The 58604-nt window shown below is 37.3% G+C and overlaps 4 protein-coding genes and 1 pseudogene across 4 annotated transcripts; 2 read left to right on the top strand and 3 right to left on the bottom strand.

The window, feature by feature from the left end:
- Positions 1-13964: 13964 nt before the first annotated feature.
- Positions 13965-16198, bottom strand: LOC116214472. Its single transcript, XM_031549872.1, has 3 exons — positions 15214-16198; positions 15037-15102; positions 13965-14866 (listed from the first exon to the last, which is right to left on the bottom strand). Exons 1-3 carry the CDS (start codon positions 16196-16198, stop codon positions 13965-13967), a joined length of 1953 nt encoding a protein of 650 aa, XP_031405732.1.
- Positions 16199-20745: 4547 nt separating this feature from the next.
- On the top strand, positions 20746-29249 carry LOC116214471 (annotated as a pseudogene).
- Positions 29250-31413: 2164 nt separating this feature from the next.
- Positions 31414-33227, bottom strand: LOC116215712 (pentatricopeptide repeat-containing protein At2g36730). Its single transcript, XM_031551537.1, has one exon. The coding sequence runs from the start codon at positions 33131-33133 to the stop codon at positions 31592-31594; it is 1542 nt and encodes a 513-aa protein (XP_031407397.1). The 5' UTR covers positions 33134-33227; the 3' UTR covers positions 31414-31591.
- Positions 33228-41998: 8771 nt separating this feature from the next.
- Positions 41999-45343, top strand: LOC116213926 (ATP-dependent zinc metalloprotease FTSH 6, chloroplastic). The gene is made up of 5 exons (XM_031549075.1): positions 41999-42683; positions 42782-43322; positions 43534-43847; positions 44025-44265; positions 44873-45343. The coding sequence occupies exons 1-5, from the start codon at positions 42076-42078 to the stop codon at positions 45212-45214; spliced, it is 2046 nt and encodes a 681-aa protein (XP_031404935.1). The 5' UTR covers positions 41999-42075; the 3' UTR covers positions 45215-45343.
- Positions 45344-45417: 74 nt separating this feature from the next.
- On the bottom strand, positions 45418-48637 carry LOC116213927. The gene is made up of 10 exons (XM_031549076.1): positions 48239-48637; positions 47807-47939; positions 47197-47248; positions 46982-47057; positions 46810-46892; positions 46523-46619; positions 46364-46409; positions 46107-46183; positions 45742-46014; positions 45418-45647 (listed from the first exon to the last, which is right to left on the bottom strand). The coding sequence occupies exons 1-10, from the start codon at positions 48294-48296 to the stop codon at positions 45466-45468; spliced, it is 1077 nt and encodes a 358-aa protein (XP_031404936.1). The 5' UTR covers positions 48297-48637; the 3' UTR covers positions 45418-45465.
- Positions 48638-58604: the final 9967 nt, after the last annotated feature.

Genomic DNA, 58604 nt, shown 5'->3' with positions numbered 1-58604 from the left:
GAAAATAATTTCCTTTGGACTGCTCTATTAGGAGTGGAGACTACATTTGCTGATATGGGCCATTCTCTCTTCTCTAAATTAAGGTGATTCGCTTGTGGTTTGGCATTATTTAAGAAACAATTATATGTCTCCTCCGTCTGGTGATTCATCATGATCTTAATCTTAATATTCGGAGGTAAATTCGTGACGTGCAATTTTTGTTATGCTTCTAGGTAGATGGTATATTGAGCTAAATATGTTGAAGATGTAAGATCAATCATATTTTGCATTGGATTATTCTCGGTAGCTGGATTCACTTGATCGATTGCATAATAATTTCAACTTGAGAGTGGGAGCAATTTTTCGAGATTATATGGGAAGAATTTCGTCCTCCGTTATTTGTGGCCATATTAATTCTTTCGATTATAGAGGTACAATCAATGTTCGTTCATTGAAACAGTCACTCTGTAAGATCATGCAATTAAAAAGAAGGCTTCTATTATTTCTACGAAGAGCTAGTTGAAGTAATTCGTCAACAATCCGTGATCATGTTAGTCGGGAGTTGCTTCACTTGGAAAGCATAATTCAATTGGTGAAATTTAAGATTGAACATCCTATGAGAAAAGAACTCTTAAATTTGAAGAGGGAAAATAATTCTACTCAAATCGCCGGTATCACTTATTCACTAAGGATTTTTCTAAATTAAATTGATACAACATATTTATTTATGATGCAAAAAAATGAAAAAAAAAACAAGTGATTATATATTCTATAGAAGAACGTAGGTAATCCTCTTAAAAGTTAAACTTAAATTTTTATTTTTAAAAAGAAAAGTGAAATCATGCATTCTTGAACTTTAACCATTGTCTTTCCTTTTAATATATTAATAGTTTCTATTTTATATTTGTTTTGTCATAGATTTTATATTTGTGTATTCAGCAAATATTAAAACAAGAAAATCTTTTGATCCAATAATTCTAGCCCGTGCACATCCGCGGGCCTGTCATCTAGCCTAATAAAAGTTAAGACAACGCATCAAGAAACGTCACGTAGAATGGAAAACAACTTTCGTTGCTTGACCTTTTGATGTTATCACCAATAAAAATGATACAAATGGTGCAGTATTTATGTTGCCACATTTACACTGTGTATTCATATTTAATAAATTAATAATTATTATTATTATTTGTAATGTACGAAACGATCTTACAAACTGTACCTCACAGAAATGGCAAAAAAAAAAAAAAGGAGGAGTTTAAGGGAGTAGAGTTGGGGAATTGGGTCAAGCATAGTGTTGTGGGTGCATGCCTTTACCCACGGTGAAATTGAAGTGGACGAGGTTATCAAGCGTTGGAGTTTGGCGGGTTTTGCGAAGGTAAAAATGTTGAGGAAATGATTTTAATGTTTAAATACGCAGCGGAAATGCTCTAGAATTTTAACTTGGGTGCAAAAGGCATTCATCTTGATTATGGAAAGAGTTGCAAACTTCGATACGTTGGGACCACAATAATGTGAAGGTACTGGAAATGTTCAGTGAAATTAGAGTTCGTAGGGGTTGGAAATATTTTTTCGTTCATTAGAGTAAAGCTCCACCGACAAGGATGTGATGACACAATGTCAATCTTCCATCTTGCTTAGTTTGATTTTTAGAAAGATTGAAGAGGTTAGTTAAGAAAGTCCAAAAAAAAAATCCAGTCAAAAGAAGTTCAATTAAAGCAGATGTTAGGAAGGTGAATGTGAATATTTGCAAGACCTCAAGGTTCCAACATATTCTGCGATTTCCTACATGGTCCGATTGTTCTTAAAATGTTCACGACATCCGACAATACAAAGAATTGGAACAATTCTTGTATATGATTTACTTAATTCGAGCATATTCGGCTTACTTATTGACATAGATATACACTCTTTTTTTCTTTTTCTTTTTTTTATCCTTTGGGATTCTAAGAGATATCATTTGTTGACTACTATTTGTTCAATTTATTGCCAATTTAAATTATTTTGTATAAGAATTTTAATACCATATATCTTATGATTTGATACTTTTTTTAAAATTTATCTCATAATTTAAAAATTACCTAAAATGACCTGTAATTTAATTATATGTTATTCCAGATCTATTGGGGTCACTTTTTCCATCAATGTTTGACGGAATTGCTGACGTAACTCATTTTATCATGTGGAAGTAATGTGGGCCCATCCTTGCCACTATGACCATTTACTCTGAATAAATTTGAGAAAAAAGTTCAAAATCATGGGATAGGTTTGGGTTTAGTTGAAACATGTCTTTTTTCGGGACATATTTGAAAAAAAATCTAAATATCATGAGATAGATCTAGGGCATTATGGACTGGCTTTTAGGAATAGATTTGAAAAATATACATAAATAGGTAAAGCAAACTGCACATGTTAAGGAACGACCAAATACATAAAGCAAAGCTCAATACCAAATACATAAGCAAAGTGCAAAACCAAAGTGTACAGCTTCCCAAAACCCAACAAGCTACACAAACACCAACTACCTCGACAGAATACCAAAATGAACAAACTAGCATATCCTTTGGCGAAGGTTAAGAACTTGACTGCGTAAATATTACTTTGGTCAAATCTATCCCATTATTTTATTTTTTTCTCAAATCTATCCCGGGAAAAAAAGGATACATTGGCGAGAATGGGCTCACATTACTTCCATGCATGTGCCTTTAAATACAAAAGAAGTCACGTGATGTGGCAGAAGACCTGGCAAGTCGGTACCTAGAGAAAATTAGGTTTTGACGACCCTATTTCGAAGGAAACAGCATCCGGAGCAAAACTCACCGCTTTGCCGTGATTTTTCGATATTTAAGGCAAATTTCATCGTTTAGGGCCTCAAACAGGCAATTTATGTTAATTAGGGTGTTTTTGCAATTTTAGAAAAATTTAGTTCTTTTTATGCAATTTAGGTTTTCTTAAACCCTATTTAAGTTTTGTGTAAGCCCTAGGGCTGAAAAAGTCGTCTTTTGGATTATCAATAAATTCAGAGCTTTCGTGCTTTGTCCAATCTCGGATCGATTTGAGTTTGATGCATATTTCCTGGTATTCGTAGAATCAACAGGTATAAAAGGTCGTAGTTCCGGTATTCGTGCTCGAATCAACGAGTCTGTGACGGTTACTCGCGTTGTACGATGCGTCTCACGTTAGCAACTTTGTCAAATATTGACGGAAAAAGTGATGCCGCAATAGATTTGAAATAACATACAAACTATGGACTCTTTTTAGATAATTTTTAAACCATGTGATAGATTTGACAAAAGTATCAAACCATAAGATACTGGTCAATGATGACTTCTTAACTAGCTGTTCTAGCCTAGGCATATGCGGGTCTTTCATCTAGAACGGTTTAATGATAAAACTCAGCTCTCAATGATCAGACTTACATGTAGGGGCGGCCTAAGAAAGTTGGTGGCTTAAAGTTAAAGCTAAATTTCAATAAGAAACATTAATTTATAATGGGTAAATTACATAAAAACCCAAAATTTACGAAAAATCTCAATTTTGTCATAAATTTTGTTTTGTTATAAAAATCCACATGTTTCGAATTCTCTCATAAATGGCTTGTCGTCCAACCTAATGTTTTCCATCCATTTGCTGGTGTGGACTAATGGATGTTAATGTTGTCCCACTTTTGCACACATGACACCACGCCTTGTGCGACACCTCATAAAAAACAAAATTACAAAAATCAAAAAAATTTCAGAAAAAATTTTCAACAATTATAAAAAAATTCAGAAAAACATAAAAATTACAAAAAATTCAAGAAAATTTTTGAAAATAAAATAAAAAAATGAAAAAATATAGAAATCCTAAAAAAATCAATAAATTCTAAAATATAGAAAATTTAAGAAAATTAATGTAAGTATCAGGTAAATTATAAAAATGATTAAAATAATCTCAAAAAATTTGAAAATCTAGAATTTGAAAACATAAAATATAAAAATCGAAAAAATAGAAAAATCTAGATAAAAATTTACAAAGCTTCAAAAATAATATTCATAAAAAATTATAAAATCATAGATTATATAAAATTATTCTCAAAATAAGGAAAAATCTAAATAGGACATTTATACAAGCAAATCATCCAAAAAAATTCAAACAAATTTTGTTTTTTTGTCGATTTCGTCAGATTTCTTAGTTCAACCTAAAGCTTTCTTCTTAGAAACTTATTACAAAGCTCAAGCTGCTATGAATAGAATATTGTTCAATTCCCGAATGCACTACCTCACGGGTGATTTTTCTTTGTTGAGATACTTATCTAGCCTTGTTCGTTTATGGCTTTTCATGAATGGTTTTAGTTTTTGCATAAAATATTATCGATTTCCTATTAATTAGGAAATTTGTATAAATTCTCTAGTTAATTTTTCCTTATATCCTACTTATTTTATGTCTGAAATTATTTAATTGTTTTTCAATTTTTTGAATTTTCGTTTTATTTTTTCTACGTGTTTTGAAATTTCTCTGAATTTTATTTATTTATATATTTTTAATTTTTTGTTTTCTATTTTTTTTAAAATTTTGATCAAGTTCTAAATTTACTTTTTCTATTTATTTTGAATTTTCATAATTTTAAAATCTTGTCCTACTTGTTTTGAAACCTTTTGAAACTTTTCGTTAATTTTGAATATTTTAAAAACTTTATGAATTTTTATTTCTTTCCCTAAATACTCTTATGGATTTTCTATATATATTTTTTTTGAATTTTTTTAAATTTTGTTTAATTTTTTTAAAAATTTTGAATTTTTTATTAGGTGGCATGCAACAAGTGCTGGCAGACGTTCAGAAGTGGATCCACATTAATGTCCGTTAACTTCATGTTAGCAATTGGACGGAAAAAATTAACGAAATTTGATAGCATTACATTTCAGAGACAATTTTAAAAACGTGTGATTTGTTATTACCAAACAAAATATAGGATAAAATTGAGTTTTCTTTTTGTAAAATTTAGGTTTTTATGTTATTTATATTTGATAAAATTAATATAAATTTTGATTTTGAAACTCATTCCTTCCAATTTTTAGATGCAAACTTACTAATTAAAATTTTAAAATCAAAATTTTCTGTTATTTTTAATGCATTGTTACTTAAATGATTCTTTACAAAAAAACAAAATGTCTTTTTCTCCCTTGTTCCGGTAAAATAAAAGGAGATTTTTTTCACCCAAAAAAAAAATTAAGGTGATTTTAGTTTATAAGTTGAGATTAATATTTTACTCGGCATCAGAATGGGCTTGGTCACGAGATATTTCAAGTTTCAAACTTCATCTGAAGCAAAAAAAAATTGTTGGAGAGAGAACTTTCAACGAAGAAAATTGAGAGTCAGAGAGAATGAAATAAAGCTGGAAGTTGACAGATATTCAGTCAAAGAAAGATGATATGTTAACAAAGGCGACAACAAAATTTGATACTATATTGAATCTTATGGATAGTTGTAAGAGAGATAACTGGGGATTTTACAAAAGTGAGTAGTGAAATGTGTTATTTTTTTGCTGAATAAGGACAATGTGGTGTTTTTTTTTGGGTGAGTAAAATGTGGTTGTTGATAGATAGAAAAATTTGGAATTGTACACAATTGATTAGATTATGATTGATTAGTCCATTAAATACAATTATACAAACGACTGAGAAGGGTGTCTATTTGGATGGTAACAAAATGGTGTTTATTAAGAATTAAAATACTCAAATTACGATGCCTTAATTGATAAGAATATTAATTAAATAAATTTCAATCCAATGTTCCTCAGTCACGGGTCCTTAAATTTTGGGGGTAAATCCATTGCTTGAATGGCTTGATACTTGAGGCGACCTGCTTATATGCAATGCGCACTAGAAGAGCACAACTAATCTACGCCTGAATATAAGATTTAGGGAGCGATTGGCTGTCAACAAGGGGGCTTGGGGCAGCTGATGAGGCCTCTAGCCTCCCAGTGAAAGGGTGAAGGGAAAAACTAAATATAAAAATTGGTCTTTTTTGCAAGCTTGTTGCACGGGCCTGGTAAATAAAACAAAATGGAATAAAAAACATAAAATTTAAGTTCATTAAAACACGTGAGAAAAAAAGATGGGATAAAAATGAAAAAGTATAATTTGACATGAGATTCGTGTATATATTTTAAATACAAGATTATGAATGGATGCTCTCCTATGAGCTGGAGGTTTACAAAAAATGCATATATAGAAAGATCTCGTGTGAGTAGTTTAAATTACATTATATAATATATAGCGAATGAATCAAAGCGCTGCTTCTCACTGGACTAAAGTTGCATAAAATCACATGTATATCAAAAGAGTAACAGTCAGGCTCTCGCAGGGATAGGTACGTAGAGTGAAGTCACTCTATAAAGATAATTTGACAACAATCACGAAAATATGATTTAATTTAATGACAAACTGAGCTCTTAATGGTTAGCTCTATAAATATAAATATGATTTGTAAGAATAGGTACGTAGGGAGCGAAGGTTGTCAATGAGAGGGGGGGCAGTAGTAGCTGAGCCTCCCAGTCAGTGGAGAACTTAAATTAGTTCTTTCATCTCTTTCTTTTTTCTTTTTTTTCCCTTAATGCATTTTCTTTTGTTATAAATTATAGATTCAGATATGCTAGCTGATTTGTGAAAGAATTATGATAATTGAATTATAAGTTAACAAATATATATTTCCGGATAATTGAATCCTGTCTTAATACTACTTCAATGGCAATTCCGCATCAAGTTTTCTATATCATAAGTAGTTTGCAAGTTATCGATTCTTATTATCCCGATTTGTGTTCGGAGAGCTTTGGGATTTCTCAATATATCGCTAGTATGTGATTGCTTTTACATTAATTATCAAAAATAATAAAATCATGTTTCTTAATTACTATAAAAATTAACTAAATATATTTTTAAAATATTTACAATGAAAAATAATCTTTTGAGAGTAAAAGTAATTTTCAAAAAATAAAAAAAGGAAAATGGTAAGAGAGCAAGAAGGACCTCGGAGTGGAAGAGAGGGGTAGTGACTAGATTTAGTATCCCCCTCTTCTATTGAAGAGGGAGAGTGCAGAGACGGATGCGGCGGGGGTGACTGCTCGAAACCATCTATCAATTCCTGTTGAGATTGCTAATGATCTCTTACGCCATTGCATTCTTGCCGTGGCGATAGCCGCGCGGCATCATGTCACCACAATTTCTATTGTTTTAGATACTTCTTCGGCTCTATAATATCTGGTTGCTTCAAAGAAAAGTTGCAAGAACGAAATACAAATTTTTTTAAGTGATTGCAAACACCAAGAGCGCTTTAATAGGTGTCTATTGCCGTTACTCGATTCTATTTACTCCTTTCTTTTCGAGAATACCGAAATGCATTCCGTCCGGTGAACAATAAAAGCGTGAATTATTAGAGAATTTATTTGTTGTAGATATGAATTATGATTAGAAATACCATCGACGAATCCCAAATAATTATTCCATATAGCATTCAGCAAAAATAAATAAATAAATAAAATTATTCCATATATGTATGGGCCAGAACAATCAGAATACTGAATGATATAATTCTGCAATTAGACAGCAACACTCCCACTGGCGAGATTTGAAGGGTTCACAGAGAACTTCATTTGGACTGACATTTTGGCACGGCGCGATACAATCAGCTCTAGTTTTGCATGGAACATTCGGAAACGTGCAGTCATCGCCATTAATTACTGCATCAAGAAACATAAGAACGTTAATAACTTAATCCTCAAGCGCCTTTGACACTTTTAACCTTTAGCCAAATCAACAAAATAAGGATAACTTTTGAATATTCACGAATGATTGATTTAACTAAAAATTCATAAACATCTTCCAATAGAGGATGTTTTTGTTGTTAGAGGGCTCGACTCGACCCATTAATAATTAAAAGAATTTTACGCGTAATGCGCAATGCATGGAATGCCATGCATACGGAGCGAGATATACCTGCAGACTGAGCCAAGAGGATCTGAGACAGGACAAACAAAACAACAATTTGAACTTTCAGTGATGCCATTGATTTTCGCTCGTCACAGGAACAATAATGAGGCTCTTTTCTTTTCAGGGCTTAGTATGTGTATTCTTTAAGGCCTGTAAGTAAACGGAGCTCTGTCGATGCTCTTTAAATAGAGAATCCCGGAACTTATTATTTGTGCATACGCATCAATAATAGTATGTGCACAAATTAAAGCTTACCTAAAAAATTAATTAATCAAAGCTCCTTAAAAGTTTCTTAGTTTGAATATATTAGTCATGATTAGTGGATTCTATTTTTTTTTAGGAAGGATACTCGATTCCATTTTAAAATATCTAAAACTTATTGTAGAGTATAATCAGGTTGTTAATGGTATCTTCATAATTATTTAATTATAATCAGCATAAATTTGTCATCATCAAATTGATGATATATTGTCAGCATCCTCTTTTGGTCCACTGACGCTCGGGAACTATTAAGGAGGACCCGATTACATTTCCCATTTATCGAGAAAGTCTCCTCTTACTATCGCTCAATACATTCATTGCTTTTGAATTCAGGACATTTCTTTAATTTAACTCTAATTTTATATTTTCAGAAAAAAAAACTTTACGGGATGTTTTCGGGTTTTATGTACATCAATTTCTATCCTTCAAAATTTAGAAAAATATTCGGGACTAAAAAATATCATGCGTATCAATAATAGTAGCTGCACAAATTAAGACTTACCTAAAATATTAATTAATCAAATATATTTAAGGCTTTCTCAGTTAGCAAATACTAGTCATAATTTACACCCCTCGGCTACAACAGGATTAGATTTAGATAAAATTAACTGTACTGATACTGATTTACAAATATTTTTCCCTGACAGATTTTATATATATTCATGTAAACAAACTGATTACACATACTTTTAAAACAAAATTATATGACATCCTTAAATCAAATATTTAAATTTATATTTATATATTATGATAAGTTCACATATTATATTTTGATTTAAAATGGGAAAATTACGCCATATAGTCCATGGTTTACGCATTTTGTTAAATATATCATATGCTTAAAAAATTGTCAAATATATCCCATGGTTCACATTTTTCTCTAAATCTATCCCGCCGTTATAACTTCCGTTAATGAAACTTTAGTAGGCTCCAAATCTATCTCATGGTTTTAATTTTTTTTCTCAAATTTATCCTATGGTTTAAATTTTTTTATCAAATCTATCCCATAGTTTAATTTTTTTTCTCAAATCTATTCCGAATAAAAGGGGTCACAGAGGCAAAACCGTTAAACATTGACAGAAATATAACTGCGGGATAGATTTGACAAAACATGTAAACCATGGGTTATATGGAGTAAAAACTTTATTTAAAATAAAAATTAGAAAAACATCCAGTTAAATTCTTATCTGTTAGCATACTTTTTGTCACTTTTTTATTTTTATCAAATTTGTCATTTTCTGATAGGCCCTCAAGACATTGGATTTTTCATAATGTTTGATCATTAAAACTGTAGGAGTCCAACCAAAGTGAGAATCAGGTGGACCCTGACAAAATAAATCATATTTTTAGGAATATGAATAGATTTCCATGTATCAAATGCACTCTTTTTATTTCATCATTTAAACCTATAGGAGTTAATTTTACTTATATAATATAATATATAGATTTTCAATTCGCAAATAAATCTTGATTTTTTGAATTAATTTTCTCCTTAAATTAGATAATTTAATTAAATTTAATGAAATGACGACTTAGAGTTTAATCGTTCATATTTTATAAATTATATTCACGATTTTATTGCTTTTCAAAAATCAACAACTATGTTTTAACAGTTTTGGTTCTCATTTTAAATCTGGAATTTAAATTTACGAAGTATTTCTCTATATCATTCCATCATTGTTGTTTCTTCTAGTCCAAGTGGGTGCATTTACATTCATAATTTTAATTAATATCTTAAATTAAATTCATAAACATTAATAGAATAATTTTTAAATATCACATCATCGTAGAGAACATCCAAGCTTCTAACAGGTAAAGAAGTGCACACTGCATCTCCATCGTTCTGTCCAGCATTATTATGTTCACGTCTCCAATCAACTATGGACCCACCCACTGATTAAATCAGCAATAGTCCGAGTATAAAAATTCATCTGAAACCCACAAGGGTAAGCATATATATCTACAAAACTGCAAGCATACCTTACATTCCTACATACTCTTTTACCGGAACAACATTTACACCATCAATTATTGGGTGGTGTTGTACCCACCTGATTCATTGCTGACATAAAATATAATTGAGTTGCTTCACCAAGCTCCCAACTTGTATCTCAACATATAAGAATTTTTCATTAACAATTGTCATTCGGGATGTTTTAATGCCTAATAAAATATTTTAGAAAGAAAAAAGTAATATGCATGTCAACTAAGAAAAGGAAAGCCACAACACCATACCTCAATTTTCGGATATTCTATTCCATATTAAGCTCGATAGATAGAACTTCATCATATTAATTAACTAGAGACCCAAGAATAGCCAGCATACGGCTTGATAGTCCACGGATGACATCCCCTCTCACAAATTGACGCACTCAAGCAGATCAATTGGTGTCAAAGACTCAATCAGGTCCATCAGCCAGCCGATTTGGAAGTAGAGATCCGACAAACGCTGAAACTGGAACATTCAAACAAACATTGTAGTCCGGGTTGATTAAGGCAAATGACAATTACAACTTCAATTCGTTCCTCAAATTATTCAATGACTGCAGGCTGCTGAGAATGCTTGATATGGACGGGCTTTGATCCCAAGATGCCTCGAATTCAAGAGATGATCCTGAAGAAGGAGAGTGACTTTTATTCAGAGCAATCTCGGGTCAGGTCACTAATTGGCCGGAAATGTCAGTTGAGATATTCTACCATCAGAATAAGTACTCTTCTATAAATTAACAATAGATGACATATATATCTTGATGTTGAGACTCATAAAATTTGAAAACGAATTGCACTTAAGGAATATTTGCATGTTGTGGGAAGATGCCACAGTTGGAGTGGTGGAGCGTGAAATCCTGAAGGCTCTGCTAAGTGGGCTGAACGTCGGAGAGGGAGGCCCATGAGAGGTGGGTCCTGGCTTGGCGAGTGAAGCATGCGCTCATAGAAGTCCTGGATTCGAGAATCAGAGGGTGCTAAGGAGTGAGCATTGTTGGCTGAGGAAATCGCCAGATGAGAGGAAGTGAAGCGATAGAGGAAATGTGGTGGATGGGCTCATTTGATAATTATTAATTAGAAAATTAAATACATCAATAAGATGAGCCCATGTATGCTTAATAACGTAAGAAAATGCCAAGACACTCATGGCCAATTCTCTTTACATAAATGAAGGCTTCTCGTCGTCTCGGGCTCAGGTAGTCAACTTTAATATAGTATAAATAGGTTAGACTTAATTGAATCAAATTTTCTCATTTCCGAATTTGTCCATCCTCTAAAATCTTTAATCAGAGTAATTTTGTTCTTTTAGTCATCATTTTTGTCTTTCCTCTTGCCGAATTACTCAGCTTTCCTCTTTTCTTTCCTTATGTTCATTTTCACCTGTGATTTCTGTAATTATCTTTCCTCTGATTTTTTTGGTTGACATAAGGAGAAGAAGAAGAATATTTTATCTTTTTCTTTTTCTGTGTGTGACTAATGTAATGAAATCACATAGAAAAAATTATAAAGAGATATTGATCATAAGAACATAATTATTATTTCTCATCACAAAAGTAAAAAAATAAAATCTAAAATAAAATAATATATTAATTTTATTGAATATAAGTTAGAGTGTCCAATTAGGTCCCGACTAATCTGATCAAGTAAGGTCGATTCATAAGAGGTAAAACTCTCACAGTATGAATTTTCTGTATTCACAAGTACCCGAACCCGAGATCTTGGTTAAGCGAAACAAGTGCCGAACCACTTAAACCGCCCAACTAAATTTATTTTTTAATTGGGTTATAATATCCTATCATATTGCTTATCTCATCCGAGCTCCACCAAGCGTAGGAAAAGAATTTCTCAAATCATATTCTCCCGTTATCCAATCTACCACACATGGCCAACGCAGTATTCCCTTAGCATGTGTTCGAATAGTCAAATTAAACGCTAAAAAGTTTTAATATTTAATTTACTTCAGCTTGTGATAAATCAATTCAAAATTGACTTAACATATAAATCTTAATCAAAAGAAACCTCTTAATTACTATTATCATAACTGAATGGATTGCTGGTCGGACCGGTTTAACTAGCAACTAGAACCCCATCTGCTCGAATTCTGCCTTAAGACCATCACATTGAGCAGGTGAACCCATACGACCGAACTAGACCAACTATTGTTTCCTAAACCCATTGAGCCAAAGGAACTAGACCAACTATATGGGCACTTATATATTAATTTATCAAGAAAAATTAAGTGGGTCGAGGGGGACTTGAACCAAATACATCAAACATCCCTCGCATGTGGAACCAACACCATTTTCTGTACTTTTGGTTCATTATATTTGACTTTTGATCGAGATATGCCAGAGGAGAAAACGGCTTGGGCAATTTTTTTTTATTAATTATTCTTAAGTATTCAAATTGTTGTATATATATTATGTTTATCGTACTTTTTCATTACAAAAATATATGTATTATATACTTCATTAGAAAAATATATGTATTATATACTTCATGTTTAATTAGGCGTGTGTTACAACCCATTGAACCCTAGTAAGATTCATAAACTCCTACCTCCGGCAGCCAGCTCAATGTCCGACTTGATTCTGATAACGCTATTCTTAATAATTAAGTAACTAAAACCTTTTTTTTTGGATAAATGGTAGAGACTTTCATTAATCAAAAGAGATTTACATCAAAGACCATTTACCCTAAATATCAACAAAACTAAGAAGACCCCTAATTACACCGTAGCATGTGTTAGCTATGAGCAGAATGAGGGGGGTTAAACATATAATCGACTATGACAGAATTTACAACTTTGTGAGAGAATCGAGGGAGTACAATTAACTTTGCTTTCACGTCTGCAAATATCTTCCGAACCATAGCTGTTGTACATGAGATCTGACCTTGATAGATCCTAGCGTTCCTCTCTCGCCATATACTGTAAATATAATGCCTCCAGAGAAGTTTCAGACAAATCATATCAAGTTTCCTGCCTCGAAGGGAGGTTATCCAATTGAATTCCGAAATCCAACAGACCATAGAGCGATGCAAGCCAATTCTAGCCAACAAACTTCTCCAGATTCCTTGGGTGACAGGACATTCAAAAAAGAGGTGGTCACGAGTGTCCCACTGTGAACTACAAAATTTACATTCAGCTGCTGCGACCTGAATCCCCCAATTTAAAAGACAGTCCTTAGTCGCTAATCTATTATGTACACAAAGCCAGCTGATGAATGAAGAACGAGGAAAGTGCCCGTCAAACCAAATGGCGTTGCTCCATTCAATTCTTGGACTTTTAGGACGTAAACACTTCTAGGCAGTAGAAGTAAAGTACTGCCCCGACTTGTGAGGGGTCCAAAAGACTCTATCCTGATAGGAAAGTTCGAGTGCTTCAGCCATGTCCTGGATCAAAGGGGCTTGAGGGTCTGAGCTCCTCAGCCAATACCATAGACCATCCGTCAAAACAGCACTCACTTGTGCGTGCTCACCAAGAGTAGGGAAACAATGGAGACCTCCGCTGCAAAATTTGATCATAGGACCCACTAGGAGCCAGGAGTCATGCCAAAATGAGATAGAAGTGCCAAAACCAACTCTATAACTAACAGAAGGAAACATCAGAGGACGGAGTTGCAGTAGTTTCCTCCAATTCCATGAGCAGTCACCAGGTATGCGCAAAGACCAAAAACTGCGGCCTTTGGTTAAGTATTTTTTAACCCAAGCTACCCAAAGAGACCCTAAACTTACAAGGAGAGACCATAAGTTTTTCAGCACACAAACCTTATTCTACAAACTCAAGTCCTCGATACCGAGACCTCCTTCAGCTTTGGGAAGGCAAGCGGTCTCCCAACTGATCTTGCTCCCACTTGCATGTTGCTCGAGACCTTTCCGAAGGAAGGATCGACATTTCTGATACACTAACTTGATGACTTTTTTCAGGAGAATGAAGTGGTAGCACCAGTAATTAGCCATGCTGAAGAGAACTGAGTTGATCAACTGCACCCTGCCTACATAAGACGGGTGCTTCACAGACCAGCTCCTGATTCTTTTCACAATTCTCTTTGTAAGAGCTTCACAATGCTTAGATGAGAATTTCCCATAGACAAGAGGGAGACCTAAATAACGCACAGGCAACATACCTCTTTTAAAACCAGATCCAATCACCAGGTCAGTAACATATTCATCAGAGATTCCTCCCGTGAAAATCTCAGACTTTTCAGGATTCAACTTCAGACCAAACCAATGATAAAAAGTGTTCAGTAAATCAAGAATGGCAGTGATGGACTCCTTAGAACCATTTGTGAAAAGCAGCAGATCATCCACAAAGCATAGATGGGTTAGTTTAAGTGGCTTATATCTTGGATGGTAGTCGATTTTACCTTCAATTGCAGCCGATTCCATAAGTTGAGAGAACACCTCCATGGCAATAACAAAAAGATAAGGGGATAGTGGGTCTCCTTGTCTGACTCCTCGTTGGTCTAGGAAGTATCCAGCTAGGGACCCATTAATCGCCACAGAGAAATAAGGCGAGGAGATGCATCCTTTTATCCACCAAAGAAAAATAGGGGGAAATCCCATGACTTCTAAGCTGTTGAGAATGAAATCCCAGCTTAAGAAGTCAAAGGCCTTCATAAGATCTATCTTGATAGCACAGCGAGGGGAGACTCCATGCCTATGGTAGTTCCTCACTAGCTCATGGGCGAGTAAGACATTGTTTGAAATTTTCCTTTCTTGCACAAATGTTGTTTAGTTCAAGCTAATAATATCGGGAGCACTTCTTTCAGTTTGTTTGCAAGTACCTTAGAAATGCATTTGTAAACTACATTGTAGCACGATATAGATCGAAAATCCCTCATACAGTCAGCTTTTCCCTTCTTTGGATCAAGGGCAATGATAGTCGAATTTACGTCCCTTCGAAGAATTCCTGAGGAGAAAAAATGTTGCACAACTCTAGTGAAGTCCTTCTAAACAGTGTGCCAGGCATGCTTAAAGAAAAACTCTGTGAAACCATTCGGGCCCGGGGACTTGTCATTACCCATAGAGAATAAGGCTTTTTTGATCTCCTCATCTTCTATAGGTGAGAGGAGCAACTGATATTTGGAGAGGGGAACTTTCCTCTTGAGGATGGAGGAAAGCTTAGAAGCCAAGACCCCCCCAATACATTCATCCTTTGTCCCTAGAAGACCCTCAAAGAATTTTACTGCTTCAGCTTTAATTTCCTGCACTCCTTCTAGCTTGGCACCCGAATTGGGGTAGAGGACTCTTATGGTGGATTGAGTCATTCTACCCCTTACTGCTTTGTGAAAGAATGAGGTGTTTTGATCTTCTACTCTTAGCCATTCCACCATAGATTTTTGTTTCAGAAGCTTCTCCTCTCTGTCAAGTGCGGCTAGTAGCTTTACCCTCAAGTCCGTTTCCTTTTTGATAGCTTCAGGGGACTCACAGGCACTATCCATCAAAGTGGATTGAACCCGGGCAAGTTCGTGTTGTATGTCAGTGACCTGCGCATGCACGTTCCCAAACTCAGTTTTGTTGAAATCCCTAAGATGCGTCTTGAGGTTTCTCAACTTCTTATATAGCACATCCATAGGGGAACCCTCTTGAGTGTTTAACCAGACTCTCTCTACAAGCTCCATATACCCCGAGTGTTCTGTCCAGAAGTGAAAGAATTTGAATGGTCTGGGACCTGCATTCTCCTTTTCGCCAAACTTCAACATAGCTGGGCAGTGATCAGAGAGACCAGGAGGGAGGAATTCTATAGTAGATGCTATCTCTTCCCGAAACCATTTTTCATTAACAAGGACTCGATTGATCTTCCTAGCTTGGAATCCCTCTTGGCGTTTGTTGCTCCACGTAAAGCAACAGCCTATAAAAGAGTGGTCTGTGAGCTCAGTTGAGTCCATGAAATCAGCAAAATCTCTCATGCTCTGGTCGATGACCACCTTCCTACCAACAACTTTAACCTCCTCAATGCATTTGATAGCATTGAAATCTCTCATCAATGCCCACCTATGCCTCATGTTTGTAGCCAAAGTATGCAAATCACACCATAGTACCCTTCTCTCCAACATATTATTTGAAGCATAAACAAAAGTTAACGCAATCCACCCTACTCCCTGAGGCACATTTAGTAGGAGATGGATAAATTGATTGGATTTACTGAGTATTTGCACTTGTAAATCCTCCCGCATCATTATCCAAAGTCTACCATTGTCAGCAAACTAGTAATTCTCAAACAAATACCAACCTCTCCATCTGTCAACTATTTTTTTACATTTATCCTCTTTAACCTGTGTTTCAATAATAGCAAAAATCCCTAAGTCATAATCCTTGGCGAATTTATACACCAATTTCTGTTTAAGAGAGTCATTTAGCCCTCTAACATTCCAAGAGGATACAATCATAGAGTGAGTTTAGGAGGTTTACCTCCCTTACTCAACCTGGACTTCCTAGAACCTTGCACTTTCAAGACCACTTATGCCACTCCTTTCGATGCATTCCTTTGATGACGTTTCTCTTCCAGCTGGACCTTCTTTGTAGTGGCAATTTCCCATTCGTCTTCAGTGCTGGCTGCACTAATTTGGCCTTCTTCTTCCTCATCAAGTTCAGCTACAGTTTGCCTATCTTCAAGAAATTGATTTATGCCTTTGATTAAGTCCGCAGACTGCATTCCTCGGGCTTCATTGTGCTGGATAGAGCTGCTAGCATCACAAGTATTAGGCACGATGACAGGAGCCTTCGCGGCAGCCGAGTGCGCAGAGAGGGCAACAGACACTTCAGGACACTTCCTTTTAGCGGGAACAGGGATAACAAGATTTCCTAGTAAGTACCTCTTTTCAGCAAGCACGGGGACAACAAGTTCACCCGATAAACACCTCTTCTCAGCAGGCATAGGGACAACCAATTCACCCGGTAAACACCTCTTCTCAGCAGGCACAGGGACAGGATGTTCACCCAGTAAGCACCTCTTCTCAGCAGAACCAGAAGATGCAGGGTCATTAGGACCAGCCTTCTGTGGCCTTACTGTTAAGTTGTTGCATCGGTGACCAAAGACATTGCATCGGTCACATTTGTCCGGCAACCAAGGTATATCCACCAGCACATTTACCGTATAGTTGTTGCCCAGATCAACAGTTATAATCTCAAGAATTTGTTTCTCAACCTCCACTTCAATACAAACTTTTGCGTGGTCCAACCTTGAACGAATGGCAGTTGCTTTGTCCATATACAGAGGCTTACCTATGGCGCTCGCTAAGTAGCTGATACCTTTGGGGTGAAAATATTTTAGGGGAATTTTCCGCAACTGCACCCAAATCGGCATCTTCCGCATGCTCAGATCCTGCTCAGTGAACTGAGGACTGTTGGGAATTGGTGTATGCCCTAGAGGCAATTTATCATCAGTTCTATAATATGACATGTATTTCATTATAATACGAGGCATTTCTGTTATTGTGTAGATTGCGCTAAATATGATTTTACACAATAGTGTTCTTGGAATAGTAGGTTCTATAGGCATCAAGTGTGACTTGATTGCGAGATCCTATAATTACCGAACATTATTCCTAAATGTCCCTAGTTAAAGTATTATCGTTAATTAGGACGACGATAATACGGTTAAACCAGTGTGGGTGTTGATTGATGACCAAGTCTCACAGGTCATGGATATGGAGATATCAAGTCACACCACATGTATACATTAAGAGTAATGTGTATTGGACTGACCCGCCATGAGATTGCTACATGGGTGACTGTCATTAGCATATCTTAAAGTGACTATAGTGTAATGGTCCTTTGACTTGAGGTCACCATGAATTCCTACATGTAATGTCATATATTTTGATACTTTCAAACACCACCGTAACAGGCTGGTTATAAAGATAGTTATTGGGTATATCACAGAGCATGGAGAGGAATGTAAGTGACCAAGATAGGATTTGTCCCTCCTACGAAACGGGAGAGATATCTCACGGCCACTTGGTGGTTAAGTCTAAAAGTTTATGCATACCCAAATGAGTCGATATAGCGATATCGAACTCATTTGTTCTGATAGACTTACCCGGTAAACCAAGAAAGAGAGATATTGAATCATACAACGATGTCATCGACTATGCCTTGGGCTCAATAGAGATATAGAGGACAATGGATTATATTACACGGTAATGTAGGTCACGAGATTCGTCAAGAAATTGACTTTTCGATTACTTGAGTAACAGTGATGCATTGCTAGATGCCGCTCACTGTTTGTAATAATGAAATTGAGATTTCGATATTACTATCAACGTAATTTGGAACCTACAGGGTCACACACGACGACTAAATCGACGGGATATTTTGAAACAATAAAATCGTCTAATAGAGATTAGATGATTTAAGGTGCGACCGATTAATCGGATATTTAATGAGATTAAATTTACCGATTAATTAGACATAATTTATTAGACCGATTTATACATACACATGGGCCATACATATGTCTACATTTGGACATACACATGGGCCATACATATGTCTCCATTTATACATACACATGGGCTAATGGGCTAATTAAATGATGCCATTTACCTAGACACATGGCATATTGGAAACCCATTTCTCTTATTCCCACACCGGCCATTTGAGTGAAAATCCTTTCAATATGTGCTTATATATAGCACTGAAAGGAATGGGTTGAATTAGTGTATGTATGTGTTATATATGCATATATATTGTATATGTGCATGTAATTTCGGCTTTGAAAATCCAATACCGAAAGGTTTAATAGTTTAATAATAACTTCGAGGGTCGCACCGGTGGTTCCTTTGAGTATTGGCCGCTAGCACCGCCAATCTCGAAAACTCGTGACAAAGTCGGTGTGGATACCGGTAGAGGCGTCACGCGTGGGACGCTCGGTCGACAATTTTAAATATTCAAGGTATGCTTTTATTTACTCTTATTCTTCTAGTAGATCTTGGGATTAGTTTCACAGGTAGGAAATTTTGAATTTCTATTCCTTTTACTCTTCCATAGATCCTGTGAAACTAGCAATTGGTATCATAGCCTAGCTAGTTAGATATGAGTAGATAATAACATAAAATATGATTTTATGCTTGGTATTGATATTTGCGATGCATGACTGTTAGACATTGACTAGGTCCTAGTTGTGTTAGTATAATAGTTATATGTGTGGACTATTATGTAATGGTTACATAATAGTGTATGGTGAGATTGATTAAATGTTAATAAAATCCCTCAAAATATTAAGTTCATATCCTTCCACAGTGTAACGCTCGTCAAGACCAAGATCGATGAGTGTGTAGACCTAGCCCTCGCAGGATGCCCTCATCTATCCTAGTAAGACATGGTGTTTACAAGTGGGTCGAACTTAACTGAGCAAGCCCAATAGGATTAGGAGTTCAGAGGCATGTAGTTGGGCATCGATCTACAAGATAGATTCGAATAAGGAGTTATTCACCCAACTAATCAAGAGTTGCATGTGATACAATTGGAAAAGTGAGTTCTCTACCTAAATAGCCAGTTCTGGATGAATCAGCCCTCGCTGACTCAGAGCTTGGTGAGATATGGATCTTGAACTACTATGAGAATGATATTCTCTGAATCAATGGTGAGGGTCATTGATTTGATATAAATAGTGGGAACAATATTTAATAAACTCCTCATTGAATATTGTTGTGTCATAATACTTATTTTGCATATTTCTGTGGTAGTTACCATGGCAGGGAGCACTTCTAGTACTTTCTGTTTGCGATCCGTCCTTGATAAGGACAAACTGTCAGGGAATAATTTCCTAGGTTGGTATCGAAACTTGAGAATTGTTCTCACCCAAGAAAAAAAGTTATATGTTTTAGAGCAACCTCTTCTTGCGCCACCACCTGACGATGCCCCCCAAGCTGAGAAAGATGCTTATAGTAAGCATCATGATGATGCCGTTAATGTCAGATGTCTTATGTTAGTCACCATGGACTCGGAGCTTCAGAAGCAACACGAGAACATGAAGGCATATGATATGATCGTGCATCTCAGGCAGCTCTATCAAGAGCAGGCCCAACATGAGAGATTCGAGATTTCTAAGGCACTCTTTCAAGCAAGGTTAACTGAGGGCAGCCCGGTAGGTCCTCATGTACTCGATATGATTGGGTACGTCGAGACTCTAGGACGATTGGGATTTCCTTTGGGTCAAGAGTTGGCCACAGATTTAGTCCTACAGTCACTGCCCAGCAGTTATAGTCAGTTCATCATGAGTTATAATATGAATGACTACAATAAACCATTACTTGAATTGCTTAACATGTTGAGAACAACTGAGCATGATATCAGCAAGGGGAAGTCCATTCTAATGGTTTAGGGGACCAAAAGAAAGGGCAAGGGCAAGAGTAAAGGCAAGAGGGCTAAAGGTGCATCCAAGTATGACTTGGGTGCATTGAAGCCTAAAGCCAAGGTGGTGAATGATGATTATTGCTTCCATTGTGGCAAGACTGGACATTGGAAGCGGAATTGCAAGGTATATTTGGAGGAGTTGAAGAAGAAGAAGGGAAGTGAGACTTCCACTTCAGGTATTCATGTTATAGAGATGAATGTATCTACTATTTCTACATCTTGGGTATTAGATACCGGGTATGGTGCTGATATTTGTGGAAATATACAGAACCTAAGGGACAGTAGATCGTTGGCAAAGGGCGAGGTGGACCTACGAGTTGGAAATGGAGCAAGAGTTGCTGCATTAACTGTAGGGACTTATCACTTGGTTTTGTCTACTGGGCTAGTATTAGATCTTAACGACTGTTATTATGTACCTGCTATTAGCAGAAACATAATATATGTTTCTTGTTTGGACAAGAAGGGATTTTGTTTCACTATCAAGAACAAGTGTTGTTCTATGTACATGAATGATGTATATTATGGCAGTGCACATTTAAGTAATGGTTTGTATGTTCTTGATCTAGATACGCCTATTTATAATGTGGAAACCAAACGGCTCAAATCTAATGATTCAAACCCAACTTACCTTTGGCATTGTCGTTTAGGCCATATTAGCGAGAATCGCATCTCTAGACTCCATAAGGATGGATTACTGGACTCGTTTGATTTAGAATCGATCGAGACATGCGAACCTTGCTTAATGGGGAAAATGAATAAGGCCCCTTTTACCGGAAAGGGTAAGCGAGCTAGTGATTATCTGGCTCTCATACATACCGATGTATGACCAGTGAACAAGCTTGCTAGAGGTGGGTATCTCTACTTCATTACATTTACTGATGATTTCAGTAAATTTGGATATGTGTATTTGATGAAACACAAATCTAAATCCTTTGAAAAGTTCAAAGAATTTAAGAATGAAGTGGAGAAACAGTTGGGTAAGAGCATTAAAGTTCTTCGATCAGATCGAGGAGGTGAATATTTGAGTTATGAGTTCGCTGACTATCTTAAACAGTGTGGGATTTTATCTCAACTAACTCCACTTGGAACACTATAGTGGAATGGTGTAGCTGAGAGGAGGATATGCCCTACAGACAGCTGCTCTCATATTAAACAATACTCCGTCGAAATTAGCTGAAAGGACACCATATGAGATGTGGTATGGGAAGCGTCCCAAGATGTCTTTTCTAAAGATATGGGGTTGCGAAGCTTATGTGAAGAGATTGTTTTCGGATAAGCTTGGCCCTAAATTGGACAAATGTTACTTTGTGGGGGTATCCAAAGGAAACTCGAGGATACTATTTCTATAATCCCATCGAGGGCAAAGTGTTTGTTGCTCGAACTGCGGTATTCCTTGAGAAAGAGTTTCTCTCCAAAGGAACTAGTGGGAGGAAATTAGAACTTGGGGAAATTCTACACAAAATGACATTGACCAATCGACGGGTGATGTTGCAGAACAAGTACCACAAGGTGTTGTGGCACAATCTTTTACCCAGGTGACACAGGAGCCTCGTAGGTCTAGTAGGATACGTCATGAGCCCGAGAGATATGGATTTCTCGTGACTCAAAATAATGACATATTGCTCATAGATAATGATGAGCCTACAACCTATGCGGAAGCCGTAATAGGCCCTAACTCTGAGAAATGGCTAGAGGCCATGAGATCTGAGATGGAGTCTATGTACACTAACCAAGTATGGACTTTGGTTGATCCACCTGAAGGGGCAAAACCCATTGGGTGTAAGTGGGTCTTCAAGAAGAAGACTGACATGGACGGTAATGTGATTACCTTTAAGGGCCGACTTGTGGCAAAAAGGTTTTAGACAAGTTCATGGTGTTGACTATGACGAAACCTTTTCCCCGGTGACTATGCTTAAATCCATCAGGATCTTGCTTGCAATTGCAGCTTATTATGATTATGAGATTTGGCAAATGGATGTTGAAACTGCTTTCCTGAACGGGAAGCTCCTCAAGGATGTGTATATGACACAACCTGAGGGTTTTATCGATCCACATAGTGCCAGAAAGGTTTGTAAGCTACAACGGTCTATTTATGGGCTGAAGCAAGCTTTTAGGAGTTGGAATCTTCGTTTTGATGATGCAATCAAAGAGTTTGGTTTCATTAAGAGTGAAGATGAACCCTGTGTTTACAAGAAGGTTAGTGGGAGCGTAGTGATCTTCCTGGTATTGTATGTAGACAACATACTTCTGATCGAGAATGACATTCCTTCCCTACAGTCTGTGAAGACTTGGTTGGGAATGTGTTTTTCTATGAAGGACTTAGGCGAAGCTACCTACGTGCTAGGTATCAAGATCTATAGAGATAGATCCAAGAGACTGCTTGGCCTAAGTCAGAGTGCATACATAGATAAAGTGCTTCGGCGTTTTAGCATGCAGGATTCTAAGAAAGGGTCGCTGCCTATGTTACATGGCATAAGCCTTTCGAAGGCTCAAAGTCCTTCTACTCGAGAGGAGAGGGACCGCATGAATATGATTCAATATGCGTCGGCTATTGGATCCATCATGTATGCTATGTTATACACTCGATCTGATATCTCGTATGCTTTGAGTATGATGAGTTGATACCAATCAGATCCAGGTGAGAGATACTGGATCGCAGTAAAAAACATCCTTAAGTACTTATGAAGGACTAAGGAGATGTTTTTGGTATATGGAGGCGAAGAAGAACTCGTTGTAAGAGGTTACACCGATACTAGCTTCCAGACCGATAAGGACGACAGTAGATCGCAGTCAGGGTATGTGTTCTGCCTGAATGGAGGTGCTGTAAGTTGGAAGAGTTCCAAGCAGGAGACAATAGCCGATTATATCACAGAGGTCGAGTATATTGCTGCCTCTAATGCCGCAAAAGAGGCCGTTTGGATCAAGAAGTTCGTGACAGAACTTGCTGTGGTTCCTAGTATCGCAGACCCAGTGGATCTCTATTGTGACAACAATGGAGCCATTGCGCAGGTTAAGGAACCCAGGTCCCACCAGCGATCTAAACATATACTCAGGCGCGTCCATCTTATTCACGAGATCATTGACAGAGGAGATGTGAAGATATGCAGAATACCAACAGATGAAAATCTCGCAGATCCACTTACGAAGCCTCTTGTGCAGCGCAAGCACGAGGCTCACACTAGATCTATTGGCATTAGACAGATGCCAGATTGGCTCTAGTGCAAGTGGGAGATTGTTGGGAATTGGTGTATGCCCTAGAGGCAATCTATCATCAATTTTATAATATGACATGTATTTCATTATAATACGAGGCATTTCTGTTATTGTGTAGATTGCACTAAATATGATTTTACACAATAGTGTCCTTGGAATAGTAGGTTCTATATGCATCAAGTGTGACTTGATTGCGAGATCCTATAATTACCGAACATTATTCCTAAATGTCCCTAGTTAAAGTATTATCGTTAATTAGGACAACGATAATACGGTTAGACCAGTGTGGGTGTTGATTGATGACCAAGTCTCACAGGTCATGGATATGTGGATATCAATTCACACCACATGTATACATTAAGAGTAATGTGTATTAGACTGACCCGCCATGAGATTGCTACATGGGTGACTGTCATTAGCATATCTTAAAGTGACTATAGTGTAATGGTCCTTTGACTTGAGGTCACCATGAATTCCTACGTGTAATGTCATATACTTTGATACTGTCAAACGCCACCGTAACAGACTGGTTATAAAAATAGTTATTGGGTATATCACAGAGCATGGAGAGGAATGTGAGTGACCAAGATCGAATTTGTCCCTCCTACGAAACGGGAGAGATATCTCATAGCCACTTTGTGGTTAAGTCTAAAAGTGTATGCATACCCAAATGAGTCGATATAGCGATATCGAGCTCATTTGTTCTGATAGACTTACCCGGTAAACCAAGAAAGAGAGATATTGAACCATACAAGAATGTCATCAACTATGCCTTGAGCTCAATAGAGATATAGAGGACAATGGATTATATTACACGGTAATGTAGGTCACGAGGTTCGTCGAGAAATTGACTTTCCGATTACTTGAGTGACAGTGATGCATTGCTAGATGCCTCTCACTGTTTGTAATAATGAAATAGAGATTTCGATATTACTATCAACGTAATTGGGAACTTACAGGGTCACACACGACGACTAAATCGACGGGATATTTTGAAACAATAAAATCGTCTAATAGAGATTTGATGATTTAAGGTGCGACCGATTAATCGGATATTTAATGAGATTAAATTTACCGATTAATTAGACATAATTTATTAAACCAATTTATACATACACATGGGCCATTCATATGTCTACATTTAGACATACACATGGGCCATACATATGCCTACATTTATACATACACATGGACCAATTAAATGATACCATTTACCTAGACACATGGCATATTGGAAACCCATTTCTCTTAATCCCACACCGGCCATTTGAGTGAAAATCCTTTCAATATGTGCTTATATATAGCACTGAAAGGAATGGGTTGAATTAGTGTATGTATGTGTGATATATGCATATATATTGTATATGTGCATGTAATTTCAGCTTTGAAAGTCTAATACCGAAAGGTTTAATAGTTTAATAATAATTTCAAGGGTCGCACCGATGGTTCCTTTGAGTATTGGCCGCTAGCACCGCCGATCTCGAAAACTCGTCGATAAAGTCGGTGTGGATACCGATAGAAGCGTCACGTGTGGGACGCTCGGTCGACAATTTCAAATATTTTAGGTACGCTTTTATTTACTCTTATTCTTCTAGTAGGTCTTGGGATTAGTTTCACGGGCAGGAAATTTTGAATTTCTGTTCCTTTTACGCTTCCGTAGATCCTGTGAAACTAGCAAGGACTCCATTTCTGCAGAATCAAAAATTGCTTCTCTACATGCCATGGCCCCACTTCTAAGACCCAAGTTATAACATCTTCAGTCGGGAACTGGAACACGAACATCAAACCCATTGTGCTCACGGTGACCCTCCCCTGTTTCCCCCATAGACCATTCACAACCGAAACCACTTTCCCAAAGTCGGGAGATTTACCCTTGAACCTTCCGACTAGAGTATAACACCACTGGTTGACACCAAATTGCAAAAATTCCGAAGGTGGCTTCACATTGTAGTGTTCGACACCCTCAAAAAATTCTAGGGTTTGACAAACTTTCGGAAAAACTTTCTTCCGGTTCAGCGGCCCTTTTGGTGGAGATTTCTCACCTGTAATGGACTTCGATTGATTCTGGGCGACATTTGCCTACGATTGCAGAGCTATTGCCGGTAATTCCCCGGCGGACTTGGCCACCTAGTGGCCATGAGGCGCCAGACAGTCACCAAAAGATTGGAAGAGCGTAGATCCAACGGCTGAACAGAGAGGAGGAGAGTCATGTGCACGATTCCGGCCTCACGTGCACGCTAGCCGGCTAGCAAGCGGAGAGAGCGAATCCCCAGGAGCAATTCTTTGCACATGCCTCTTTACAAGTCTCTGCAGTTAACTCATATCTCTTATTTTTTGTTGCTAGAGTGATTAAAATAATATCACTAAAAGAGATAATGATTTTTAAAAAACTTTAGTAATATATATAATACATCTAATGTAGATATATCGCACTTTGATCTAATTAGCATCTTAGAGAAAATTAACAAATAAAGGTAAAAATAAAAAGCAAATATATCGAAACAAAGTAAATAGTCCTGAAGCTCCTTATTCGCAGACCCTTTGATGCTTAACTTAGCATTAACTAACTATGAACATTTAATCCCTAATAATATTTTTTGATATTGTAATAGAATTATAAATTTTTCAAGTAATTAATTACTTTCTCTAAAGATTGAGGAGTTTACCAATAAAAGTATTGGTTGAGTAGTAAGCAGCTCACTCCCGTAAAGAGAAAAACACAAGTTTGAACACCGGGAAGCGCACTTGTTGGGACTAATAATAACTTTTAATACTCAATCTCTCGACTGGATTAATCAGATCCCATTGGACTCTGGATACCGGGGTACACACTGAAAAAAAGATTGAGGAGTTTTCACGAACTTAAAGAAACTTTTCAATTTCCATGTTAAAATGAGATATACCTGAGAGTTATTATATTTTTTCTGTTGAGAGGGGTACTAATAAATAATATCACACAGAAGAAATGATGACTTCTAAAATAATTTTATACTTACATGTTTTATATGTGTATATATGTAGATATGTCATACTTCGATTTAATTAATATCTTGGAGTAAACTAACAAATCTTAGGGAAAAAAAACAAAAAAGAAATATCTCAAAACACAGTAACTAATCTTTGAAAAATAAATAAGAATCTAACAATTCAACTGAATATGATTAATCTTGAGTTTGATTTTACAATTTAATTTTGTCAATTCTAACGAATAAAATTTTTTTATGGCTCATAAACTGCATGTGAAATCCTTATTGTAAAAATTTAGTAATTAAAATTTTCTGATAATCAATATGCTATCCATTGTTTTGGTGCAATAATATGCTATTCATGATTCACCTTTTTTTTTTAACTAAAAACATTAATTTGATGAAGAACTTTATATGAATTATAAATTCTGTGAATATAATAGCAAATGAAAAAATTTTTGTAAAAGAATTTAGAAATAGCATATAAATGGAGGTTTTCAAATTGAATTTCATTTATAAGAATGTCAGGAAAACTGCAGAATCCCATGATATATGTTAAAATTATTCTAAAGTTGAAACTGTTAAATTTCAGGAACAATATATTCTTTTAAGTAAAAAATACAATGTACAATTTTGATTTTAAAATTTCCTTTTAGAAACTAAATTTTTTTTAATTAATTACTGCGATTTTTATTGATTCAATTTTACTAATCTTATTTAAAAAATTTATATATTAATATTTTGTAAGTGAATAAAGTAGTCTTTTATACGTAAATGAAGTATTTAACAAAGTCAACCCAGTATGACGAATTTAACATTTTTTCATCATTAACTTGAAAATTGTCAAACTTTATCATCATATAAATTTTTAAAGACCGGGTTATATAATAGAATATACAAATTTCTTTTACGAATAAAAATTCCGATTAACGCACGGATGTAATATCTAGCTTAATTGATACTCTATAATATGCAGAAAATCTGTATATGTTCTTCCTACTCTTTAACAGCTAGCTGCTACTGCTAAGTGAAATCTCGATTTCTAAATACAATATAATCCTGTTGCTTTCTCTATGCAGGAGCAGGCAACTTATCAACCACATACGCGCTTGCATCAGGCGGATGGCTCAGCCTATTCCTCCTCCTTGCAGTCGCAATCACCGCCTTCTATTCAGGCCTACTAATCCAGCGGTGCATGGACTCAAACCCAAGCATCAACGTACCCTGACATAGGAGATAGCGCATTTGGTAAAAAGGGACGGGTCCTGATCTTGGTCTTCATTCACATGGAGCTCTTTCCAGTGGCGACAGGCTTCTTAATCCTGGAAGGGGACAACCTTCACAATCTACTTCCCGGTGTTGAGTTCGAGATTGGTGGGTTCCTTAGTGGTAAACAGAGCCTTGTTTTAATCGTTGCCCTTATCGTTCTTCCCAGTCTGCATAGACAACTTGAGCATCCTTTCCTATGTATGGGCAAGTGGAGTTCTAGCTTCGGTTATTGTTCTTCTTGCAAATTTTTGGACCAGTACATTGGACGGAGTCAGGTTCGAACAGAAGGGGAAGCTCATGGATTGGAGTGGAATCCCAATGGCTGTTAGCCTGTACGGTTTCTGTTATGGCACACACGATGTATGTTTTCCCGACCATTTACAACTCCATGAAGAAGAAACATCAATTCTCCTCTGTAAGTATAAGATTCAGTTACCATAGATGAGCTTTGCTTTCCATAAGATGTCTGAAATCTGCAGTCAAAGAGATCTCCAACACTATATCTTGGCCGATATGAGGTGCCCATAGCATGTCAAACAATAATGCGGTGGCGAAGAGTTGAACCTGAGACATGTTGCGCACCATAGTGATCCGTTTCTTAACAATTTTTTGATGGAAATGGAAATGGAAATTCTAGTACAGGTTTTTTTTTTTTTTTTCCCTTTTCTATCTTAGGATCTTCTATGCAAATCTGGTAGGTCGTGAAACCCAAAACATGTGGGACTTCGAATTGCAGGTCCTTGTGGTGTGCTTCATCCTCGGCACCTTCAATTACGCCTCAATGGTCGTCATGAGGTACCTAATGTTCGAGGATGCTGTTGAATCTCAGATTACTCTCAACCTTCCAGTCGTAAAACTGAGCTCAAAGGTAGCGATTTACACGACCCTCGTGAATCCCATTTGAAGAATGCTTTAATGGTGGCCCCAATCATCAATGCCGCCAAACAACACATCCCGTGGCCCTACAAATAAGATGCCGCTTCGGATTTTCATAAATACAGCATTGGTGATAAGCATCGTTCTCGTGGCCCTTTGCGTACCCTTCTTAGGGTACCTTATGTCCCCCGCTGGAGCTTTTCTCAGCGTATCCGTACGTATCGATAATCCTCCCGTGCCTATGCTAATCTTAGGCAGTCACAGGAGGTTCAAGTTTGAAAATGTCATGATAGGGGTCATCATTCTATTGGGAGTAGTGATTGCACTCTCCGGAACTTATACTGCACTCGAGGAGATAGTAGTGCACCTGTAGACTGTTCGTTTCTTGCTCTCATATTTGGTGATAGGCTCTAGCTCTAGACTTCTTTCAAGCATTTATAGATGATTTTCCGAAGCAGTCGTAGACTTGGATTGTATAGCCTGTTGGAAATGGTTTTCGAGCTTCTGGGCACTTCATCAATGTACTTCAAGCTGGAAGAAATTAAGCAGAACCTCTCAAAGATCCACAAGCAAGATGCCGAATGTTACAATATAAGGAAATATCAATTTGAGATACGTACTATTCATACAGAGCACAAGATCGTCAAAATACAGCAATCGAGCTCTTGCACCTTCAGGGCAAAACAAACAATGATATTGCTATTTAAAAAATTCTTGTTTGCTAATGTTTTGGTACCACTTCCTGTGGATAGACATGTCCATGAGCAATAGAAGTTAGTGAATCCACCAACTCCTGATAAAGATCCTAATGTAGAGGTATGTGAGGTTGAACAAGTGCCAAGAAATCTTTATGGGAAAGGGGATATGTTAGTCCTAATGACTTCTTCTTCTTCTTTTTTTAATGGTAGAAGGTCCTAATCAATATGTAGTAATCATATAGTGTACCCAATTAATATGGGAAGTTGTAATCAATGTGAAGGCTGCAAAGCATTGATTATATAGACTTAGAGGATTACAAAGGATGGAGAGTGATTTTATATTTCCATTAGAAGGCAAATGATTTATCTGGAGATAAGGACATCACAATATAAGTACACATTCTTTCCAATGTAAATAAAAGCTATTTTACAATTTTCATCGTTTACTAAATTCATGATGGTTGAAAATGTCAATAGAGCTGTTTTTCTTAATGAAACCTTTATTAAAAAAATGGTGAAGTAGCCTTAAAATGTTCAATATTTGGGATGATTAAGCACTAAGAGTGTGGTACATCTATAGGTTAATGGAACTTTTAGTTCAATTATTTAGTTGGAGAAAAATATTGTAGAAATTTTATCCATGTTATTGTTTGGAAAAATCCATGGGCTTACTTCAGACTCGGGCTCATCCGCAACCCAAGTTGCTAGACCATTATCTCTTATAAACCTATGGATTTCCTCTCAACTTTTCTATGTGGGACTACCTCCAATACCTATCATCACCATTCTCCATATAGGAGAGAAACCAACCCAACAGTTATTTCAGTAGGAACTTGACTCAGTAACCAAGTATGAAATTGACATAATATTTGATAATTTTTTTTTTATTTTTGTTGGATTACAGGCCTCATTTTACGGGGTTTCAATAGGCCAAACCAAGACCCAATTTTGTGAGGGTCTTTTTTTTTTTCAGCGAAAGAGCTGAGGAATTGATGAAGCACACGGAGCTGCAGATCAGAATCAGAGTCGCAGCAGGAACAGAACAGAACAGAACAGCAACAGAACAGAGAAGAAGTTCATCTGCCAGGGAGTTGCGACCAAAGTGAGATCAAACCTCGATCGGAAGGGCAAATGAACTCGGATCTAGGCTAAATTTTGCCAGCAGGTTCAACGCTAGTAAATTCTGGATGGTCAGAGTTTTGTTTCGAGCTTTATAGGTGCCGTTTTGGTCAAGTTTGTATTCCATCCTTCGGCGGTGACGAATTTTGGTTGTTTAGTGATCAAAGAGAGTGTTTCTCTTGGGTTTGGATTGATTCAAGGGCTTGTCAAAAAACGTGTAATCTCCATTAATAGTGCAAAGTTGATATGGACTCGATCCCATGATTTTTTCCCAGATCAAAATTTTCCATGTCAAAACTTCTTGATTTCCTTTCTTGTTAGTTTATTTGTAATTCCTATCTTGACTGCACTAGTGAGGAAAGAAAGATTATCGTTGCATGAGTTAGTTGTTTCAGCATCCTTTCCCAACAATTTTGTAATGTGTACCTTTGTGTATATGAGTTACCATGACTTGGGGTTTTCCATCGCTGGATCCCTAAAATTAAATGTAACGGTGGAGGATGATTACCAGTTGTCTAGGCAGCCGATGCTAAGATCTCGGGCAGTTACGTGATGTTCGGGTTTGAAAGTGTTATGATAAGGGCCATCATTCTATTGGGAGTACTGGTTGCAGTCTTCGGAACTTACACGGCTCTGAGGCCGACATTCGTAGATTGTTTTTGTTGCTATTTTGGCAATTAAAGCCTTAGATTCGAGCTTCCGGGCACTTGATCGATCTACTTCAAGCAGAATGAAATTATCATTCCTACGTCCACAGCTTCAAGGAAAGAAAGCAGAGCCTCTTACAGATCCACAAGCAAGACGTACAATAATGCAGTTAAGGAAATCTCAATTCGAGATATGAACTATCCAAACAGAACACTATAACAAGGACAAACATAGAAGAGGCAATTTGCCATCACGAACCGTTATAAATCTTCATGTGAAAGCTCAAATCATCAACCATTCGATAAATATCTTCACAATCGGCTCGACCATCTTCCCCGGAATAGAATCTATTCATCGAACCATTTACTTCTATAGTACTCTCTCCAGCCATCTTCTTCAACCCTTTGTTCCTCATGTCCTTCCGCACCTTCTCCGCCTCATCCCACATTCCGGTTTCTGCATACATATTCGCAACAATCACCAGATTCCCACCCCTCCTTGGCTCCAACTCTAGAAGCCTCCTCATTACTTCATCCTTGACTCCACTTTTACCCTCTTTGTCATGCACGCTGCATGCGCTTAACAATGTCCGCCATAGGACTGGGTCGGGCTTGATGGGCATGTGCAGAATAAAATCACGGGCCTCTTTGAGACGACCTGCTCGGCCTAGAATATCCACCATGGCACCATAATGGATGGTCATGGGCTCGATCCCATGAAGTTCCTGCATATCGTGAAAGTACTTGTATCCCTCATCCACAAGACCTGCATGACTGCAGGCACAGAGGACGCCAAGGAAGGTTACATAGTTGGGCCTTATCTTCGTAGTTTCCGTCATGATGGCAAAGAGACGAAGGGCTTCTGGGGCAGCGCCATGCTGGGCCAGACTCAGTATCATCGCACTCCAAGTCCATACGGTCCTGACCTCCATCAGATAAAAAACTAGGCCAGCAGAGTGCAAATCGCCGCACTTGGCGTACATCTCAACTAGAGCAGTCCCTAATTGGCAGTTAAGGACCATCCCTTTTCCGATCACTTGGGAGTGGACCCATCTCCCCAGGCCCAAGCTCCCCATCTTGACGCAAGCAGAGAGCAACACCACCATTGTCGTCTCATCCGGCTCGAACCCGCAATCCCTCATCTTCCAGAAGTAACCGATCCCATCGTCCACCCACGAGTTCTCAATGCAGGCAGTCACAATCGCATTCCAAGAAACAATAGTTCTAACGGGCATTTCATCGAACATCCTGCAGGAATCCCGGATTTTCTTGCACGACCCGTAGAGGCTAGTCAGGGCGTTCCCAACGTACACATTCCAATCCAAACCCAACTTATAAACCTCCGCATGGACCCCGCGGCCGAGCTTGAGAGCCGAGACCCGAGCGCACGATTTCAGCACAAACGGGACAGTGTGCTCGTTGGGCCTGATTCCCTTACCCCGCATCCCGAGATAGACCGGAAAGGCCTCAGCCGGGGAATCCCCTGAGGCATAAGCCCGGATGAGCGCATTCCACGGCGACGGGATCAGGATCTCCGAGCAATCGAGGATGGAACGGGCGTAGCTCGGGTGCTCCGCGGCTGAGGACCGTGCGAGCTGGGCTGCGAGGAAGGGGTCGGAGGATAGGCCGCAGAGGAGGGACTGGGCGTGGATCTGGGTGAGGTGGGCGAGGGAAGAGCAGAGGTTGAGGAGGGTGAGGAGCTTGTGCTTGGTGGAGACGAAGATGTTTGAGCTACAGTTGAGGATCTTTGGCGGGAAGGAGGGGGTGGGGGTTGGGCTCGGGAACGGAACCATTCATTGGTTTTCGTTGAGTTCGCCCACTTCGGACCCCGTAGGGGCGTCTTTGATATAACGCAAGGCAATAAGAGAGGTTGTGGACTTAATAATGATACAGCAAAGAGAAATAATCCGGCACGAACCATAAAATTTATTGAGACGTTCGGTATGTTATTTTTTTAATATACTGAAATTAAAAATGTGATATAATAGTTGTTTGAAAAACTACTTTTAAGACCGTTAAAAACAATAATAGCGACCGCTAAAAATAGTTATAGTGAAACTCCCTTTTTTTATTTTTTTCGGTGCGCAAGACGGAACCTGGCCTCAAAAGAAAACGTTAACGAAAAAACTACAATAAACAAAAACGGGTTAAGAGCCTTCACTATCCTTCATTAATTATTCATTTACAGAATAGTATCATTTTTTTATCATGATAATTTTGTCTGCATATGTTAAATATTATTACTATTCATTCCATTTTGAGGAGGAATTTTAATTAGAAAGGATTTTATGTTGATTATTAGAAGAGTATAACGATGCTCATATCTATCTATTATCTATACCTTTATGTTTTTATAAGTTAAAGGAGAGTTTTAAAACCTCTCATTAGCTTGCCATGTGTCATGTTTTAATAGGTTTAGATTTATATGCATATAAAATAATATTAGTTAATACTTTTCTTCCCTTTTAATTACTAGGGTGTGTAAGCGTACCGAGTATATTCAGAATTGATTGGAACCTACATATTATGGTAGGTTCCGGATAACTCTAATTTAAAATATGATAAGGTCTTTGTAGTAATTGAAAGAGCCGATAAAAATAGATTATGTTCCAACGTATAGGGTACTCACGGAATGGATACGGAGACCCATGCACACTATTAACTATCATAGTGATAAAATATTTTAATTCTTTTCTTTCCTTTTCAACTATCTTTTTATTATCTTATCAATTTTACCTATTATAAGGCCTCAATTTCAGAAATTATATACTCTCTCTTAATTCTTAAATAAAATTTTTCATACTTGATTAGTTCTTAAATTCTCAACTTTTCAAATATTATTCGCAACACCAACGCTGTCTTTTCACCAGCTTATCTATGGAATTACATTTATTATATTTCTAGTGTCATACTTATTAAAGTATTTCTGGAGATAGTATCAAAATCGTTATCTAAAACTCGTATCATGTCAAATGTCTTCAATAAGTGTTCATATTAAAGTTTATTTTATATCTATGTATAATTTATCTTAAAAGTATTCTAATATTTGAATATAAGACAAAAATTACGACACATCTATTCAACTACTTCTTAATCTTAGGATAATAATTGGATGAGGGTACATATCACGTTAATAAATTATATAGCCGCAAAGTGCCGGGTCCAACACTAGTAGGTATTTAAAGTAGAATGCCTAGGTTCTAATAATGAGAAGCTCTAATGCATGCAAGGAGAACATGCCACATAATTCTTTTGGGTAAATCATCAACTCAAGATTGAAAGTCTATTCGAGAGTCTGTATTATACATAACAATTTTTCTAAAACCCTATTGTTGTTGTTGTTACTAGCCATTTCACCCGCACGTTCTGCATGATTACTATTTGCAGAGACTTAAATATTTTATTTTTTTACTAGATCTTCAAAAACATTAGTTACCATATAACTGCATGATTACATTTACAAAAGTATTAAGTTATATACTTTACATTAAAAAAAACTTTATTAATATAGAATTCTATATGATTCACTTAAAAAGCATTAATTTATATATTTTATAAATAAGATTAGTAAAATCACATGAATAAAATTATTTTAATTAAAATTATGGTAATTGATTAAAACCTTTTATTTTCTAAAAGAAATCTTAAATATCAATATCGAAATTGTTTGAAAATATTTGAATTTATATCTTTTACACAAAATTAAACCATTCATAGAATTTAATTCTTTAAAATTCCACGTAAATTTAATAGAAATAAGAACTAAATTTACTCCATTCATTTTATGAACTTAAATAAAATTTTCAGCATCACTTTTTATTTTTATTTTTAAGTGTATTTAATATTATCATAGAACTTGTAAGAGATTTTTAATATTCCAAATCTTTTTACAATTTCAGTTATGTAAGTAATTACTTGAGTAAAAAATTTTAGAAAAATATTTGAACATCCTTTTTAAAATGAAAAATGTAATTACAGTCTCAAGAATATAGCTAAGCATTTATAGAATTGAAAATTGGAAAATAAAATAATTGTAATTAATTGAATTCGAAACGATATATTTATTCCTAGATTGTACGAATCCTTAGATCAATTTATTTGATATTTTTTTATTTTTGGGTTTATTTAATATTGGTATTGAAATTTTTAAAGTCTTTTTTTGAATTTTTAAATAAATAAGTTCTTTTGGCTTCATTTTTAATTTCTAAGTTCATTTAATATTACACGAATTCTTAAATCAATTTATTTACTTGCATTAAAGATGGTAGAAAAGATGCCACATGATAGAATTTAGAGAAGTCAAAAGTGATACATGGTGAAATCTAATGAAGCCAAAGATGACACTTGATGAAACTACCATCCTCACTTTATGTCTTGGCATCATTTATTATATATTATATTCATGCTTATCAGAAAAAAATTAAAACAAAAACATTAGGAAGGTGTCTATTAAAGTATGAATTACATAAAAAATACAGACAATTGAAATCTCTAGACTTGCCACACTTGGAAGAAGATCGACCGTTTTTAGGATATAAATTATGTTTACCATATCACATTTGTATAAGAAAAATATTTATTATGGGACACATTCATACCTTGTATGGAATCTCATGACAAAAGTCTAATAGTATATCCGATTTATGAATTCAAAAATTCAATTCGCTGGCGGGCCATATGACTAGTATATATAAAAGTTCAATAATCTATTATATATCTATAATTTGATTTTTTTTCATAAATCTATAATTAGATATATATATATATATCATAAATATGATCAGTTATAATTATAAAATACCTTTAGATTTAGTTACAAGAAAAAAATTTATAGAGAAAAAAAGAAGGGCTTGGACAACACCGGGCTTCGAACTAGTTATATTCTTAATTTGTTCTAAACTCATTTCCCAACTAAATTTATCATTTTTTGTGTGAACCCTGGTATTCGAAACCCAATTAGGCCCCGACTAATCTAGTCAAGTAGGGTCGGTTCATTAAGAGGTAAAACTCTCCCAGTATGAATTTTCTGCATTCATAAGAACTCAAATCCAAGATTTTGATTAAGCGGAACAAGCATTCAACCTCTTGAACCGCCTAACTAAATTTATTTCGTTAATGGGTTATAATATCCTATCATATTGCTTATCTCATCCGAGCTCCACCAACCGTAGGAAAAGAATTTCTCAAATCATATTCTCCTCTTATCTAATCTACCACACATGGCCAACGCAGTAGTACCTCAGCATGTGTTCAATTAGTCAAATTAAAAGCTAAAAAATTTTAATATTTAATTTACTTCAGCTTGTGATTAATCAAAACAAAATTGACTTAACATATAAATTTTAATCAAAAGAAACCTCTTAATCACTATTATCAGAACCGAATGGATTGCTGGTCGGCCTAGTTTAACTGGCAACTAGAACTCCGTCTGCTCAAATTTCGCCCATCATATTGGGCCGGTGAACCCATACGTCCAAGCTATTGTTTCCTAAACCCACTGAGCCAAATGAACCGGACCAACTATATGGGCACTTACATATTAATTTATCAAGAAAAATTAAGTTGTTCGAGGGGGACTTGAACCAAATATGTGGTACCAACACCATCAACTATTCACACTACAACCATTTTCTGTACTTTTGGTTCATTATATTTGACTTTTGGTCGAGATATGCCAGAGGAGAAAAAGGCTCGGGTAATTTTTTTTATTAATTATTCTTAAGTATTCAAATCGTTGTATATATATATTATGTTTATCGTGCTTTTTCATCACAAAAATATATGAATTATATACTTCATTACAAAAATATATGTATTATATACTTCATATTTAATTAGACGTGTGTTACAACCCATCAAACCCTAGTAAGATCCATAAACTCATACCTCCAACGGCCAAATCAATGTCCGACTTGATTATGATAACACCATTCTTAATAATTAAAAGTTCATCGCTTTTATTCTCATTCCAAAACTTCACTTTCAAATTTAATTGCAAAACACCACCTGAAAGGAAATTATTACTAAACTTGAGCTTGACAGCTTAATCCAAACTTCAACTAGCCCAACAACAGAAGCGGAAAAATCACAAATGAAAAGAGAGCTCGAGCTTGCGACTCGTCTCACAGCAGCAGAGCAGAAGAATGTTGAGCTTGAAGAACATATTAATTCCCTGGAGAAGAGGTGTACTGAAGCAGAAGCAGAGGCAGAGAACGAGAAGTTCTGAAGCAAGGCAGCTAAGCTGGCTTGGCTTCTGAGCACGAGGCTTTCCAAGCAAGATCCTCCAGCCTCGAAGCCGCTCTGCAAACCGCGAGCGATAAACAGAAGGAGTTGATAGAATCCCTCAATATGGCCATGGAGGAAAAGGAGAGGTTGGAAGATGAAACAAACAACTCAAGTCTGAAACTTGCCGAGACAGAAAGTCTGCTCGAACTTGTGAAAGAGGACTGGAGTCTGGCACATTCATGATAAAATATAATTATCACATTATATAAGGTTAATTCTAACGTTTTTTGCGTCACAATATATGAAAATATGTATATATATAATGTTAGTTACTTGGTCTGCGGCGCTAACTTAATATCGAAGATATGTACATACATATAGATATATATGTGTCTGCATACATATAAAGTACATGAAGTAGCTTATGCAATATCGAAGATTTGTATGTACATATAAATATATATGTATCTACATATATGAAGTAGCCCAATTGGATAAATCAACAAGAAGTTTAATTGGACTAATGTGATGGCAATGTATCTGGGGTTTGATTTAACCGACAATCGCCATCAATATGACGCTCTAGTTCGAGGAAGTTATCCCGCAATAAGTCATTTGTTTTCCTTTTTTTTGGCGAAGGCCATAATCGTTGTAAAGTTCGTAATATGCACTCAATCAAAATCGATTGAGCACGAGGAAGATGCTCTGATTGTTTATATGTAATATGTTCCATTAATAGTCTTGGATATCGTTGCACGGTGCTAACCTCGATCAGTTTATAGTATTAGCAGTTGAAATTTGTGCCGCCGTATAATAATTCCTACATGTGTACGTGTCACAGCCATGATTATGGTAATGGATCCCTGAGGAGCCAGTTGGGTGTTAATAATAAATACTGTAGCTGATCCTATGCATTAGCCTTTTCCTTTAAACTAAAGTCTATTTATTTAACTAATTATACATAGCTATATAAACTATATTAGTTAAAGTAAAAGCTCAGATGCGTCCCTTTGTGTGTCCAATCTAATACTATTATTGGTATTGTTTCTTGATGAGATCACAAAATATTCTCAACTTATTAACTAAAATTATATTTGCATGTATATTGTTAGTAAGACCCTCTGCATGAGTGTTGGTGTTTTGAATCCCTCCAATAATTAGTTAGTTAGTCTGCCAGCGTAGTTTGTTAATTGCACTGTCCAGTGCCGTAGTTATTTAGGTTATGTTTGGCAATAGAGTTAAATTTCGAAATCTAACTTTATTCTTATTGGAATAGGTAAAAGACAAATAAATATATTGGTGAAAAAGTATGTATATATATATATATATATATATAAGTAGGGTTGTAATAATTGGATTGAGAAAGAAGATAAAAAAATAATTGTGTTTTGTGAAAAAAGTTGAATTGAATATTCCTATTAGGTAAAAAATATTCCTTTTAGTATTAAAAAATTAAATTGAATGGTAGTTAAGATAAAAAAAATGAAAAAAAATGGAAAAAAATTAATAATTATATTATTGAAAAAATAGAAAAGTGAAGTGAAGTGGAATGAAAATATCTTCGCTCCAAAATCAAACGGATGCTAACGAAGTAAAACCTTACTGCCCAAAGCAAAGGGCGACAAGTGGAAGTTCAAAGTATAACATTGATTATTAATTAGAATGTTATCAACGTACGTGGGACTGATCAGCTTCACTTGATCCAACAAAACTTTTTCTTTTGTTTTTAATAATAAGAGAGATTCACCAATCTAACAGAAATTTAAAATGTATAATACATAAATATTACTAATAATAATTGAGTTCGAAATATAATCACTTGACTTATATTAAAACAGTGTTGTATTTTATTTTATTTTTTTGTCACTACAAATCAGTAATATTCTCAACACAGAAAGGAGATCAGAGAAAAAGAGAGAAAAGCCGAGGGGAGGGGTACAGTTAGTGACACTTTCTAGTCTGAGCGTAAAAGAAAGGTCTTATTCCTGTGCCCCCATATCGTATAAATTCAAAATAGGATTAATTGCAAACTACTGCTTTTTAAATTTTGTTCCGATAAAAACAGAATATATATACCTATACAAATATATAAAGAGAAAGGTCATTCCTTTGTCTCACATTTAATTTTTCTACATCGCCCATAAAAACTGTGTAAATTGCACACCAGGATTTTTTACATTTTATCCTCCTAACATGCTTTTTAAAATTAGCATGCCATAACATAAATCACTATTTTCCTTTCAGATCTAGTATACATTTAAATTCCATCAAATAATAATCAATTATACCTAATTAACCAATTATGGCAATTAATAATTTTATATAGTAACCCATCAGTCCTGTTCATCCATTTCTCTCACCTTTTTCTTCCCATTTTCTTTCGGTGTGAACTCTGGTATTCGAAAGCTCAACATGATCTCAACTTATCTAATCGAGTCGAGTCGACTCACTAAGAGGTAAAACTCTCACAGCGTAAATTCTATGCATTCAGAAGGACTTCAATTCGATAAATCGCTTAAGCAGAACAAACTCCAATGATCATCCTTTTTTCCTTTTTTTTCCCCATTTGTCTCGCCTTTTCTCCTAAAAAAAATGTAAATTGCTTTTCCGGTCCTTTAATAAATTTTAGGTTTTCCCCCATTTCTATTTCTCTATATTCCATTTCCCCCCCATTTTTTTGGCCTTTTCTCTTCAAAAAAAAATTATAGATTGATTTTCCGGTCCTTTAATAAATTATAGGTTTGCAAAAATTTATGGTTATAATAACATTATCAATAATTGCAAATTTGATCGAAGATGTCGGATATTTTGCTAAATCATTTGTCCGATATCTTTCTAATTCAATGACGTAATTATAAATTAATAAGATATATTTCTAAATTAATGGCCAATTTGCTGTATATTGTGAAAAATATTGGTTCACATAATTATTTTGATATATCCAGTACATCCGCACATTTTGATTCGGAACTTTCTCAACAATTTTATTATTCAGTTATAACATTTGTCAATTAAACTATAACATTTTACTATTGTTATTTAAATAATGAAAATTAATAAATATTTTAGAATTATGTGTGTTCCCGAGGATAAAACGGGTGCCACCTATAGTCTTTTTGTTTGAAGACAGCTTAGATGTAAACCATACTTATAACGTGATTTTACGGTAAGTTGCTCTTGAAGACAGAAGAATCACTAGTCGTAGTTATGTAAAATTAAACAGTATCTGTTCCCCTATATATATCTGTTTCTTTACAAGCGCCGAGCCTACTCATTTCATACTTACATGGTCAATTATCAACAATATAGTTTCTGATCTGAGAAGAATAGCCTATGGATGATCAAATATGGATGGCGCCATCAAAAGAGCAAATAGCACAGTGATGTACTTCTCACCTGATGATCAAGAGGTCTCAAGTTCGATACCTAACTACTCGTGTCCCTTTATTAAATATTTATGATTTTTATTTTAATATATTATGCCCATAGGCCTTTCTTATAATGAAAAAAAAAAGATGGCGCCGATATCTCTGAATAATAATCGGAGAGCAAAACTCACCAGCAACTTTGACACCCCATTCGGGCTGATGCTCGACAGAGAACATCCTAGATTTCTCACTAATGATCACGAAGCTGTTTATCTTGCGCCAAGAAACACCAAAAACATAATAAAGATCACAAAAGATGATCTTATCCAAAAATAATAATGAGACCACAAAAAAGAAAATAAAAGGGGGAAAAAAAAAATGTCAAATGGGCCTTCTCTGTTCCATTTACCCCCAAGTGTGTGGATTGAGTTCATTGAACGAAATCTGCTCAGGTCTCTGTCTTGTCCCGATCCAATCTGCTTCTTCAAACTGACAGGTTTCCAGAGCCTTCATGAAACCTTGTACTTGGAGACCAACGGTACCACGGGTCTCGGCAGATATTAGGTGAGATTAACATATACGTCTATGTAATTAATTCAATCGAAGTCTATACATTGTCCAGTAAATCTCATAACATGTTCAAATTTCGGATCGTGCACTTATTGAGAGTGATAATATTTTAATATTCAATCTTTTAAAATTACGAGAGTAACATCTTTCATAATTTTAGTGACCGAACTTTTTATTTCGTTTTTGGTTTATTTTTCTGTCATTTGATTGAAATTGACACGTGAACACTACTCCTGTCTATCCAAGCAAATTCCAAAATTTTACCAAAATGGATTAATTCGAACGTGTATTTCCTTAAATAATGTCTCGAGTTTGAGCCTTATGAGTTGAGAAAATTCATGATTAATAGAGCTTAACTTTGCTGTTAGATCAAACTCGAACTGAATTAGTCGAAATGCATAAGAAAAAATTCAAAAAATATTGAAATAGTAATTACTGGAAAAATCCGACCCTTATCATGACAATGTCGCCTCTATATATAGACAACTCGTCGACCGACAACTTCTCTAATCTTTGCAGAACAAAGATCTTCATATTCAGTTCAGTCCGTGTCCCGCACAAGTTCACCAAACATGTCGCCTGCTCTATCTCTGACAGCCTCCCACCTTCCTCTGTTCAAGTCACTGGACACCATCCCAAAGGAGAGCATTTTGGCCCCAAGAACCACTTCCAAGAAAGACCTATGTCACAAAACAACATCCTCAGGTTCAGGGATCTTGAGGAGGAACCTCTTGAGTTCCGGCCCGTTCGTGAGTCTCGGGGTCGGGTTCCTCTACCCAGCGAGGCCCGCCTCTGCCCAGGAGCCCGAATCTCCTTCCCAATCCTCCTCGAGCCGTCTCTCCTACTCGAAGTTTTTGCAGTATCTGGACGAGGGGAACGTCCGGAAGGTGGACCTGTTCGAGAACGGGACGGTCGCGATCGCGGAGATATTCAACCCCACCCTTGACAAGGTCCAGCGAGTTAGGGTCCAACTGCCCGGGTTGCCACCGGAGCTGCTGGCGAAGATGAAGGAGAAGAATGTGGACTTCGCTGCTCACCCCATGGAGGTCAGCATGTGGCCTATGATTTTCGACTTGTTAGGGAACTTGGCGTTCCCTCTGATTTTTCTGGGCGCCTTGCTCCTGCGGACATCTTCGAATAACAATCCGGGAGGGCCTAATTTGCCGTTCGGGCTAGGAAGGTACGTTTAACTATAAAGTCAATAAGTTGGTATAGATGTAGATCAGGAGTTTCATATATTACTAATGATGTCCGTCTTTGTCCTGTGTTCATGAACAGAAGCAAAGCAAAGTTCCAGATGGAGCCCAACACTGGAATAACATTCGATGATGTTGCCGGAGTTGACGAGGCAAAGCAGGACTTCCAGGAGATTGTGGAGTTCTTAAAAACTCCACAAAAATTTGCGGCGGTTGGGGCGCGGATTCCTAAAGGTGTTCTCCTGGTTGGTCCCCCTGGGACCGGAAAAACCTTGCTGGCAAAGGCGATTGCAGGGGAAGCCGGTGTCCCATTCTTCTCGCTCTCTGGGTCAGAGTTCATAGAGATGTTTGTTGGCGTCGGTGCCTCGAGGGTAAGGGACCTGTTTAACAAGGCAAAGGAGAACGCCCCATGTTTGGTGTTTATCGACGAGATTGATGCGGTAGGAAGGCAGAGAGGGACAGGCATCGGTGGAGGGAATGATGAGCGGGAGCAAACACTTAACCAGTTGCTTACTGAGATGGATGGGTTCGCCGGGGACACTGGAGTTATCGTCCTTGCAGCCACAAACCGGCCTGATATCCTTGACGCTGCCTTGCTTCGGCCAGGAAGGTTCGATAGGCAGGTAAGATGCTTGTCACATCTTTTCTCAGACGTTCCATGTGACTATCATCAGGATGAAAAACTAGAGAATCTAACTCGGTACCTCGTAATCAATCTAAAAATTTCACATTGATAGAGTGATCGATGCATGTGATTCCAGTGATAACATCCAATCAATTACGAACCTGCTTCAAGACGTATCTCACTTAAGTTAATTCTGGTGCTTCGGGTAGGTTTCTGTCGCATTACCTGACATAAGGGGAAGGGAGGAAATCCTGAAGGTGCACAGCAAGAACAAGAAGCTGGACAAGGATGTTTCCCTGAATGTCATCGCCATGAGAACACCGGGATTCAGTGGGGCAGACCTGGCGAACCTCATGAATGAGGCTGCCATTCTCGCTGGTCGGAGAGGGAAAGACAGCATCACAATGAAGGAGGTTGATGACTCGATCGATCGTATCGTGGCAGGAATGGAAGGGACCAAGATGACTGATGGAAAGAGCAAGATTTTGGTAGCTTATCATGAAGTTGGGCATGCAATTTGCGCGTAAGTATGATAGCTCGCAGATTCCATTCAGTTCTGAAGAACCGCGAAAATGGAAAACTAGAACATGTTTCTTGAACGCGCTGGACCTGCTTTACCTTCTTTGATATTCAAGTGAATGCGAAAATTTTCCAGCAAAGCACGGGCTAATTGATCTTTAATGTTTATGTCTATCTGCAGGACACTGACACCGGGCCATGACCCTTTACAGAAGGTCACTCTGATTCCCCGAGGCCAAGCACGCGGGGTCACATGGTTCCTACCAGGCGAAGACCCAAGTCTCATCTCCAAGCAACAACTCTTTGCTCGAATTGTTGGAGGGTTAGGTGGCAGAGCGACTGAGGAAATTGTATTCGGAGAGCCCGAAATCACGACCGGTGCAGCTGGTGACCTGCAACAGGTCACTCAAATAGCTAGGCAGGTTCGTTCTAATAATTCAGGAACACTCTATTTTGCTACCATTTACCCGGTAACTTCAGCCAATGACAATATCAAGACCCTGAAATCGAGAATATCACGATCAATGCTGCTAATTTCCCATATAATTTTTGAAATGACCTCAACCCTGACTCGGCTACAACATGGCTAGCTTCATCAAGTTAAATCACCTTTTGAGGCTAGGTATGGGTTTGTCCCTTTTAGTCCATTGAGATTGTGCTCAGCCTTCCCATATCAACCTCGAAGAGGTTGAGGTTGCATATATGCAGCTGCAACTGGCGTTACCGATGTCAATTGTAGCCTCGAGAGGCTTTGGTGAGAACGAGACCAAATTGCCGTATAGAGTTGGGGTTGAGCAGCGATGATTGAGGATAGTTTTGAAGAATCATGAGAAGTTCAGGGCAACTTAGAAATTTAATGGTGCTGTATACTGTTATATGACCAAAGTTTGGGGAGTTAGCTGCTCACTCCCCATAGTTTAGGACAGTTCTGAAGCTACCAGTCGAAAATAAACATACTAAAAATGGAAAGGCAATTTCAAGAAAGAGTTTACTAAAATGGAACTGAAAGACTCATTTCATGTCTTGCAGATGGTGACAATGTTCGGGATGTCGGAGATTGGGCCTTGGGCCCTCGTGGAACCATCGGTACAAAGCGGGGACGTGGTTATGAGGATGCTTGCAAGGAACTCGATGTCGGAGAAACTCGCAGAGGACATCGACTTATCAGTTCAGCGGATAATCCGGGATGCCTACGAGATAGCTAAAGACCATGTAAGGAGAAACCGGGAAGCCATGGACAAGATAGTGGATGTCCTTCTGGAGAGGGAGACTCTATCCGGAGACGAATTCAGGGCAATCCTCTCCGAGTTCACAGATATTTCCATCAACAAGATTGACAGGACTCCTATTAGGGAGCTCATTGAAGCCTAAGAATTTTAGAATTTTCCGAAAGAGAGTGTACAATAAGATCCGATCGATGTATATAAACTCTTAGAAAATTAGTACCAGCAGAAATTATTCGTTCAATCTGGTGTATCCAAATGCAGATGCTTTTGCAGATATAATGTCGTCCAGCCTAATGTTCAAAATCCGCTAACAAGAAAATCATCAAGCTCAAGATGTACATGCAGCACTGAAGGTAGGCAAAAGGAGAAACACTCCGCCAATTATATTTGATTTCATTATAGGCTTAACTTAAAGACTCGTTTATTGAGATTCCTTCCACCCACCACACCACAAGGCATACTGTAAAGCAAAAAATCAACAACTTGATTGGGGGTAAGTTTTATATCAAATTGCCCCAGCTCGAAGCATTTCTGATGTATCAAATAACTGGCACAGCCAAAAAGCTCTCCTCTCCTCTCTGTTGTACAAAGGAAAGAAAAAACACCCCACTCACATGGAGGAAACTCTACTTTCTTGATCGAATGGCAGATAGGAACAGTTAGAAAAAAGACCTGCAAATCCCTGCGAGAGACGGCGCTCAACCGAACATGGAGACTTTGATGAACTGATTGGACTGTTACTGTGCCTAACACTTTCCATGCAATCATCATAAATGCTCTCGTCAGGGTTCAAAGGAAACCCATGGGCCCTGAGACGTTGCCTCTTCGAATTTAGGAAGGGATCTGAGCCCAATGAGCCGAGATTGCAAGCATTTGGGGGTTCATCGTCCTCTATTTTGAGCGCATCAGTTAGCCTCCTCTTTAGACCAGGTAAGCTCTTCAATCCTGAAAGAAATCCAAAGCAATCATAGCATTGTACATATTCTACTGAACAAAGAGAATAAATCGGCTTTGTTGTTTTCTAACTGGGATTTTACCAGGAAGAGAATCTTCATGGGATTCTGAATCGTCACATGTACAATATAAGTTAGAATTGCGTCTCGACCCCAAGATCCTGTAGAAGTTAAAGAGGGGAATGAACAAACTTAACTTCTAGATGGAAATCTGATCACTCTTCCATGAAGCTTATATTCAAATTCTCATTGAGATATAACTTCCCCCACCTGAATTTTCAGAATGTAACAGTTCAACTAATATATAATTCAGAATAGAGCGGGTCGAGGTTATATCAAACCTGTACATATGCTCTACAAAATCATCTATCAAAACAGGCCATGCACCTGAAAGAACCAAGAAAAAAATCTAGTCAAGCTTCCTCTTCATCGCAAGTAAGAGGACACACAAGGACTAGAGCTCACAAGACTTCAAAGACACACATTCGAGACTCTCATACCTTCAGGATCGTAGCCTTCAAGAGTTTCACGCACACAGCGGCTAAATGCTAGAACTTGCTGCCAAGTGTCCTCTGAGATGTTGTACCGCTGATTCCTCTGCAAAAATTCTGCTTTTTTAGGCTTTTAAGGGTAGTTGAAGTTTCATGATTGAACAAAACAGAGATTCAATAAGTATCCGTTTGAATAGGATCAAGATATTCCTTTTCGTACAGGATGACAAAGGAATATTGTGATTTTTGGATTTAATGCCTTTTACAGTTTTGAATACAAATAGTAATAAGTATACCTCGACAAAATCACACCATTGGTTGAGAAGCCGAAATCTCCCAGCCAAAACGAGTTTCCAGGCAGCAACAGCTTTGTTGACAGCTGTAAGCAGTACCATATAGAAAATAATCAAGAAAAGAAAAATTGTATCCATCAAATGCCCTGTAATGGAATCGAAACGACAGACTTACTTATATTCTTTTGGCCATTTTCACGGCAAATGAAGAACACAAAATCATAGAAACGTGAGAATTCAGAAAAGTCCACCTGGAAAAAAAATCAAAATAAATGTGAAGGTGAATTACTTATTTGATATTCACGAATCAGAATGCATTTACAACCCAAAGTTCCCCATTTTATGCTACATACAAGTTCCCTGTAAATGTGAAAATGAAATGATTCTCACCGTTAAGTTAAGCCGTGACATGAGCTTAAGTAGTTCATCAAAAATTGAGTTCCTGTAACATGAATGCATCACTTCACGTCAAACTCAGAATGGAAAAGGGCCTATTCTTTTGTCAATAAAACTACTTGAAAAGCATGTCAAATTGAAGCCATTATCCCATGAAAACCCTACTTTGTCACCCCAATTGGTTTCACACATGGAGAAGCTTCTGCCTTGGTGGGTATGAACTGCACACGGCAGAGATAAAGGAATGCAATTAAGGGCTTGGCATAGTACCGGTACTATCAGAGAGAAAAGGCTAGCTCTAAGCAAACCCTCTATCTGGTTTTTCGCTACTCGAAGGAAAGAAATAGGGCAGAAGTGGATAATTAGCACTTATCCTCAATGATGGTCATTCAAAATGTTAAATAGAATGGACCACTGACACATACCTCTGCAACATATGCTACACTATACAATGGTCCAGTTTCCCCAATCAAAAAGCCCCGAAACCGTTGCGGAGAATTAAACTCTAACCGTTCAACCGTTAGATACACTTTCTAATCTCGTGCTCAATCAAAGTGCACCGCGTTGCAAACGATCAGTACTGAGAAACATAGACATCACATACCGCATCACCGGTCTTGAATGAATATCTTTCAAGAGCTCAGCCAAAGCTTGCCGACAGAACTTAGCCCCTTGCGAGTCATCGTCCTGTCCATGAACGCTTCCCATAGAAACAGAAGCATTCCCATACCTGATGGCTGCAAAAAGAACAAAACAATCTCAAAAAAAAAAAAAAAGAACCCCGTTTTTCTTCTTTTTTTAAAGAATCAGACTAAACAGCCCAGATTGCCTCACCAAGCAGAACAAAACCAGCAAGCAAACTTATTCAAAAAAAAAAAAAACCCTGAAAGCAAAATCCTTCAATAAGAAATTTAGTATCAAACAACATCATACTTTGCCACAAACTAGTAGAAGAGCTGCCAAAGAATTCAAAACAGAGGAAAGAAATCTCAAAGGAGCAGAAAACAAGAAAAAGTTGGAAATTTAAGTGATTTACCACAGAATCGGCTGTAGGTATCGAAGATGTCGAGGTGGGAAGAACCCGAAGAATCCATGGGGAAAAGCAAGGCGGGAGCTCCACCAAATCAAGAAAACAATAAAGATAGGATTGCGATGACGGGGGAGCAGCAGTGATCGAAACCCTAAAGAATCTGGGGTCACATGAAAGATAATCAAAATCTGATTTTGGGGATTCTGGTCTGTGTAGATCTATCAAGATGTCTCTCTGGGGCTAGTCGGCTCTGTCACGCGAACTTCCTTTCTTGGGGAAATTCGCTTTGCTTCTGTCCTGAGCTCCTTCTTCCTTCCCCTGCTTGATTTCGACCCAGTGTCAATGGGAAGGGGAGCTGGGGGAAGCAGATTCCAGACGGCTAGTATACGCTTAAACCGGCCGGTTCTGTCATTACCATACCGGATGGATAATTAATAATGATCATACGACAACGTGGATTGTTCATACGGTCCACCCTTTCTTTCCCTTAAATAAGAATTTCGGGTTGGAATCCTGTCTTTTATATAGGAAAGAGTTTTACTCTTTGATAGGCCGAATCAGTTTAAATTTGGATTAATCGTTCCTTTTGGATTTCCGAATATCAAATTGTGCACAACAAAAATAAGAGCAAAGTGTAATCACCTCCCTTGGACTATTTGATCGTTGGGTTTGGGATAAAGATAGGGATGGGATGACATGAGACTTTTAAATCTCATAGATATTCATGCTATGTTTGGGTAGATTTGTTGGGAAGTCTTACATTAAGCTCGAAAACTCGAATACCCGGAGCGACCACGACATCGGTCGAAGATAGATGTCCAAAATCTCAAATTCTACTGAAATTATATTTTTCTAGTTTTTAGATTCCGTGTAATATGTGAACATACTCAAAACAAAAAATATCTTAAGGAAAGATACTGGAATATCTCTAAAGAATATGATGGCATATTTTTTAGGGTCTATATATAGAGGTATTGTATGAGAGAAAAAGTTACCTCAGTGCCATGAAGCCTTGGGCCCTTGGAGTCCGTTTGAGACAGTGGTTAGCCACCTGGATAAATGACGGTGTAATCTCTTTGCGATTGATGGCTTTTCGAGGACTCTGGGATGAGAGTGAAAATATGAGTGAGAGAGAATGATAAATTATAGATTCTTCTCGGTAAGGCAGACTTTTTTAGGATTGTAATATCCTGTTTATTAGTGAATTCCTCGTTATATCCATGGATGTGTTCCTTCTGAGTGTTTTTACTACGGATATTTGATATCCGATTTATTACCTCATTTTCACAACTCGTATTTAGGCATCTTCTTTTCCAAAAAAGATTATAACAGCGAATCAACAGCCTCAATTGGGGCTGTGGTGGCCGGCTCCGGTCACCACATCCTCGATTTCCCTCCCTTCTATCACTCTTTGAGAGAACAGGAGCAGGGGCATTTTCATACAAATATCAACCCTGTGCACCCATAACCTACCTTTCTAGCCGGGATTAGCTCCTCAATTATTATATCTCGATAATTCTTCAACCCAATTCGTATCCCATCAACACTAAACATGGGTTGGCTTGTTTGGTTTCATAGTAAAATTTTAAAATATTACTTTAACTTAATTTTATTCATAACATAATAAAATAAATTATATAAAATTAAAGGGTGGATCTCATTTATACCACTATTTTTCCATAACAAAACAAAATAACTCATACAAAGTCAAATGGTGAGTCCTATTTATTCCACTCTTTTTTAAAATCAAAATTTAATTTTAAAATTTTACTTTCAAATCAAACGCAGCATTAGAAATTCTATTTCACTTTTTATCACCAGAATCAAAATTGGGCTTCGTGTTTGAAGACATGACGTAACATTCAATCTCGTTTGTTGAGAAAAACATGACTTTCAAACCAAACGCAGCATTAGAAATTTTATTTCACTTTTTATCACTAGAATTAAAATTGGGCTTCGTGTTTGAAGACATGACGTAACATTCAATCTCGTTTGTTGAGAAAAACATGACTTTTTCATAAACTTATTATACACAAAATATATGTGAAAATATATATTGATGTTTCAAATCTAAACTTTTTTGATGAATAATTTTTCAAATCTAAACTTATCATACACAAAGGTCATAAACTTGAATAATCTCTGATGTTACTTTTTCATTAAATACGATAGATTATAGTGGGGGACTATTTCTCCCTCCTATTAGACTGACACACTTTAATTATTGTTGGTTATTCTAAATTACCCTCAATTGCATATTTGCGACTATAATCAATACTGATAGACCACAAATCACTCTATCCCTTCATATCTTAACTTATTATCATTTGGTAATTAAGCTGCATATATATATATATATATATTATCGTTTGGTAATTAAGTTGCATATTACATATATTTATCTCATAGCCCATATTACTCCAGATTTATTTTTACTTTATAATATGATGATGACTAGAACATAACAAAAAAAAATTATGAATGTTATCCGGTAAATGAATTTCAGAGTTGATTTGAATTTATTTTGGATGCAATAATACTTCAAATGTTCATATAATTTGACTAAGTTAATGTATACTCATTATACGTATGGAAGGAAATATTTTATTAGACAACCAATAATAATTGGAGTTGATAAGCCAAATAGGGGTTGAAACATCCCCGGCCCTTATAATATTTTATACGCTCTAACTAAAAAAAGAAATTCCCGACTAAGGTTACTCACTGGACTCTATAAAATATTTTATACGACAACTGAGCCACTAAATGGAGATTTTAGTATTTCTCATTTAATTACACCCGGTGCAATTCTTACACGGTACACAAAGATTGATTGAGCTAATCGGAATTTGACTAAAGAAATTAAAAGTTTCATCTTGTGAATTGCGATATATAGAGAAAGAAATTTGGTCCCCCTCTATACCTTGGCAAGGGCAATCTTTTTTAATGTATTAGTTAAAAAGCACGCGTGCAATGGATGCGCTAGTATATTAAGGATATGTTTAATGTAACTTACTGTTTATTTGCATGAAAGAAAAAGAATGGAGTATAGATAGATATATTAATTGTTATTTACATAAAGAAATATCAAAACCATTTTTAGGTTGTCTTAAGTAGTCAGAGTTATATCCATCCACGGTCTCTAATTCGAGTATCTGAAATTGACCGTTACTATCACATAATCACCGCATCATTTAGAGATACATTCCACAAAAAGAGAGACTTGACATCTCAATTATCATGTAAATTTTTAAGTCTCTTTATGAAGCCCACATACATACTTAAATATAAAAAAAATGATCGTGTGACCCACAGGTACAAATCTGACCATTGGGGTCTACCCCCAATGAATAGATTTTCTTTTAAAAAAAAGTAAGTTGAAAAAGTGCAGAGGAGCTGCCACATGGGGCCCGCTACAGCCACGAGGCAGCTCCTCACCCGTCTCTCGTCAAAGAGACCCTTGGGCTTAGTCTCATAAGTTGGGTAAATTGCACTAGTGGTCCAAAATATTTTACAAATGTTTCATTATGTCCAAAAAGTTTTTTTCGCTACATGATGGTATAAAATGTTTCAAAATTGTTTCATGATGGTACAAACCGTCAATTGGCCATAACGCCGTTAACATTTTGCTGACGTGGCGCGTCCTATGTGTTACTTTTGTTACGTGAAACCAATCATAGTGCACCACGTCATTTAAGATGAAAATAAAATTTTAAAAAGTCCAAAAAAATACAAAAAATAATACAAAAATACAAAAAAGAGTAAAAATTTAGAAAAAAAAATAAAAATAAATTTTAATATTATTTTTAAATAATTTTTTTTATTTTTAAAATAATTTATAAATATTTATAAAAATTTTAAAATTTAATATTAAAATTATTTTAAATTTTAAATAATAAAAATTATTTTAATTTTAAATTTTAAATTTTAAATTTTAAATTTTAAATTTTTTAAATTTTAAATTTTTTTTTTTTAAATTTTTAATAAATTCTTTTCCCTTTCCCTTTTTTTTCCCTTCCCCGTTTCCCCTTCTTTTTCCCCGTTTTCCCCCTTTTCCCTTCTTTTTCTAATTCTTTTTCGCCTTATTTTTTTTTAAATTTTTAAATTTTTAGAATTATTAAAATTTTTCGGCCACGTCAGCAAGGAGGTGACACGTAGTAGCCACGTCAGCGTCGGCTGACGGCGTCAAGCTCGAGTTGACGGTTTGTACCATCATAAAACAACTTTGAAACATTTTGTATTATCATGTAGCGAAAAAAACTTTTTGGACCATAATAAAACATTTGTAAAACATTTTGGACCACCAGTGCAATTTACCCCTCATAAGTTTCGAAAGCCTTTGGTTCATAGGTGGGGTGAGCAGCCTAGATTTAGCACATCCCTCATGAGAAGGACGGGTGATTCAATAACCCAAATATAGTTCTTGATCAAAACATCTTCCCCAGCAAATAACTTTTACTTTTTCCAAGAGAATTTTTCCCGAAAATTTTGTAATTTTCTTATCTCATGAATTCTCCGAGGAATTTGTCAAAAAATCAAATTATAAATAAAAAATAAAAGAGAGTCCCCACTAGGCCGATCATAGGCTGAACCAGGCATCACACCAGCAACCTCCAACTAAAACCATAACTTTTTCTTTTTCTATTTTTTAAAATAAAAATTATGTAGGAAATTTCCCTTGAAAATGCCCAATTTTCATATATTGTTAATTAAAATTCTTTAAAATATTGATTATCGAAAAATATTCTTTAAAATATTTTTGGTTTCCTTTTTTTTTTTGGTAGAAAGGAAAATCATTCATTCAATCAACCGGAGTAATCATAGTTTGACACAGAGCGAGGTGTTATAACACCCGAGACATCCCTAAGTAAGGAAAGGCTTAAGAAAGTAGGAACCTGACTATATATTGTGAACGGTTCCGATTGGACAGCACCCTCCTTCGCTTGGAAGAGGTCCACACAGTAATTGGTCGCTCGAAAGATGTGGCTAGGCTCGATCATGAATCGGGAACACAACATTCTACAATTATTAATTAATGGATTTAAGAGCATATTAGAGGAACCTCCCCTATTATTAAGAATTGTCTGGATTGTACAGACAATTGTACAATCGAGACAATCCTTAATACTCCCCCTCAAGTTGAAGTATGAGGGTCACGAATGCCCAACTTGGAGAGAATGAAGTGGAAGCAATCTCTACCTAGTGCTTTTGTAAAGATATCTGCCAATTGAAGTCGCCTAAGTAAATGACCGGTAGTTACAACGACTGATTTGATATGCTCACGAACAAAATGACAATCTATCTCAATATGCTTTATTCGTTCGTGAAAGACAGGATTAGCCGCAATATATAGCGCCGCCTAATTATCACAGAATAAATGAGTTGGTGCTGCCATACTCCAAGTGAAGAAAGAAGATTCCGTAACCATATGATTTCACTAGCAGCTGCTGCCATTGCTCTCTACTTTGCCTCAGCGAATGAGTGAGAGACTGTGGTTTGCTTCTTCGTTTTCCATGATACCGGACATCCTCCAAGTGTGATAAAATAACTCGTAATAGAGCGACGAGACAAGGGACAGCTTGCCCAATCCGAATAACATAATGCTTCAAGCTCAAGAGAAGTAGGCCACAAAAAAATCCCCTGACCAGGGAATTACTTTAAGTAGCGTAAGACCCGCATAACAACATCCCAATGATCCTGACATGGTTCCTACATAAATTGGGCCATAATAGGAAGAGAATAACTAATTTCTGGCATGGTGACGGTAAGATAAATGACCAATTAGACGCCTGTACTTGGCCGGATCCGATAACAAGTCCCTCGAACTCGTGGACAGTCGATGACATTGTTCCATAGGGAAAGGTGATGATCGTGGCGCCAACATACCATATTCAGCTAAGATGTCAAGAACATATTTTCGTTGGCTAAGAAGGAGACCTGAGTTCAATTTAGCGACTTCAACGCCAAGAAAATACTTTAGAGGCCCCAAATCCTTTATACGAAAGCACTTATCCAGATAATCCTTAAAGGAATCACAGTGGCTAGAACTATTCCCAACTATGATCAAATCATCCATATAAACCAATATGCCAAGAAAAACAATCCCTCGAGTGAAAGTAAAAAAGGAATGGTCTGCACTTGATTGGACGAAGCCATATTGTCGCATTGCATCCGTGAACTTCGAAAACTAGTTTTTTTGATGCTTGATGAAGTCCATACAAAGACTTATGTAATCGGCACACATTGCCGTTCTTCGAAGCAGAGAAACTCGGGGGTAACTCCATGTATACCTCTTCATCCAAATCTCCGTGTAAAAAGGCGTTGTTCACGTCCATATGATGTATTTGCCACTCCTTTACTATTGCAACTGTCAATAGGCATCGCACTGTCACTAATTTGGCCACTGGTGCAAAAGTTTCGTAATCATCGATTCCCTCCACCTGGGTGAATCTCTTTGCGACTTGTCGAGATTTATAACGTTCTATACTTTCATCAGCTCGATGCTTTACTTTATACACCCATTTGCAACCAATGGGTCGTTTGCAGTGAGGAAGCTGTTCAATCGTCCAGGTTTTATTCAACTTGAGAGCTCGAATTTCTTCTGCCATTGCAATTCTCCAACTCCGATCTTTAACGGCTTCTCGATAAGACGTAGGCTCTTTATCAGAGTCAATTACTGCTAGGAACACCTTGTGATGATAGGAGATATTCGAATAATCAACAAATCTCTTAATGGGATAAGACGTACCTGAGGAGTCCGAGGAGATGGGTAGAGTAGGAGAGGGGGTCTCACGGCGTGTAATGTGAACAATAAAATCCTTGAAGCGTTTGGGAAGAGTAGAAACTCGTCCAAATCTCTGCAAATTTACTTCTGATGGAGCAGTATCTGTGTTCAGTATAGGCATCAGTGCATTCTCCCCATAATTTTCCTGACTTAACTCCGGATCCCCCAAGATAACACCCGGCCTTATAACACTCCCATGTTCTGCCAACTTTTCTGGGCTCGCCCTTACTTTTGGATCTCGGCCTGCAAGCATTTCTACCTAGACTGTCTTTAAATTCGCCCGTGTTAGAATGGTCCCTGACTGGGCTGCCTCTAAAAACTTATGAGCCGAACTGGGCCTAACTTTATCAGTAGGCCTTACTCCATCTTCTGGAGTATTCTGCTGCCAGCCCACACCAATTCTGGACCTATCTTTATCCGCGGGCCTCTCTCTAGCGACTGGCCAGCTCATACCAATCTGCTTTGGCGACAGTCCATTAGATTGGGTCGACTTCAGTATGTCGGGCTCTGATTCTTGGTAATCATCATCCGGTGAAAAAACTGGTTGATGCCTGTACGGACCCGAATGTGGACTCTCGTCGGGGCCCGCATTGCGTGCTTTTGGATCGCGCGGCTTGGTCGGAACGTCCACCTTCCCGCGGGGACGCGTGACGGACACGCGTGAGAGAAGGAGTCGCCACTTATCATTTTACGACCCGAAGGTCGAGGGCGGATAAGTTGCCCGGGTCTAGGGGTATGGAAACCTAGTTTGTTGTTAAGGCATTGGTCTGTGCGGAACCGGAAAGTCCGTGTTCGGGGGTTCATGTTACGTGCGGGCCTATATCCCGCACGCCCTTTCGGTACTCTGGTTTGCTAGGCTTGCATGTTTCATTATTTACCGTGTGAATTAAGCTGCACTCGGCTCGCACGTTTTGACACCGGAGATTCGATGAACCAAACGATGTCGGTTGAGAAGCCGGGAGAGAAGTAAATCTGTATGTCAGGGAATTGGTTCACAATCTTGCGTTACAGTTCATCGAACCATGGAGGTTGAATCCCTGCGTGAACCAGAACCGCGAGATCTTGGATTTACTTGTGTCTGGGCAAGCATTAGACCGATTCGATTAATTCGACTCTCGGACCGTTCGCTCACCGACTGGAATTCTTACAGAATAAATGCATCAAATAGAATCCTTACAATGCTCTCAAAACAATAAATACAAATTACAAAAGGGTCGAATTCCAGTCGTTTCGCGTTCGGTTATTATTCCACTCTAACTCACCGTGAGTTTAGGGAAAAGACCGAAGAACTGAAATTCAATGGACGCTCTCACTGAATAGGGCGTTGGACCCTGTGAGTGTTGATTAGGGTGTTGGACCCTGTGCTCGATGATTAGGGCGTTGAACCCTAATATTATTCGGCCTAGGGATCAGGCTCGACCTGCATGGCAAACAAGTGCGGAAAGATAACATGCAACATGTTAATAACAGACAAAGTGTTTGTTATTGTCGTGTTTACGTGAATTAACAGATTATTAACCCAGGGGTGTTTTTGCAAGCAAATGCCATATGCTAAACAATCAAACATGTGCCAACGTTTTAGCATTCGGCTTTGTTTTGAGAACTTGACAAAGAGAGTCAAATCTCAGATGTGTGGATTGTTTTTACAGTTGTTCTGTATTGTGACACTGAATCACCACTGAATTAACCAAACTCGTGATTTGACTCTAGATTTGGAATCTAGAATTCCTCCTAACCCTTATCTAGTGTTAGGTTAGGTCGAGTGGAAGGTTAATTAGCATTTCGCATGTTTTCTGACAGAGATAACCGTTCTAGTTACCCGAGTCTATGTTAGGATAACAGAAACTCATCAATCAGATAAGAAAAGGCTATGCAGATGAACCTGCACCTGAACAGGTAGCCCATTCTTATCCCGTACTGTAGTGTTTCTGTCATGCTAACCCTAAGGGGGTCGCTGAATTGTGAAAAGACGATTTTGCCCTTTATTTGAAAATTGTTTTCAGAAAAGGGGAAAACATCGCAGTGCGGGCCACCTCGGCCTGTAGCCGGTGTCAACCAAATCCCTGGATCATCCAGGGTTATGCAAGAACCCCGAAAAAGCCAAGGAACCGGTCAATCCGCCCGGAAGTGATCTAGAAAGATCTTTTGTATCGTGACCTAAGCTACCTGGAATCAGGTAAAAACTCAAGTTGAGACACAGAAGCCCTTTTTAGACGTCCATGCTACATCGGACCGCGCGTTTCGGGTTTTGAAATTGATAAGTTTGAAAAGGGCACCAACGTCCTTTGACGACTCGTCGACGCGAGTTATCAGTTAATGTCCAATTCGGGTAAACTTTATCAGTGTGAAGTGGGTTTAATCATGTGAGCGTCCCAATTAACCCGTTTGTGGAATTAATGCTTAAGGGTTATAGCCGAATGCATTAATTAGGAAAACGATTCGTGATTCGACGACCAAAATGAATCCATAACGATCAAGGATAATTCAGTTGAATAACCGACAATATCCTTATAACCGAATGGATCTAAATGAGTCCTCGATACATGAATCCATGTACGTTAATTTTAAAAGAGTCTTTACACGATACTTTAACATAGGAATCGTAAAGACATTGAAGTAAAAATTCACACCATCCGATAAACGAATTAAACTGAGATAAGGAACTCATTCTTGACCCAAGGAAGGCCAAGAAGCCCTCGGCTTCATCTTATGAAAGGTGGCCGAAGGTTCTCATGGCTCTATCCGAGTCACAAATGATTTCCTAATCGTGGTTTAATCATTTTTTCGCATGCTCAAACATCAACCGTGATAAATAACACTCCTTTTTAACAAAAGCCGGCGTTATCACGATTTGTTTAGCTCATTTAAACATACAAACATTCACAAACGTGTTAATTAAGGAAAGGATAAAATAACACCGGCTTCATGCATGCAATAATGATAAAACAAACTCGGAAACTAACTTGAATAGGCTAAGGAGACCGATTTTGACCCGTAAAGAGCAATTTAAGTCTCGACCCTCTCATTTAGAGAGTTGGCCGAGAATTAATTTGCCATAGTCGGGTCGGGATAGTCTTCTTTACGATGATCCAAGCCCTTTTCCGACATGGTAGCAAGTCATAAGATAGTGCACATGCATAATATGACATAAAATTGCATGAAAATTAAATCTTGCAAGTGAAACATGCATGAAACACCATAATACTCCATAGCCATGCAAAAATATAAAAAGCCCTAACTCCTCAAAGTCGAAAATGTTTTACCTAGCCTCGGAATACGAGGAAAGAGTCGGGGAAGTGTTTGAAAGTCGGGTGACTCGGTGGAACCCTTAAAAGGATGTTCGGGTGCAAGGGTGGACGTGCACGGGCGCGGTGGTGACGGGCGCGGACGCGCTGGTGACGAGCGCTGATGGCGCTGGTGACGGGCGCGGGTGGCGCTGGTGATGGGCACGGGCGTGCTGGTGACGAGCGCTGGTGGCGCTGGTGACGGGCGCGGGCGGCTGGTGACGGGCGCGGGCGGCTGGTGACTGCGGACGACGGCGCGGGCGTGCTGGTGACGGACGCGGGCGCGCTGGGTGACGAGCGCTGG

The sequence above is a fragment of the Punica granatum genome, chromosome 7 (genome assembly GCF_007655135.1).
Source record: "Punica granatum isolate Tunisia-2019 chromosome 7, ASM765513v2, whole genome shotgun sequence".
In the NCBI taxonomy this organism is placed as follows: Eukaryota; Viridiplantae; Streptophyta; class Magnoliopsida; order Myrtales; family Lythraceae; genus Punica; species Punica granatum.
Note: the sequence above shows the minus strand (reverse complement) of the source record. Positions and strands in the feature narration are given on the sequence as shown.

Coding starts and splice junctions, on each gene's coding strand:
- LOC116215712 (XM_031551537.1), bottom strand. CDS start 33,133: ATGGTTCCGTTCCCGAGCCCAACCCCCACCCCCTCCTTCCCGCCAAAG.
- LOC116214472 (XM_031549872.1), bottom strand. CDS start 16,198: ATGAGGCATAGGTGGGCATTGATGAGAGATTTCAATGCTATCAAATGC. Junction 15,103..15,213: donor AAAAGCCTTATTCTCTATGG/GTAATGACAAGT, acceptor TTTTCTCCTCAG/GAATTCTTCGAAGGGACGTA. Junction 14,867..15,036: donor AAAGAAGGGAAAAGCTGACT/GTATGAGGGATT, acceptor CCCATGAGCTAG/TGAGGAACTACCATAGGCAT.
- LOC116213927 (XM_031549076.1), bottom strand. CDS start 48,296: ATGGATTCTTCGGGTTCTTCCCACCTCGACATCTTCGATACCTACAGC. Junction 46,893..46,981: donor AAATGGCCAAAAGAATATAA/GTAAGTCTGTCG, acceptor TACTGCTTACAG/CTGTCAACAAAGCTGTTGCT. Junction 46,620..46,809: donor AATGGTGTGATTTTGTCGAG/GTATACTTATTA, acceptor GAATTTTTGCAG/AGGAATCAGCGGTACAACAT.
- LOC116213926 (XM_031549075.1), top strand. CDS start 42,076: ATGTCGCCTGCTCTATCTCTGACAGCCTCCCACCTTCCTCTGTTCAAG. Junction 42,684..42,781: donor TTGCCGTTCGGGCTAGGAAG/GTACGTTTAACT, acceptor GTTCATGAACAG/AAGCAAAGCAAAGTTCCAGA. Junction 43,848..44,024: donor GTTGGGCATGCAATTTGCGC/GTAAGTATGATA, acceptor GTCTATCTGCAG/GACACTGACACCGGGCCATG.